Here is a 72,089-nt window from a genome sequence, read left to right as displayed (position 1 = left end):
AAGACCTCGGGATTGCATCAGGTACTTCCTGCCTCTTTGGGGTTCCTTTTCCTAATGGGCTTTCTCTTGGGGGACACTTTAGAATTCTCCCCAGCAAGGGAGCCCTCCCTCTGCAAACTTTCCAGATGGCCAGAATGAATCCATGCTCTGTTTCTCAGTGGTTTCCAACCACTTGACTCTACGCTCCATTAGGTCACGTCACTCAGCTCTTTCTTACCTCATCCTGGAGAACAAATCCCAGCACAAGGTCAATTGCAGCCAGCTTGAGCCCTCTGACCTGAGGGAAGGAGGCCCAGGGGTGTGTTCTCTGGGCCAGGAATTAGCAGAGGTTGGGGGATTTGCCTGTGCTGCTGGCAGTCTCTCTTGGCTTCTTCATGTTGGAATCCTGCTGTCTTGTGTAGGTTGGGGCCCTTGGATATGTCTGTCTCCCTCTCTGCTTGCCAGTCTGCCTACCCACCTGGCTAAATGTTTTCTGGGCAATTTGTTCTTTGTACAAATGGAACGAATTTTGCTGGTATTACCAAGCTAAGAAAAATTTGTCAGCCCTGTCAGCATTTAACCATCACTCCACATCATTCCAGTGGAAGTGTCAATATGGTGGATCACACTGGCTTACTGGATATTTTGCCTAGTGTCTCAAGGAAACCACATTATAGATAAGCGGGATAGAATCCACTGGCCATGGGAGACATCTTTTGAAGCCCAAGGACTTCCCAAACAAAGTGCCTCAACCTTGGGGAAGAAATGCTTCCTTTGTATTTAAAGCCTAAATGTCACCAGGCCATCCCCAGAAGAAGTTCCACATGACTACTGTTACAAAATGGTGGTATTTGATTCTAAGGATTGTTTCCTTTGAGCTCACCTGAACATAATGTTACAATGGGCAAAAACATTATTTCAGGACATGACAGAATATCCTAATATATAATAACTGGTACTTACAGGGGGGCACACAGGAGAATCTAATATGCTGGGGAAGTCACAGGCACACCTAGAGACCATCTCCCAGACTTGTCTACTCGCAATTCTATTGTGTATGCATGCCTCAGTATGTTTCCATTCCACAGCCTGGTGCATATGTTAGGTCTAATGGAAATGTCTGCTCATCCTTAAATGCAGAAACTGGAAATACTTAGCCCCAGATGCTTATAAGGGAGAGAACTTTCATTGCCAGATCCTCATGTGCTGTGGTGTATAAATACTGAACATTCAAACAGCATAAATCTCTCATCTCTAAGGAAAAGCATGCAGAATTGCCAACTTGTAATACTGGCATAAGAAGTTGGCCTTCCTGGAAGACTGGTCATGATGGAATCTTTTGGCCTACTGTATTGGACAATTTGGACACTATGTTCTGTGAAAGGAATAAAGTGTTCATTTACTAAAAGTTGTGACTGAGCCTGTTTCCCATTATGCACCATAGAGCAAATTACTCCACAGGTTTAGTCTTGCAAGCAGAGTGCATGGGGTAGTACAGAATGGAGTGGTTGTTTTTTGTTTGTTTGTTTTGGCCATTCTTTTCATTGCTCTTGCATTCCTTTTATACAAGAGCATTTTGGACAAAACAGAACTGATGTCCTTGTGGGCTAAACTGAAGTTTCACCCCTGCCCTACCAGAATGGGTAGAGGTAATGGCCCACAGGTGGAGGACCTAGACATGTTGTTTCCATCCAATGGAGGAAGGGTGGCAATAAATGGGAATTTGAGAAATGTACCCAGGAATTCTAAGGAGTTAGCTGGATAGTGACACACTGAGGTCAATGAGATTGGGATTTCAACTACCTGGAACACATAGATGAGAACTCCAGTGGAGAACTTTGGGAAAAATATAAGCTAGAATAAGATCCACAGGTTCAGTAGGGGCAATCTTCCTCTTCCAGTTCCCCTCCCCTCAATTGCCAAATATGGGGAGTAGTGGGGGAGGAGCAAGTTGGAAAGATCTTGCCTCCACCTTCAAATGTGAGGGAAGAGTCTGGCCCCTGGAAGTTTTCTCTTAACCAAGACATGACTGAATTGAAAATTGCTGAGAATTATGGCCAAGAAACCCAATAATCCTCCAGGACCGTAGGTCTTATGCCCCAGTGCATATACAATTTGGGGGCAGTGAACAAAGCTTAATAGCATTGTTGGATACAGACATCCAAGTCACTATCATTCCAGTAGATGAAGAGGGGAGACCTTGGGTATTCCACAAGTATATGTGGATGGGAGGTTAGTGTCACCCTGTTCATTGGTCCATTTGTTTTCTGGCCACCTCTGTGGTCATGCTTCCTGCCACAGAATACATTGTAGCTATTGATATCCTGCTCCACTGCACACCCCAGGCATGACAACAAGTATAAGCTTCCCAATCCCAGCAAATTCTGGTTATCATGGCTGGGGGAGAGCTGGACACAACATCTCCCATTGCTCCCACATCTTTGCATTGTCCAACAGTGGCACTACTCCTTCCTGGTGGAGAAAGGGAACTCATAAAAGATCTTGCTTCTGCAGCTGTCCTCTGTTCCACTATCTCCACCTATAGTAGCCTGTTGTGGTCATTGGAAAAACAAGTGGAGCATGGTAACTAATTGAAGACTTTTGGCATTTGAGTGCAGAAATATTGCCTTTGGCACCTGCAGTACCAGACATTGTGACACTCTTGGAAACCATCATGGCTTCCCCTGATGTATGATATGCAATTTTGATCTGGCGAATTCCCATTTTGCCTTCCCACTCTGAGAGTAAGATAAGATGAATTTTCTTTCCAATGGCAAGGCCTACAGTGGATCTTCATTGAACAGCCACAGGGGTATTTAAACTCAAACACTATCTGCCATCAAGGCGTGGGACAGGATTTGAGTAAGCTACACCTGCCCAAAGAACTCCAAGTGCTCCGTTATATTGATGATCTCATGTTGGTGGGCCAGCGTGAGGAACAAACTACCCAGGAATTGACAATTTAGTTTGGCCATAAATTCTAACCAGATGCAAGTTCCAGCTCAACAGGTGAATTTCTTTGGTGGTATATCAGCCCAAGGCAGCACTGGATTCCTGAGGCAGTTCAAGAGAAATTAGTGTTCTCTCTTGAACTAAAGTCACCCACTTCCAGAAAGGAAGCCCAGTGTTTCATTTGGCTATATGTATATAGTTGCTGGCATATTCCATATCTTCACATCCTCCTGGCATCTCTATATTGGGTCATAGGGAAAGCAGAGCTACAGTGCTTTTATGCCATCAAGTTCCCAGACAAAACCCAGAATTTGTCCTTCAAAAGGAAACTTCTGATATGCTATTGGGCCTTGATGGAAATGGAAAAGGTAAGGATTACGGAGAGCTCTCAGATCCTCCTGAGTCTAGAAATCCTCATCAGATATTGCATGCTGGGTAATCAGTACACTATCCAGGATGTGCCCACTGACAGAGAATCATCAAGTGGAAGTAGTAAATTAAAGACTGTTCTTGCCTGGGCCTCCAAAGAATGACATGCTTTCATGAAATGGTGGTAGAAGCATCCCTCAACAATGATCCTGTTGTAATATGAGATGAAGGCCCTCCACTGCCTGCACTGGAATAAAGAGGGCCCCAATTCAAGGAAGCCCACCAGGTGCTGTTTCACTGATGAATAAGCCAAGCTGAAGCCCTTGGCATCCCGTTGGTAGCAGCTGTTGTGTACATAGCCTCAGAAAGAAAATAAACCACTTATAGTATGGGAGAAAGTACCCCATGGGCTGAACTATGAGTGATGCATAATTCTAGAACACTTAGACCCAAGAACCCAAGCCCACGATGTATCTGTTTACTGCCTCATGGTGGTAAATCAAACAATATCATGTCAGGAGCATGGGCAGAACATGATTGGAGAATCAAAAGTTCTCATGTGTGGCAAAGGGGTTTATGGAAACAACTGGCATTGTGGAAAGGCACAATCTATGTTACTCATGTTGATGTCAAGGACATGGAATATATAATGATAGACATCTATGGAATGTCATAGCCAATTCAGTATCATCAAGATGCATTGCACGTCTAAAGAGGCTGGAGATCCTGGTGGGAGAGAGTCTGAGGATAATTCCTCCCTGTAGGATCAGAATAATGAACTTTCCCTCAGTGACATCCATGAAATAACTGAATTTCTCATGACTCTTTCTGTTGCTGGGTGGATCCATCAATGAACTAGACATGAAAATGCTAACATGATATTACAGCCCCAGGAACATGGAGTACCTCTCTCATTAAATTTCTAGTATATAGAAATTGAAGTTTATTTTAACTCTGGACACTGTGACCTTAGTAAAGTTACTAATTACCTCTAAATATTTTTGCTAGTGGTTTCTGTATACCCAATCATGTCATCTGCAATAAAAAAGTTTTCTTTTCCAAGTTTTCTGATTTTTCTTTCCACTCTTTGATCTATTACACTAAGTCCACCTTTATATTGCTCTATAACTGAAGTGATGAGAGAAGACATCCTTTTCTTGGTCTCTATTTAGGGTAAAGTATTCTTGTCTTTCAATATTTAATAAAATATGAGGTGCAGGGGTGAAAACAGAAATACCTCTAGTAGTCCCAATTTCAATAGGAAAGCATTCAGCAGTCTTTTAAAATTATGTATCTAGCTGTGAAGTACCTAGAGAGAAACTCCAGATTATACTTTTTCAAAATTAAGATCAGGGAATTGATTTCCACATCTGGACCCTCATAATGGCATTGCCTATGGGCCTTGTAGTTGTGGGAATCTATTTCTTATTTTATTATGAACAAGATGAGCTTCTGCAGTGGGCTCAGACTGATGCTCCCTATTGGGCCATTAGCAATGGGCAAGGGGAATATTCTGGACTTCTGCTTGGCTCAGTGAATTGCTATCTGCAGGGCCCTCTTACACACTGATACAGAACCTAGTCACTGAAATGAAGTATGTGTTCCTCTAAGATCAGAGACAAAGCAACTATGTCTGTTGTTATTTTTCAGATATTTAATCACTGACTCAAATATCCATCACTGACCCATTCAAGGTAGCCACAGCACCTTATCCATTTACTTTAGAAGACCCCCAAATCAAAAATTTCACATATTCTTCTATTTCCAAACTTATAGCATTTCCACCACTGACCTTCATAACTCGGTGCTGAGATACTTGATCACTTGCCCAAATTCCTCCAATAGCCCTCATAGAAACAAGACATAAGCTCCCCAATCACTGAATAAATGATTTTCCTTTGAAAACATTCTCCATTATGAATTTTCTGGATGACCCCCAAGGAGTTCCATCCTTCTAGTAAAGATTTTTCTCTCTTATTTCATGTTTTCTAGTTGGTTGTCTCAGGTGAAAAAATCTAATGAAAACTTTCCCACATAGAAGGCAACCATATGGTATCACTCCAAAGTGAGTTTCATTGTATTGTTTGTGAACAGAGATTTCAATAAAGGCTACAGCACTTAAATGGCATTGATACGATTTACTTCTAATATGATTCTGCTTATGTCACTGAGTATTTTCCAAGTGGTTTGCTGAAATATGGTTTGTTTCTCATGTTAATGCATGTTGAGTCACTGGATCTGTAAGTGGAATCATCATGCAAGTGACATTTAAAGGAATTATTATGGGTGCAAGATTTCTACTTTGGGGAATTAAATGAACGACTATAAAATATTCATCCACATACACGAAAGTTTTCATGTCCCTACATATGAATCCTAGACTATTCTCTAGTGATAGTATCCAACAAAAATCTTGCCCATGTTAGTTTCATATACACTATTCTGCATACATGGAGATTTGCCTTATTTTAGCATCTCAATTGCAGAGCCATCTAATCAAGTTTGAGATTCAAGGTGTTTTAAAGTTTATGTATGTGAATGATGTTTATGCAATTGTCTTTTTATAAGAAATAATTAGAGTTTTGCATTTGGTTTAATTTTTCCCTAATTTCAAACTATTAGAGATTTTTGATGGATTTGCATTAATCCCTAAATATTTTATTTTTTATTCAATTTTCTTTCTTAAAAGATACATAGATCACAAAAAATGTTACATTAAAAAATATAAGAGGTTTCCACATACCCCACCCCCCACACTCCCACTCCTCCCACATTAACAACCTCTTTCATCATTGTGGCACAGTCATTGCATTTAATGACCATATTTTGAAGCACTGCTGCACCACATAGATTATAGTTACATTGTAGATTACACTCTCCCCCAGTCCATTCAGTGGGTTATGGCAGGATATATAATGTCCAGCATCTGTCCCTGCAATATCATTTAGAACAACTCCAAGTCCCAAAACTGCCCCACATTTCATCTCCTCTTCCCTCTTCCTCCCCCTAGCAATACCATGGCCACTTTCTCCAGATCAATACTAAAGTTTATTCCATTACTAGTCACAATACTTCTAAAGTAGAATACCAGTAAGTTCACTCTAATCCCTAAATAAATTACAGTTAGTTGATTGTACTGAATTCCTAATTCATTCCATCCCTAGATAACTGTTTGGAAAACTTCAGTTCTCTCCATTGATGCTTACTGATGACATGATGTTAGAAATGTCTTTCCTGCTGAAAGGTTTCATTAACATCATTTCGTGTATCTTAAAGCCATTTTACCTTTTGGTAAAAATTGTAGGGGTCTTGACAATGCATTTCCTAGGATTTTTTTTTTTTTTTTTTTTGCCTGGGCTCTTAATAGCCGGTGAATGTCTGGGTAATGTGCACTTGCTATCCTCAGTGCACATTTAGGTGTTTATAATTTTGAAATTTCTCACTGAACAAGTTGCTGCAATCTATATTAAGAGGCAAAAAAGGTTTTACCCAGGGAATTCATGACCTGAGTTTGCCTCTTTTGGCAGATTGTGTTAAGATAGGGAAAACATAATTAGAAATCTATCAATCATATTAGGAGAACTTACTGAATCTACTGCCAGGGCCAGAACTGTATCACAGCAGTCTTTAGATTCATTGTCTAAACTTCTTTTAGAAAATAGGATTGCCAAACTTGATTATATATTAGCTGAACAAGGACTCATTTTTGACATTGATAGCTGGAAAATGTGCTTACTAAAAATTTCTTTCCTTAAGGAGCTCAGAAAATTCTAATACACTAATTCATCATTCATCTGGTTTTCTATTAATCTAATTTTAGAAGTTTACTCTTTGCACTTAGTTCCCCAAAGGATATTAACCGGAAATTCTCAATTTTGTTTACAGGAATAAGATAATGTCTCAAAGCAAATCCAGAGAGAATGGTGTCAGAAGAACCCATTAAATCTGTAACTATCCTCAGAGGCCAAAATTATTTGATATTCTTGAATGGTTGGCTGAGAAAGGAGTCATAGAAACCTCAGACTAGTCACCTGCACATCAATATCTAAACTGTGGTTTTTTAGCTGGTGAAGGGCATATTTACTATGCTTGAGACAATGCAGTAGTGAGAGTCTATACATATACTCATAAAGCCCCTGGAAGCATCACTTTACTTTTTAATTTTTTAACTAGTGTTTTTCTCACCTACCCCATTTTCTTTTTATTTTGCCTATTAAAACTCTAGCTTCCATTCTCACTGAATTGGTTTGGAGAAGAGTCCCACGGGTCCTTGCTTGTGCATTTACAATAAATCACCTCCTCTCTGAGAGATGTCTTTCTCCTCTGTCCACCATATCTGGAATTGGAAATATCTTCTTCTATTGGAAATAGCTGTGCTTGTGGTAACAACATTGCCAAAACTACCTATTTTTGTGTGTGTAAATACCTCTGGGGATGTTGAGACAGAATTGTAAGAAAAATGGAACAAGTACAGGCCTGCAGGACTCTTACAAAAGGAAGCCAGAAGAGAACCCTGTCAGGGGGCGGTGTGGTGGGTCAGCATCTGCCCCTAACCCCACTGCCAACCCTGGTACCTTAGCTCAGTGCTGCAAGGGCCTTTTGGAGGACATACAACACACACACAACACATACAACAAAGACCTGGGAGGTGTGAGTGGAGGCTCTGCCTATTGTACCAAGTGCTTCTGCCTGAGCACCAGCTTATGGAAACTCACTTCTACCCACATTCAGTTCAATCTGCTTGTCCAAAAAGCTGATCCCAGTTCCCAGGTCCAAGGGCATTCCTTCACAAGTGATGATGCATCCAGACAGCCTGCCTCCAAGCCCAGGACCTGTCAGTCTCCATCTGGACCCCTGGCTGTGGTTTCCAGTTACAGCGGAACTGACTGGATACCTGATTTGTCTCCAACTGCTGGGTTGAGGGACTGTCCCAATGCACAATAGCTTGTTTCCTGAAGTTGCATGGATGGGTCAGGCAGGACCTTGGTGCTTGCAACTCTCACATCCCCAATACGCTGAGGGGACATTGCCTTTCTATGTTAGGCAGTTCCCAGTTTAGATCCGAGGGCCAAAGAGTGAGCCAGGTATGGGACACGTGCTGTGCTCACCCAAAGCCAGCCAATAGCAGGAATGTTGTGGACCCACCCATAGTATCCCAGGTGGGAAGGAGGCACCCAGTGAGAGGTTAGGCAAGGGGACAGCCCAGACTGGCCTGGCTAGAGAAGAAATGTTCCTGAGAGCTGGCTGAAAACAAGACATTTGGCTTCCAGTTGATCCTGGCCTGGTATGCTCAGTCAAGTCCCTTGGCTACACCAGGCAGGAAAGGCCACCAGTACTGGGTGGCTGCCAGCTGTGGGAGTCAGCAGGAGTGCTGGAAGTTCTGATTGAATTGTTGAGGAATACAGGGTGGGCATGGGGCATGCATGGCCTGGGAAAGAGTGTGTGTATGGATGTTGGGTGGGGTTGGGGGCCCTTCCAGGGACTGAGCCAAGATGGCTGGCAGCACAGGGCAAGGGTACACCTCCTGAGGATGTATGACTTGGTGGGATTTCAGAAGCAAAGCAGAGGACCTCCTCTTTGTAACCTGTCTGGTGAGGTGCCCAACACTCTGGGTTGTCTTTGGACTCTGGATGGGCAGCCAGACACTACCAGTGTGGTCTCACCCCCTGGCTTGCCCCTTTGCCAAACATGTCACCTGAGGGTGTGGGTGCAAGCTGAGTAGGAGGTATAATGCTGCTCCAGGATGCCCCTGTGTCTGTTGACAACAAGCAGGGAACAGGTACTGGGTGATCACAGTCCCTGATGCTGGGTGAGTCTTCATAGCACTGTCCAGTGCAGACTCTTGAAGGTCCAGGCCATGGCAACCACAGTTTTCTGCACTACCCCCTGAACATGACTGATGTCTGTAATCTCTGATGCAAAGGTGGGTTGGGCCTTGTTAGTACTCAGATGGGAGGCCATCTGGGAATGTCAGGTGTTTTTGTTAGCTGCATATCACTCTATCCCTCTTCTTTAGGTCATCACCACCCAGAGAATTGACTCCTCTAGGCAGCACTTCATGTTCCTTCCCCCACCTGCATGTTCATCTCCATCTTAATCCTGCAGCACAGACAGGTGGTTGCATCCTAGCCCTTCCATAGATCTCCCAGTCCTGCACAAGCCCAGGTCTGGCAAAGAGAGTGGAGACCCAGACTTCTGAGCCCAAGACCCCTCACCTGCTAAATTCCTTTTCAGCCAACAGGCCCCTTACCTCTTGCCACCTGCAAGTAAATGTTGCACACCAGGTGCCCTCCTTGGCCTTCTCTGCCTTCCCTGGAACAATAGGGATAAGCCAAGGGCACACAACTTCCCTTTGCCCCTGAACCCCATCCCACATGCTCCCCATGTTCATAGAATGCTCTGGCTCTGGGTGTCTAGGTTCTTGGCTATGTTACCTAAAAGAACTTAAGGACATCACATAGGGTAGGCAAGAGAGTGAAGAGTTTATTGAGAAGGGAAGCAGACTTGGCCCAACGGATAGGGTGTCCACCTACCACATGGGAGGTCTGCAGTTCAAACCCTGGGCCTCCTTGACCCGTGTGGAGCTGGCCCATGAGCCATGCTGATGCACACAAGGAGGGCTGTGCACGCAGGGGTGTCCCCTATGTAGGGGAGCCCCATGCACAAGGAGTGAGCCCTGTAAGGAGAGCCACCCAGAGCAAAAGCAATTTCAGCCTGCCCAGGAATGGCGCCACACACACAGAGAGCTGACACAGCAAGATGACGCAACAAAAAGAAACAGGTTCCCGGTGCTGCTGATAAGGAGAGAAGTGGTCACAGAAGAGCACACAGCAAATGGACACAGAGAGCAGACAACAGCGGGGGGGGGGGGGGGAAGGAAGAGAAACAAATTAAAAAATAAATCTTTAAAAAAAGTTAATTGGGAAATAAAACTAGAAATGAGATAAGTACACAACCTGAGACATGGGTGTGGGCATGCTACATGGTGAGATGTGAAGTTGGGCCTTTTTAAAGACTTTCCTCCTTCCTTTTCCTAATGTTGGGGGGTTGTCCCAGCTGTTTCCTGTTCTGATTGGATGCCACACCCATTAGCTCTCAAGGGACCAATGGAGAAGCCTGTTATTTGGAGTTCCCTGGGGATTCCCCTTGACCCTAAACCTTGTGGCAAGGGTCTAGGTGGAATACTTCCAGCTTTTTTTCAGTAGAAGAGGGTTTCTTGGCAGGGTCTATGGACATGTTCTCTGCCAGGTCCCAGCTGCCTTCCCTCTTTCTCTATACTAACATGCCTCAAGCTCCCCCTCAGAGAACTTACACCCTTGTTGTTAAGGAGGAGCAGAAGGGCAATGGTCTTTCTTCTGTAGCTGTCTCCTGCTTGTTAGGGGGAGTAGTCCCTGCCTGACTGGGTATAAAATCCTCTGGCTATTCTATTAAGGTTGAGGGAAGACAGGTCTGGCACCAAGGTGGGAACTGGATAAAATCCCCACATAACTAATATTTTTTTCCTGGAGGGTGTTGATCCTGAAAGAAATAAACTTAGTTAGATTTTAAGTTACACTGTCCTACTAAAAGGATAAAGAAGATGGTGGTAAGTGGGTCCAAAAAGGGATCAGCCATCACATACTGGACCGGAAGTGTGAGAAATGCCAGGTGCCTTCAGAGGCTGCATCCTCCAGAGGTGGATGGGAAACAGCATTTGCATCTGAGTTCTTTTATGCAGTTTTTTTTTTTTAACTCTAGAGAGAGATTGTGGTAGACCTGCTGGGTTTGGTATAAATTCCCAACCCCAGTTCCTATGGTGGTAGTTATGCCTTGGAGAAACCACCTCTGCTAGAAGAGGTGTGAAGAGAGGCACTGCCTTAGACATAAGCTCATAAAGACAACATAGGCACCTGCTGGGGTTGGTGTATATCCAGGAGACTTGAATCTCTGGACTGTCCATGTGCCAGCTGGACCCTGAGCCTCAGCAGAGTTGCAACTCCTACTCTCCAGTTTGTTGGACTTACCCATGTCAGCTAATAGGGAGGTGAAGATTGTCAACCACCGCACTAGGGAACCAGGAGTGCCTAGAGCTGCAAGCAGGAGAATTGCATCCATCAACCATATGGATCTAAGCCCCCTCTTGATATAGAGGTGGAGTGGACATCACCCACCCAGGGTCCGCACGATGGAGGAATAAAATATGGATTAGGGTGAACTCTTCTGAGCCTTGGGACCCAGCTGGCATATGGCCAGTTCAGAGATTGACATTTCCTTGGTATACACCAACCCCAGCACCAACCACAGGCTCAGTAAAAGAGACAGAAGAGGCACGTGTAGAATGGTCATATCTGAGTCCAACACCATCACACTCAGGAATACAAATTCCAAAGTGGGGCCCACTGGCAAGGCATTGAACTCCGGAGCCAACGGTCATGACTGTAAAACCTGTGTGTCTCTGTAGTCCTCAGGAGCACCAGTACCTTGGGTTGTATCTACTTTGGCTGTCTCTGGGATCCTGCTGAGGTGTGCATAAGCACGACCTCTTTGGTGACCTCCTCACTCTTTTTTGAAGACACTTTGCCATATAAATTACTACCTCATTTTCCTATTAATTGAACTTGGCAATATATTAGGCTTCATTTTTGAAGAAATGTTGGACCACAAAGGGGTTCAACTATGGCAGGGGAGGAACACCGGTGTGGGGTGTTATTGATGGGTTGGGAGGGAGTTCTCCAGGGCAAGTATATTGGGTACCTAAAAATGTTCAGATATATGTTGGGTATTTTCATAATAGCTACAGTTACAAATGCCAACTGAGGGAGTGCTGAGTTCCTAGCCAGAGGAGCTCTGTCACATTCCCCAATGGAACAGCAACAATCCTTAAGTGCAAGGGCAAAGACCAGTGAAGAAGGATGCTTCAAAGATGAGTCCTTTAATTTACTTTATTAGTATATTATAAACTTATGAAGATTACATGTAAGCTAAAAAAAACTTGAAGCCATTATAGTTTTTGCAAGAATTGTTCTTTTTCTTTCCTTCACAGGAACAATGTTCCAAGAACCCCTCTATTACACATGGTGTACCTGTGTTACCATTCCCTGACATCTATGGGATCCAAACAGAGAGGGCAATTTGAGCCCACACATGGTACATACAGAAACATGATGATTATATGCTAAGCTAACCTTCTGTTCAGCAAAGCACCCCCTTCCTCCTTCTTGGCACATACACTTTTAGGAAGCTAGATATGAAGTACCAGGATGGAATTAAAAATATTCACACTCTTTGGAACTTTGGGACATACTGTGCTAATACTCATTCCTGTCCTCTGTAAGACACTGCCCACCTGCCTTGCCAGCCTGGTTAGTCCAGACCACCAGGAGAGGTGCCTCATGAGCTTACTTCCCCTGCAAGAAGCCCCCAACATACACTTTGGATCTTGTGGTACATACATCTACTGACATCATTGTTTTCTCACTTTCTCTGCTGCCTCACTCTTACACTTTTTGACAAGGATTGTCCCTAGTGAGACCTCATGGTAATGGGGAACTGCTAATCTGCCAGAGCCCAGGCTAAATTTCCAGATGCTGTTTCTGTTTCTGTCACTTCAGAAATGGACACGATCTCTGCAAGAACTTCCTGGACATTAGTCCATTTTGAATTAATATTTATCAGGACAGAGAGCCAACTTGGAAGGCCAAGGCCTCTGGAGGTGAACAGGCTCAGTGATCCACCCAGAAAAGCAAAGATGGTACGTCCTAGACAATTAACTACATTTAAAGGGTATCTGTCTGCAAAGGCTTGCAGGAGTATTCCTATAAGCACAGCTCATTTCCAAAAGAAGGATCTGCCTGATCTGGTGCTACAAGGGAGAAACATGCATTGCAATCAGAAGTTGATTTATTGCAAGTACACAAGAAAGTATTGGGGGAATCTTCCCAAAAGCAGTTAAAATGAAAATGGTAGCTAACATTTTTATAGGCAAAAAAAGAGAAAAGTTGTAGGTGAGAAGAAAAACAAGGGGAAAAAGTGATGCTGTGATGCCAGTGGTGTTGTGAGGAGGGTACATGCAATTTGTCAGTACTGCATTGTCTCGTGCATGTTCAATTATCCTTGATTTCAGTGGCCAATAAACACAGTTTAGATATTGTTATGCCAATTGCTTAAGGATATCAAGCCTTTTGTCCCTGAGAAAAGTTATAGATTTCCTGGGTGCTCCTGACACCATTCTGTCTGGTTTTACTTTGAGACATTATCTTATTTCTGTAAACAAAAATGAGAAAATCTTGCTAATATCCTTCAGAAACTAAGTACAAAGGTTAAACTTCTAAAATTAGATTAATAGAATACTTACTTAAGTAGTGTATTAGAATTTTGAGAGTTTCATAAGTGAAGACATTTTTCGTGAGCACATTTTCCCAGCTATCAAATCCCCCTTTGTTTACACTTTTCTTATTCTTAAGATGTATTTTGTAAATATTCCTCATATAAGGAAAATGGATGATGGTCTTATCTTCTGTTGTTATTTTCTGCTGTTTAGAGGTGAAGAAAATTTCATATCATTTTGGAGGATGCTCTGCACATAAACTCACAAAGAGAATATAGGCAACAAAAAGAAATGCATATGACAAGCAAAATAAAGCCACCATTTAAGAAAGCCATTCTTTTATCTCATAAACAAGGTCATTACTACTTAAAAAATAAATCAAGTTTGCCAAAACTTTTAACATGTTCAATACTATGATCCAGGATAGAAGAGATACTATATTCATCAGGTACAGTACTTAACACTAAGCAACACATAAGTTTCTCTTTGAGGCAGTTAATCTATCTATGCTCGAGGTTTACAATCCCATACATGATGTCTGTCCATGGAAGCAGGCCATCAAGCAAATTGTGCCTGTTTAGGTTTTACTCACATTACTATGGTAACTACTCCTCCACTTAGTATGTTCCTCACACAGCCAGCATACTGCACCACTATTGGTCCTAGAGAGCAAGCCATCTCTGGCTGACAGAGCTGCAGGTGTCTGAAGCAACAATGTAGTTCCAGCTACTTTAGGAGTAGGAGTAGGTGATGTAGCAGGTACTTTTATTGTTTTCAGAGTCATAGTGACCAATATAGACAATTTATCAAATAGAGAGGCACCATGCACAGCACTGGGGGCCTTGTTTAAATGCACTAGAAAGTTTGGCAACACTGAAATACATCTCTTTTAATGTATAACACATCAGATGAACTTAACTTTTTTAGTACAATCTTTTTTCAGTAATGTGAAATTAAAAGATACTTTTCAGGGTTTTAATTTGAGAAAGCAAAATTTTAAAAGTTATGTTTGGCCATTATGTTATTTTGAAATTAGAAGATTTGTTTCTCTAAAACAACAAATGACATAAGGTTAAAGTACAAGAAGCTATTTTGATAAAATAGATTTTCTGCTTTATATATGGATAACTGAGGAGAAAAACTCCTTATAACCTTTTACTAAACAGACTAATTATTTAAGACACTTTGCCACTTTAACAGAGAAAGAACCAAATTTTTTTTGCAGCAGTATACTATTTGATACTGTCTTTTTTGTCTGTATTTTTTTAATGTTACATTCAAAAAATATGAGGTCCCCATATGCCCCACACTCACCCCACTCCTTTCCACATAACAACTTCCTCCATCATCATGAGACATTCATTGCACTTGGTGAATACATCTCTGAGCACCGCTGCACCTCATTATCAATGGTTCACACCATAGCCCACACTCTCCCACAGTCCACCCAGTGGGCCATGGGAGGACATACAATGTCTGGTAACTGTCCCTGCAGCACCACCCAGGACAACTCCAAGTCCCCAAAATGCCCCCACATCACATCTCTTCTTCTCACTCCCTACCCCCAGCAGCCTCCATGGCCACTTTCTCCCCACCAAGGCCACATTTTCTTTGATTACTAATCACAATAGTTCATGAATAGAATATCAGTAAGTCCATCTAATCCATATTCTATTCCTCCATCCTGTGGACCTTAGATTGGTTGTATCCACTCCACATCTATATGAAGAGGGGCCTTAGATTCCACATGGATGGTGGATGCAATCCTTCTGCTTTCAGTTGTAGGCACTCTCTGCTCCCTGGTGTGGAGGTTGACCTTCTTCAACTCCATGTTAGCTGAGTAGGATAAGTCCAATAAAACAGAGTGTAGGAGCTGAAGTCTGTTGAGGCTCAGGGTCTGGCTATCACATGGTCAGTCCAGAGATTCAGGTCCCCTGGGTATATATTAAACCCCAGCACCAACTACAGTTCGGGGAAAAAGGAACATGAGAGGCTTTTGAACAAAGATCACATCTGAGTCCCGCTCCATCACACAGAAACACAAACTCCAAAGAAGGGCCAACTGACATGACACTGAACTCCATCTGCCATGACCATAGAAGCTGTGGGTCTCTGTAGCCCTCAGAAGAACAAATACCTGGGGTTGTATCTACTTTATCTGTCTCTGGGACTCTGCTGAGGTGTGCATAAGGGCGACCCCTTTGATAACCTCTCAGCTCTTTTTTGGAGATGAAATGATTTTTTTGACATTAGTTGCATTTCTCTTTTTAGTATTAACTGCTAATTCTGGTTTCTTGGCTTTTATCAGCTCAACTCTCAAAGAAATGTGGAAATTTTAATTTGGCATATTATATTTATCTGGATAATTCCCTTTTAGGAAGATATATCCACAGATAAGCTTGGTAACATGGTAATGTAGCCTTTCTGTAGAAAATACTTATGGGCCCCATGTACACCAGTCTTAATACTAAAGACATCAAGTTTTTGTAATAAATAATAGTTACCTCATCCAGGCTCCACTCACTAGATTCACTATAACAACATTTTGACCAAAGTCAATACTCTAACAAATAAACTACACCAAGCTATGCAGACAGAAACAAAAGAGCACCTACCATTTATTTCTCCCAATAAATGGTGAGAAGCCTCCCTTTACTGCCTCTGAAATGACACTGGAGAATTGCCCCACTCCACAAACTGCCATCCTTAAGACATGATGCCCAAGTAGGAGACGTGTTTCAGACTGCACCAGAGATTGGCCTCACAGCCCACTACTGGGTCCTTTGGAGACCCTGATAATTATCCATCAATGTGTTGTTACAACACAGGTTGTTTCTGATGTTGCTACTATCTCCAAGGACTGAGGAAGCTGCTCCACCAGGCCTGTGTCATTCTCTCAAATTTCCCTAAGCTGTAATTTGCTCCAAATTCTCATGGAGACCTTCATTTTAAAACAAATTTATAAACAAAACACAAACAAATAAGAGCAAGAAAAACTACTTTGGTGATTCCCATATATAGTCTTTCTCACCTTAGATATCAGGCAAAAATTTTAAGGACCTTGTCCCACAAGACAGACACAATGCTATTTGCAAAATGTCCTGTCCATCATGCATGCTCAGATTCAGCTTTCCTACTTAACAAAATCTTCTCTCACAAGACAATCTATTAATCAAATATAATAATGCTCCAAATGGGCCCATACAACAAAACCCACTCAAGTTGAATTAAGCATAGACTCCGATTAATCTAATCTGGAAAACACTGCACATGGATTTATTTACATTTTTATTAATTCTGTCTGACTCACTTTCCAAGAATTGAACTAATATTTTATTATACATTTATGTAATTTAAAGTTTTTAAAAAAATAAGGATTCCCATATGCCCCACACATTCCCACATTAACAACATCCTTCATTAGTGTGGTCATTTGTTACAGTTGATGAACACATATTTAAGCATTGCTGCTAACTGTGGACTATAGTTTACATTATACTTTACACCCTCTTCCACACAATTTTGTAGGGTATGACAAAATATGCAATGGCCTGTATCTGTCAATGCAGTATCATGCAGGACAACTACAGTGTCCCAGAAATGCCCCCATATTACACACACATGCACTCATGTGTCCTCAATATACAAGATTCTGTAGAACTTTAGCTGTAACAAGCTAGGTGATGTCCCATGTAGATGTCTAGAATGAGTTGAAATTTCAGTTTTGGATCTCAAATTCCAGTAATCTACCCCAGATGGTCACTGATATCTTACAATAAGATAGGTGCAAAGCCTAGAACCAAATCCCCTGAAATTTGAGAAATTAATATTTATCCTTTTTTATTTGTATTTTTAGACAAAATCAATAAAGCACTTGGTAAGTTCTGTATTTCTTTCCTATGCTACATTGAATTGGAAATATAGCCTGTGTTCTTTCAGAACACGTATATCCTTTGTGATTGGTTTTAGACCAAAGACCCTTCCTGGGAGAATAGGGTAAGTGAAATCAGATTTTCACAATTGATAGCAAATACACCTACAACAGTCATTGCCCAGTAATCCAGGTAATCTTGAAGGTTTTTATGCTACTTATAGGTATGAATAAAGTTTGAAGATTTGCAGGTAAATACAAAATGAATAATATATGATTAAGAATGATTTTTATTTGACATTTAACCTCTATGTAATTTTATTGTAAAAAAATCAGGACATTGGGCACTCCAAGTGATTTATAAGACTATTTCAAATGCAAAAAAATAATTTGATTCTGGTAAATGGATTTAATGAGAAATAAGATCCAAGTCACTAAATTGGAGGGATTTTGTTTCAGAAATATCTACTTTTAAAAATATACTAGCTATGTAAAACACAGATATAATGGCATCAACTTATTGGGAAATGCAGGTGGTAGATCATTTAGAAACATCTTCACTGTATGTTAAATCCAGCAAAAACACAGCCACAACAATTCTCCAGGACTTTGTATATCCTTCCATAGCCCAATGAATGGACTGCTGGAGAGTGCAAACTGCAGGGTAAACTATTATCTGTGTAGGGCAGCAGTGCCCCAAAATGTGTTCACCAAGTGCGAAGAGTGTGCCGCAATGACGAGGGAGGTTGTTGGCGTGGGAGGAGTGGTTTGGGGGGGGGGGTATACAGGAACCTCTTATATTTTTTAGTGTAACTTTTTTGTGTGATGTATATATCTTCAAAAAAATACAATTTACAAAAATGAGGTGGTGGGGGGTGGAGAGTGGGTTATATGGGAACATCTTATGTTTTTTTTTTTTATGTTTTTTAATGTAACATTCCTTGTGATCTATTAAGTTTAATTAAAAAAGAAAGAGAAAAAAAAAAAAGATTCTCCAAAGCCAAAAACATAAAAAAGGCATAGAATATGGTTTCTGTTTCTTACCCCATCTTCTTGCTCCTCAGTTTTATTTTTCTTCTCTCTCAGATCCTCCAAACATCATGCTAATTTGCTGTTATTTCTCCTATCAAAATTAGGAAGAAGAAAAGTCTCTCTTAATCTGTTATCTCTATGCTACTGCTAAGGCATTTCTATATTCTTACAGAAAAACCTTACCAAATATTTGTGGATACTCATTCTCGCCAATCTGAGCTCTCTATTTCTCTCATTTTCATTCAGAAAGGAGCCCAAAACCTGAAAACTCATGGTTCTAAACACTGCTGCACCCTCCCCACCCTTGTTCTTCTGACCACCTCTCCTTCCTCTCCACCAACCTTACTCTGCTCCCACAGAACTGGGCACTTGCTGCTTTCTGAACCCTCTGGATGTGCTTCTACCTCCATGCTTGCATAGGGCATTGTTTCTCTTTGTTGTGCTCTTCCCTTTTTCCATGCTAAAATTCTAGGCAGAATATTCCTAAATAAAATATTGAGACAGTATTCTGTAATTTAGAATATTGTTGCAGTCATTTCAGAAGGCTGTACGAGTGGCATATTTCCTGAATAACAGCTGCATCCCTTGAGATACATTTGAAGATTCTGATATCATCCCCACCAGAATAATTATCTCATCAATCACTTTCAGATAAGAAAGGATTTGCAGATATTTTCCCTGAAGTAAAAACTTCAAATTTATAGTCTAGTTGCATCATGGACAATGGTGTATAGATAACACTTATTTTTTATTTTTCTCTGTAGAAAAGGATCTTCATATGCTGTTATTTTTTATCATCCTTGTGCTAATCCTTCACCGAGATGTTGAAAGGTTTTATCTTAAAAGCTAAAATTAATTCCTTCTTTTTTCTTCTACTTCCTTCTCCTTCAGAAGACATAAAAATGGATAAAGCCACTGCTCATCCTTACCTTTCTGTGTCAGCTGATGAAAAATATGTCATTACTGTTCCGGAAAAGCAAGACATGCCTGACATTCCTGAGTGATTTGATACTCTCTTGGCTGTGCTAGGTCAGAGCTGCTTCTGTGGTGGTAGTCATTATTGGGAGGTCCAAGTAGCAGGGAACAGCAGGTGGACAGTAGGACTGTGTTGGGACTCCATTAACCGGAAAGGGCACTATATCTCTGCTTGTCCAGAGAATGGTTTCTGGACCATTTGTCTGAAGAAGGGTGTACACCAGGCTCTTTCTACCCCCCACTATACACTTAATGTCCCAGAACCTCTCTTGACTGTGGGAATTTTTTTGAAGTATGAAGAAGGGTTGATCTTTTTCTACAATGTGACTGACTGTATCATTCTCTACATCTTCAAAAGCAACTTCACCAAGCCTATGAGGCCATATTTCTACCCTGGACATTTCAGTGAGGAAAATACTAATGGCCTCACCATCACCAAGGTGCCAGAAACAAATCCCACCAACTCTCCCTGGAGCACAGTTCAGAAGCATTCCCATGAAGGCCATTCCCGACGTCCAAGATAACAGCTATTCCCCATCCAGGACCCTGAAAGCTATGAGGTGTGAGGATTAGCTACCCAGGAAATTGTCTCCTCTTGGTCTTGTGGGAAACTACATATATCCCTCTCATGGGATTATCATACAGCTCATCCCCACAATCCCATCTCCCCTTAATACACTTCCTTGTGTGCTTTTTGGCCTTAAGATATTTGGGCGATTTATTAATTGTCCTGAACGGCATTGTAAAGACAAATACATGCCATTCTCTATCTTGTCATAGCCTACAGTATTGGGTAGGAGGGACTGTAAACTACAATGGAAACTGTGATCCAGGCTCACTGGCAAAGCTCCAAGACGTGTTCATCAATTGCAATGAATGTGCCACACTAATGAGGGATGTTGTTGATGTGGGAACGTGTGGGAGATGTGGGCGCGGGGCATGTGGGAATCACGTGTATTTTTTATGTAACATTCATGCAATCTAAGTATCTTTAAAATAATAAAAAGTATATTTTGGCAAAAAAATGCAAGGTTCTCTCATCCTTCCTAGATTTGAGTTAAAGTTCCTGAAACTAGTGAATTTCTTTACTCAGCAAATCACCCTGACATGCTTTGTAAAACTTGGTACGCCATATTTTTACTGTACGTTTCTGCTTCACCAATAAATCATGGGCTCTACCAGACTAGAGACCAAATGTTGGTTATGGTTATAACCACCACTATACCAAAATATCAGTGGCTTGAACACAAGGTCATACTAAATAATATAAAACTGAGTAGGACTGAATTCTATCAAGACTCATTTAGGTCAGGGTCCGGGTCAAGTCAGGTCAGGGTCGCCGCCTCTGGGTCCAGCGGTCTCGATGCCCGGCCTGCTCGTCTGTCCGCTCTGCCGGCGCTGCTCGTCACTCACGTCGCAGACACCACCTGCTCCCCGCACCGCGGCGCAGGATGGCGGAGGAGGAGGAATTTGAAAGCCGGCAGTTCCTTTCCTTGGATTTGATTTGCCCGGGGCCCAGGCCAGCTTCCCCCATCGCCGCGCGCGGCCTGTCGGGTACGCCCCCATCGCCGCGCGCGCGGCCTGTCGGGTACGGTAGTCCAGGCCTCCTGCGCAGGCGCGGAGGCACATGGCAAGAGCGCGCGCGAACTACGAGACCCATGACCCTCCGCGTCCCGGAGCGCCATCGCCGTCTCCCTCTTCGCCCTCCCTTGTCGGCTTCTGGCTGTTTCTCGGCGGTGCTTAGCTGGGAGCACCCAGGAAGACTACAATTCCCGTAATGCCTTGCGGCACGGCCGTCCCAGCCCATCCGGGAAGTTCACTTTCACGAAACTTTATTGACAAAGGTTGGTACTGCCAAAGGCACGCTGCGAGAGCTCTTCAACAAGAAATAGGTATCCAAGATTGGCGTTTTATCTCATAAAATTTAGAGGACATTCGAAGTTTTCTACATAAATAGCCGTAAATTACTTGGTAATTAAAGGGAGTAAATAGTAATTCTATGGTCGAGAAACATTGAGGTCACCGTCCTAAACGATTAGACAACGTTATCAATAATAGAACGAACTTGACATCCCGCACCTCCTGATGTGACGCACTGAGAGGGACAAAGCATCACCATCCTGTCAACGATGTATAAAAGTAATTTAAATGTGAGGGAACATGCTATAGAATAACAGTCCGTACTCTTCCAAAAATATCTATCATGAAAAGCAGAAAAACGGAGGCTGTTACAGATTAAAGGAGTAAAAAGACAACTAAAACCATGAGTGATCCTGGGTTGAATCCTGGGAAGATTGCCATTTGGGACAATATTGAGACAATTAGTAAAATTTGATTGTATGTTAGATAATAGTATTGTATCAATGTTAAATATCTGATTTTGACTTCTGTACTGGGTTATGTTAGAGACTGTCCTTGTTCATGGGAAATAGATGCTGAAATAGTTCGTGGCAAAGGGCATGATGTCTGCAACTTACTCTAAAATGGTTCAGGAAAAAAAATGAGTATATATAGAAAGAATGGTAAAGCAAATGAGGCAAAATATTAGTAATAAGTAAATTTGGGTGACGGATATATGAGAATTCTTTGAACATTTTTGCAACTTTTTTAAGGAATTAAAAAACCCACAGATTTTCATAGTTTGTAACAAATGTTTCACCACAATGCAAAGTATTGGTGGTGGGGTGATGTATGGGAGCACTGTATGATGTTATGCATGTTTTGTAAATTCACAACTTTTACTATGCACTTATTGTTTATGTATGTTTATATATCAATGATATACTTCAATAGAATTTTACTGAAAAAAAAAACCCTCATTTAGCCTTGCTTTCAAAGACATTTCCATGCAGTTCCTATCATTGTAAATAGAACCCCTCAGACGATTTAAGTCACAGTATTATAAATTGCACATTTGAAATAAACCCAGGCAACCTACCTCCATACCCCATGCCATTAGCCATTATCTTCTGGTGTCCTTTATAACCAATACAACCCCCTACGTTCCAACCATAGACTTTCTAAACTACAGATAAAATAAATGAGGTTGCTGAGTTTCTGAAATAAACTGAACTTCTACATCTTGCTGTTAAGATTATGAAGTGACACCATCTTTTTAAAAAAATATTTAGTTTCTTATGAGAAACATACAACTATACTATTATCAATATTTCTACTTGTACATATTCTAAAGAAATTAAAGCATATGAATACAAAAACTTATACTAGAAGGTTCCTGGTATATTTATTAATAATAGCTAAAAACTGGAGAAAAGTCAAATATCTCTCAAAAGGAGTCCATAAAACTACATTTTAATACATTCATACATTGGAATATTGTTTGACTCTAATCAAGGAATGGATCACTGATATATACAACAGTATGTATGATTCTCAGAGATGATATGTTGATCAAAAGGAACTGGACAGAGGGTGTATATTATATATTCCCATACATATGAAAGTCTTAAGCAGTTTGAAAAAATCATATAAAAACAATTGTTTTGGGGAGATTGAATTGACTGGGAATGGGAAGATATGTACTTTCTGGAGTGATGGTGATATTTTGCATCTTTATGTAAGTGAAGTTTCACAGATGTGCCCATGGGCCAAAACTCATTTGAATGTACACTTTGGATTTGTGTTTTTCACTCTAGGATGCCCTCCAAAGATCCTTGTTCTAGATCCCTCACTGCATAAAGGTTAGCTTGTGTGAGAAATCAAGTGCGATGGAAATATTTGTATGTAAACTTCCAAGGTTAGGTTTTAAAGGCACTGTAACTTACACCTTGAGCTCTTGGATTGCTTGCTTTGAGGGAAACCAGACACCATGCCATAAGACACTCAAGTAGTTCTGAGGAGAGGCTCATGTGTAGAGAAACTGAGGCCTCCTATTAACAGCCATGATAAGTCACCTTGAAGTGCATCGTCCAGTCCAGTCAAGCATGTAGATGACTGCAGACTCAGCAAACATGTGACAGAAACTTCATGAGATGTGGAACCACAACTGCCCAACCAACCCCCTGATTTCCTGCACTAGAGAAACGATGAAGTTTTGATAAGCCTATTGTTTTAAATTGCTATATTTTGGGACAGTTTGTTACCCAGCATTAATTAAATAATATGCCTTGTATGATTATTTTTCATGATAAAGAAAAAATAAAAATAAACTCCATATAGGAGGTCTGCATTTTAGTGTTACAGGTCAGAAATTCTGGAAAAAAAAAATTGTATATTATAGGCTTGATAAAATGACTAAATATATAAAGTGTAATGAGAAGCAGGTTTCTCTCAGTTGGAAAAGGCAATTATGAATATGTGGGAAAGGGTATGAAATTGTATTAGCCAAAATGGTGCTAATGCAAAGTATCAAAAATTGGTTGGCTTTTATAAAGGGTATTTATTTGGGGTAGAAACTTACAGTTACAAGACCCTAAAAAGTTCAACTCAGGGTTACTTCCTCACCAAATTCTCTTGCCACATGTTGAAGCAAGATGGTGGGCAACATCTGTGAAGGTTCAGCCTTCCTTTTTCTTCTTAAGGCCTTGTCGGCCCAGCTTCTTCCAATCTCAGCCAGAGGCTGGCATAGGGCTCATATCTTTCCAGGTTTAGCTATTCTGTTTTCTTCAGAGGGTAAGCTAATTTAATTATTTTCTCAACCCCTCAATCTCCTACAGCTTTATTTTGGCAAAAAGGTATATTGGAATGGGTTTTCCTACCTAATAATAAACAAAAGAGATTGCAAACATATCTCCAAAAAATTATTTCCTTACTAGCAAAAGACCGTGTGAGGTTGTTACAATTAAAGGGGTCTGATCCAGATAGAATTATTTGCAATCTTTCTCATGAAGAAATTCAACATTTATATATAACTAATCCTCAATGGCAAATTGCTATTAATAATTTTCAAGGCATTATTGAGAATCATTATCCTACTTTCCAAACTGTTAACATTTTTACAAAGAACCATTTGGATTTTACCAAAAATTGTGAAAACTGTTCCTATTAAAAATGCATGTACAATATTTACTGATGGTAGTGGTAATGGAAAAGCAGCATACGTTACCTCTTAAAAAAAACAGGTTTGGCAGACTCCTTATTTGTCTGCTGAACGCACAGAGCTGTTAGCCATCATTAAGGTTTTACAAACATTTCAAGAACCCTTGAATATTGTCTCTGACTCCAAATATGTGTGTTTAACTGTAGGCTGTATTGAAACAGCTCATATTTTTATTACTGATGAATTGTCTCAACTTTTTGCTGACCTTCAAGCCCTCACTCAGCAAAGAAATCAGCCTATATATATTACTCATATCTAGTCTCATTCTTCCCTTCCTGGTCCTCTAGCTACCCAAAATGCAAGAGCGATTTATTAGTAAGATGTTTGCAAGATGCCAGTAAATATCATGCATTAACTTGTATTATTACTAAGGGTCTTAAACATAAATTTCCTCAATTAACAAAACATCAAGCTCAAGAAATTATTCGTACCTGTCCCACCTGTGGACCCTTAACTACAGTGCATTTTCAAGCTGGGGCTAATCCCAGAGGCCTGGCTCCTAATCAACTGTGGCAGATGGATGTTACTCACATACCATCATTTGGTAAGTTATGATATATCCATGTTTGTAGTGATACTTACTCTCATTTTTTTGTGGGCTACTGCACAAAGTAGTGAATGTTTTCATCATATTCGCTCCCATTTATGGTCTGCTCTTGCTATAGTGGGATGCCCCTTGAAAATTAAAACTGACACTGGTCCTTTTTACATAAGTCTTTTGCTTCTTTTTGTTCTACGTATGCTATAGAGCATGTTACTAGTATTCCTTATAATCCTACAGGTCAAGCCATAGTTGAACGCAGCCATCATACCCTAAAAATTATGCTTTTAAAACAAAAAGGGTGAGATGATGGTATTATGACACCAAAAGATCAATTGGCAAAAGCTTTATTTACTTTAAATTTTCTTAATGTTTATAATTCATTGACATCTGCAGAATGTCACTTTAGAAAATGTCAGACATCTACAGTGGATGTAAGGAATAAAGACCAACCAATATGCTGGAAAGATATTTTAAGCAATGAATGGATAAAAGGCAGGATCAAAGTATGGGGGCAAGGCTATGCTCTTGTCATTTCAGAAAATGGAGAACAAATTTGGCTACCTGCAAAGAGGGTTAAATCTCAGAATGAAGAGATGGGGTCTCTTACAACTTCTGATGATGGTGTTCGTAAGTAATGAAGCTGCAGGTAATTACATTTATTGGGTCTATATACCTAACCCCCCATTACTTAGAGTGTTAAACTGGAAAGATCCATTCTTTCATATATATCTGAAAAGACTCATATATTTCCTGGACCAATTGATGATCGGTTACCAATTAAACTCCATGAGGAAGGACAAAAAAATCTATAATGTCATATTACCATTTGATTATCAACCCTTAAGCATTGGTAACCATCCCTTCTGTATGTATGTTAAAAATCGGACCATGATTATATTAAAAAATAATAATACTCAGTCTATTGTGACTTAATTTCCCTCTTACAATTTTATCATGACCAAAAATTCTACTTATGATTGTCCGCAAAAAGACAGTAGGGATAAGAAAGGATTGCAAGAGTGCCATACAGGAAGAGAATCTGTCATTTTCAATGATTCCTATGGAATAGTGTGGGAGAGTGCCCCACTGGGAAGTCCCTCTCCATATAATGGCAGATTTATTTGGTATGGTATTAATAGTAAAAGACAGCAAATTAATAATATGCAATGTCCTTTTTATGAATCCCTTGATTTGGATGAAAAAATAATTTTTACTAAAAATAGTAGTGTTTGGAAACATAAAGGGAAATGGATCCCTTCTCCATGGTGTAACATTACATCTACATATAAACAGAAGAATTTGTGAAAAGTTTTTTTAGGAATAGCTCCTACTATAGAATGGATTGGGAATAATAGAATGGTCAATATCTGCATTTAGATCAAATTCATCATTCTCAATTGTGTGTAAGAAATCCTTATGTGTTTGTAGTTGGAAAATTAACCATAACCAAGAATGCTCTATTTTATAAAAGTGGGGTCTTGCATACTTGTTTGTCTGAGAACATTTTACAGAATGGAGATTTCATTACAATGGCTCGAAGGCGGTGGGGAGTATGGATAGCAGTGTGACTGAACCGAATTTGGCAATAGTCACCTGAGAGTCAACTGCTGTTCCATATGGCTCAAGAAATCCTGAAATGCTTGACATGATTTATGGGACTGATAATAGCTGGCATATTAGGACTGATTGGTGTCATTGCAGCTGCTACTACAGCTACAGTGACCTTGCATGAGATGGTGCAGACTCAACAATACGTGCATGATTGGCATAAGAATGCTAGTGACTTATGGCATAGTCAAGAATATATTGATGGAGAATTAAACAGTAAAGTTGATGATTTAGAATCAGCAGTTTTACATCTTAGAGATCAAGTATATAACTTAAATCTACTTAGGGGATTGAAATGTGATTGGAATAAAAGTAACTTTTGTATTACTCCACTTGCTTATAATAATTCTGTGTTTGACTCGGAAAAGATAAAAAAACATTTGATAGGTCATAAAGGTAATATGTCAGAAATAGAAGAATTACAGAAAAAGATATTAGAAATGTCTCATAATCAGATTGATGTAGTTGATGATAAGGATATCTTTAATGATTTGATTTCTCATTTCAATAAGTTGGGTTGAATGTTCTAGCAATGCCACTTAAATACAGTTAATTGATGGCATTGTTCATATTTTCTATATCATTCTCAATATTCTTTCTACCCTCAATTACTGAGAAAGGAGTCTTGAAATCTCTTATTCTAATTGGGGATTTGTTTATTTCTACTTTTAATTCTAAAAGTTTTTACTATGTCTGTTTTCAGCTCTCATCTAAGATTATGTCTTTTTGTTCATTCATCATTTTATCATGTTAGATTATTTGTGGTAACAATAGAGCTACTCCAGCATTTTAAAATTAGGGTTTACATAGTATCATTTTCTTACTTTTACTTTTTAACTTACCTATAGCATTATATTTGATAAGAGTTTTTTTCATCATGTGTCACTTAAAAAACCATCAGTTCTGATAATTTCTGCCTTTGAATTGGTGATATTTGACCACATCAATGCAATACAATTATAGTTTTTGTGGGCATAAAGATTACTCTTTTATTATATATGGGTTTTTTCTTTTTAGGTATTGGAGCTGGGGATTGAACCCATTACCTCATATGTGGAAAGCCAGTGCTCAACCACTGAGCAATATCAGTTCCCCTATTATGTTTTAGATTTAACTTTTAAATCATTTTCATTAAGAATATTTTAAAATAGTTTTACGTATAAAAAGGAAAAAACTGTGAAAACTAAAGCATTCTGATATGTATAAATTACTGAATTTAGATCATACCAGTATCTGAATTCAGATCATGAAAGAATGCACAACACAATAGCAATAATAATTTACTACCCAAATAAGAAAAGTAACTGAATATGGTTCCTATTTATTTAATGTGATTCACATAAATCCTCTGTATGATACATGGCACTTGTATTAGCCAGGGTTCTCTGTTTCTAGGGAAACAGAACTGATGGGATAAATGTGTGTGTGTGTGTGTGTGCATGTATTATAAAAAATTTTAAAACAGGAATTGGCTCACAGGACTGTGGGAATGGGCAAATCCAAATTCTGGAGGGAATGCCACAGCTGAGAAGTCCGATGAAGGTGTCAATGAACTTCCCAGGAAAAACTGCCTGGCTGAATTGTTGAAATCATCACTTCTCCTTTTAAGGGTTTCAATTGATTATATGAGACATCTCTCATTGTGAGAGCAGTCTCCTCGGTTGAAGGTGAATGTGGATGTAATTAGCCATAGATGAAGTCAACTTACTGATCATTTAAGTTCAAAAAACATCCCCACAGTAGCTATCAAGTCAGTGCTTATTTGACCAAACAACTGGACACCATCACATAGTAATGGTGACACACAGATTCATCCATCACAGCACTGGGGTGAAAATCTGGGCTCCATAGGCTTCAGAACCCCAGCGGTCCATGGTCTCACAGGGAAACAAGCCATTGGACTCCATTTTTGGAAAGTTATATCCCAGTTTATTTAACCATTTGGGAACTCCAGGAAATACATACATCTTATGATCTTTTACATGTAAACACTTGAGAGAAAATGCCGTTTGCTTCTGAATTGGCATCTAGAAAGCACACAAGTGATATGATAAAATCCTGTTCATCCAGATGCAGTTTCTCCAGAGGGCCACTTTGTGAGTATGAAAATGGATAGTATTATCCTAATCTCTGCCTCCAGATCTGCACTGCATGAAGAAATACCCTTGAGAGAGAGAGAGGGAATTGAGAGACTGCTGATTTCTACATGGTGAGGCAATTCTAGTCCATGCTGAGTGGTAGCTTCCTAACATCCTGGCCTCTCACATGCTGTTAGCCCAGATGAGAGCAGAAGACTAGGAAAGTACATGTGACATTTTAAAAATATACTATGTAGATTGCTTTATTCCATCTGCTCCTTTCCCCTCAAAATAAGGATGATGAGATTCTCAAAGATGACTCCATGAACAAAGAGTTAGAACTATTTTCAAAACAGCTCAGTTCAGTACATTTTGCCAAGTCAGTATCTGACAAGATCATATATGCTGATTTCTCTTTATTTTTACATAGATTAGATAGATCACACTTTCCCTGTACAAGCCATAAAAAATTTTGGATAAGGTTCTGAACTTCCCAATCTGCTATTTTCACCTGGTCATTGAAATACTAATTCCTACCACTGTAGCTCCTAGAGCAAGTCCCTTATCCTTTCTAGGGAAGTAAAGAGAGGGATTAGACATGATATTTGGAAAATTTTCCAATAGCACTCTCAAATACAAGCACACATATACACATACGATTCATTTAAAATTACATAATTGTATAGATTTTTGCAAATACATGTGCATACATATTTATACTACTCCACACACACTTACAAAGGCTTAAATATGGATTTACCTAATGATACACCAATCAATATATATTTTCTTTATTTTGCCATCTAGTTTCCCTGCAATATCTTACGCAGCTCTGGAAAGTATAGGGCATTTCCCTATTGAAATATTTTCTGCTGGGGGCCAAGAATAGTCCACAAATACCTAAGGATATTTTTTAAGAAAGAAAGAAAATAATAGTTTGGCCAAAAAGGATAACACATTTTGTTGATCATTTTAGTAAAGAAATTTATCTCTTGGATATTCAGAATATGCTCCAAAACCATTACTTCTGCCTTCCTGAGTCCAAAGGCACTCACAGGCAGATTTATTAATGTTAACATTATTATTACTCATTCTATGTATTTTGAAAGGAAATCAACTTCTCATGTTAGAATTACTCCACAGTAGATTGATAATTCTAAGCAAACCATTAATAAAAGTACAGCATTTAGGTACTAGCAGAAGAGATCAGGTGGAGAGCTCTGAATAAGAATTTTGTGTTTTGTTTTTCTATTTTCATTGTGAAGAATCAGCATGCCTAAGAAATTTATCAACATGACCATCATAATGGAATTCTTTCTCATGAGAGTCTCTGATGACTGGATGCTACAGAGACTGTATGCCACACTTCTCTTCCTCATTTACCTGGCAGCAGTGATGGGGAACCTTCTCATTATCATTGGCACCACCATTGGCCAGCATCTCCAACTTCCCATGTCTTTCTTCCTGAAGAAAATGTCCTTGCTTGATATCTACTATATCTCTGTCACTGTCCTTAATCCATCAGAACTCTCTGACCAACAGTCATTCCATCTCCTTCCTAGGATGCCCCATGCAAGTTTTTCTTATTTTGTTTTCCTGTGGCACACAGTTTTCCTTCCTTATAGTGATGTCCTATGACCGCTATGCTGCCACCTGCCATCCTCTGCACTATGAGGGCATTATGCACAGAGGTGCCTGTGTGCAGATGGCGACAGCATCATGACTCAGGGGATGTGTTCATGGCTCCATTCATGTAGCAGGTACATTCTCTGACAGTTTCTGTGGACCCAATGTAGCCCATCAGTTCTTCTGTAGTATTCCATCAGAGCTTACACTTTCCTGCTATGGAGAGCATATTTTAGAAGATGAATTAGTTACTGTTAACTCTTGTTTTGTTTCGTGTGTTTCATTTTAATATTTGTTTCTTATGTCCACATTTTTACCACTGTTTTAAGAATCCCATCTGTAAAAGGGAAGACAAAAAACTGTTTCAACTCCTCTGCCCCACCTCACCATGGTGATGCTGTTCTGGTTTGTTTGTTTTTTTTGTTTAATATTTACTTTATTTTTTATTATCTTTTTTAAAGATACAGAGATCACACAAAATGTTACATTAAAACATATAAGTGGTTCCCATATACCCCACCCCACCCCCACAACACCCACTCCTCCCACATCAACAACTTCTTCCGTTAGTGTGGTACATTCACTGCATGTGATGAGTACATTTTGGAGCATTGCTACATAGAATGGATTATATTATATATTGTAGATTACGCTCTCTCCCAGTCCACTTAGTGCAATATGGTAGAATATACAATGTCCTGCATCTGTCTCAGCAATATCATTCAGGACAACTCCAAGTCCCAAAAATGACCAAATATCACACCCTAATTCCCTTCCCCTGCCTTCAGCTACTCCCGGGACTATTGATTCCACAACAGTGCTATAATTTCCTTCATTGCTAGAGCTGCAATAATTCTGTAGTAGAACACCAGTAAGTCCACTCTAATCCATATTTTATTTCTCCATCCTGTGGACCCTGGGATGGTGATGTCCACTACACCTCTATATCAAGATAGGGCTTAGATCACACATGGTTGATGAATGCAATTCTCCTGCTTGGAATTTTAGGTACTCTCAGTTCCCTGGTGTGGTGGTTGACCTTCTCCACTTCCCTGTTAGATGACCTGGGTAAGACCAATGAACCAGAGAGTAGGAGTCACAACTCTGCTGAAGCTCAGGGCCCAGCTGGCACATGGCCAGTCCAGAGGTTCAAGTCTCCTGAGCATACACCAATCCCAGCACCAACCACAGTTTCAGTAAAAGTGACAGAACAGGCATGTGTAGAAAGGTCACATCTGAGCCCAAATTCATCACACTTAGGAACACAAACTACAATATAGGGCCCACTGACAAGGCCCTGAAATCCAGAGCCATCTGTCATGACTGTAGAAATTGTGTGTCTCCATAGCCCTCAGGAGCACCAATACCTGGGGTTGTATCTACTTTTGCTGTCTCTGGGATCTTGCTGAGGCATGCACAAGTGCAACCCCTCTGATGACCTCCCAATACTTTTTGAAGACTCTTAGCCATATAGATTTATTTGTCTTTACTATTTCCCCCTTCATTCAAGGTCTTTTTCTAGTTGCATCACCAGATAGTGATTGGATTGGCACCAGGGAAGCTCATCCCCAGGAGTCATGTCCTACATTGGGGGGAAAGTAATGCACTTACATGCTGAGTTTGGATTAGAGAGTGGCCACATTTGAGCAACATGGATGCTCTCGGGACATAACTCTTAGTCACCCTGCATCTGTAGGCCTAGTTCAAATTTCAGGCACACAGGCTCATAAGCATAGTCATCAATATCAAGGGCTGATCACTGGACCATCCTACTTCACTGGTCTTCACCCTTGCACTTGGGGGATTGTTGCTGTTCCATTAGGGAATGTGGCAGAGCCCCCTTGGCTAGGAGCTCAGGACTCCCTCAGTTGTCATTGGTAACTGTAACTACTATGAAAATACCAGTGAATATCCAAACATTACCCTATATACATGCCCTGGAAAACTCCCTCCCAACCATGTGGTTGGATTTTTTTCTTTTTATCTATCACTTCTACTTTCTGTTTGATTTCATATGTATTGTCTTCCACATTGCTAATTATTTCCTTTGCCTCTTCAAATCTGCTGTTATTTTCTGAGAGTATATTTTTTATTTCTTGGATTGTGCCATTCATCACCATCATATCTGTTATCTTTTTGCATGTGTTTACAATTTCTTCAGTATGCTCTCCATGTGTTTTCTTAATATCCTTAATCTCTTCCTTCACTTAATTAAGTTGGTCCATGATATTTGTTTGAAGAGCTTTGAGTATTTGTTCAATGTTATGCTCCTCTTCCTGATTTTTAGTTTGTTCTTTGGACTGGGCCATATCTTCCTGATTATTGGTATGGTTTTTTTTTTTTTTTTTTTGGCTGCTGTCTGGTCGTCATTTTATCTCAATGAGTTTGTTCACTTGACTAGCTTCTCTGTCTTGCCTTGATTTTTATTTAGTTCCTGTTTTTGTGTATTTGTTAGGTTTTCTCTTTGATGTTTTGTTCTTCTTATTCTATTTCCTTTTATTGTCTAAGTTCCCTTAATGGAAAAAGGGAAAGCAAAAGAGATATGAAAAGAAAAAGTATAATAATAATATTGATAATAAATGTTAGCAGAAGGATCATATAAGACCTAGGAGAATGAATATTAAACTCATGTAAGCAGTGTATAGTTATAGCAATAGGAAAGTGGAGTAGGGAAGCAGACTTGGCCAGTGGATAAGGCATCCATCTACCACATGGGAGGTCCGTGGTTCAAACCCAGGGCCTTACTGACCCATGTGGAGCAGGCCCATGTGCAGTGCTGATGCGTGCAACGAGTGCCGTGCCACGCAGGCGTGTCCCCCATGTAGGGGAGCCCCACATTCAAGGAGTACACCCCATAAGGAGAGCCACCTAGAGCAAAAGAAAGTGCAGCCTGCCCAGGAATGGTGCCGCACACATGGAGAACTGACACACAAGATGACATAACAAAAAGAAACACAGATTCCTGTGCTGCTGACAACAACAGAAGCAGACAAAGAAGATTCACAGCAAACAGACACAGAGAGCAGACAACGGGGAGGTAGGGGGGAGAAGGGGAGAGCAATAAATAAATAAATACATAAATCTTAAAAAAAAAAGTGGAGTACCTACAATGTAAATGGGAAACTGAATATGGAGAAGAATATAGTATGTATTAAAAGGCTAGCATGATCAGGGAGAGAGGGAAACAGAAAAAAAGGACAATAACATGTAGAGTTAATAAAAGAAAGAAAACTGAATAGAAGTGTTAGAAATAAAATGCCAGAAAATTGGGGGTCTAAACAAAGAGGTGGAATGTAAGAGCAACAACAGAAGATAGAAAGATGTAGGGAGGAAAAGAGTTAGTGCTGGTAGCCAAAATCAATGCACACAGAAAAGAGAAAATGGAGGACACGGTTCTGGTAATGCCAGGGTTCAGGGAACACTGGGTTCAGAGAATATGGGTTCAGGGAACACGAGTTCAGAGAATGTGGGTTCAGGGAACATGGGTTCAGGGAATGTGGGGTTTGGAGAACACGGGTTCAGGGATCATGGGTTCGGGGAATGCAGGGCTTGGGGAATACTGCTGTGTGACCACCAGCGTTCAGGGAATGCTGCAGCTACCTGCCCTAATGGATGGGCTTAGCCGTCCCACAGCTGCAGCCACAAGCACCAGTAATCCGAGGTATAACTTGAGCAATCACTCTTTTGTCACACTCTCTCCAGATTGCTGTCCAGAAGTTTCCTGCTTTGTGGGTTCCCCAAACAGCTCACTCAAGCAGGATTTTGTCCCCACTCAGCCACTTTTTTCTAGGAGAGATGATGTGGGTGCACTTACTCAGATGCCATCTTGCTGTTCCAGTTTTCTGAGAGTACTACATGTTTGGCAAGAAATCTCAAGTCTTCTTCCCTGAAATTGTTGATATCTGGGCTTTACACAGAGTAACTCCCCACCCTGAGTCCTCTCATCTACAGTCTGAGGAACAAGGTCCTGCAGACAGCATTAGGAAAAGCAATAGCAATGAAGCTTGCAAAATGATTTATTGATTTTGATATTTAGTTTTAATTAATATGAATAAATTTTCAAACAAGGAGACATCTCTATTCTCCTTTTTCTAATCAACAGAATTTAACAAGTTCTATGTTAAGAGTGTCCCAGGTCTAAATTCTATGAACTTATTTAATGTGTAGAAAATGAGTAGCTTGGAAATACTTGACTCAATGTTTCTCTTTCCAGTATCATTTTCCTATTATCATGTTCTAAATGGGAAAAAAAATTCTGGATCTTTTACAAAATCATTGTCAGTGTTTCAATACATGGCAATCTCCCGACATTTTTAGTTTTGTCACAAAAATAGCTTTTTGAATTTTTATTTCTGGAAGTACATTTGATTTTTAGTGCCTCTGTAATTAAAATGGGGATGCATAGATATTCATAACTTGTCTATAAGCATTCTGTTGGTCCACACTAATTAAATATTTATGTGTGGATTTCAGAGCAGCACCATTATAGGATTTGTCAAGTTGTGGTGCTCTCTGATCACTTAAGAATTTAGGACATATAAAGTTGAAGATGACAACATTTTTTTTTAAAATCTGAATTTCCTTAACAACTTTATTTCAAATTCAAAAAAATAAAAGAACAGAAGAAGGCAGCTCAACAAATTATGGAAACCTTACTTCTAAAAAGTTTATTTTTAGGCACTTTTATCTCATCTAATTCCAATTACTAATGCAGTTGTTGCTCTGTTGAGGAATAAAAACACAATCTTGCAAAATATCTAACAAGTCACTCCTGCCCCTGCTTCTGTGGATCGGCCTGTGAGGGCATGACCGTGCAGGAGAATATCAAAGAAATAACTCCTGCCCCTGTTTCTGTAAATCATCCTGTGAAAACATGGCTTAGTAGAAAGATTTCAAACAAGTGACTTCACCCCCGCTTCTGTAAATCAGCCTGCAACCTTGCAGTTGCATTCTGCCTCCATAACCACCTTGTTTGCTAAATTTCACCTAACAATGCATTAGCCAATGAATAAAAGTTATGCTGATGCCACCTGAAATCTTATATAAACTTATGAAAACTGAAAACCGGAATTTAGAATTTGGAGATTGACTCTCCTCTGGGCCCGCACATAATGAAACTGTTTATCCACCTTTCTGGAGTGCCGGTTGTGAGTTTCTATGGTTCAGAACTCCTGGCTTTGCTGTAACAGCTCTAGTATTCAGAAAGATACACAGATAAACACAGATTAGTTAAATGACATAGTCAAAGTTTCCTTATTATTGAAAAAAATGGAGAGGAAAAAGCATAATTGTATTTATATCTTGCAAACCGAATCCCATATTCTTTTTTTAACTTTAGAGTTAATATAGCACCAACTTTGCTTTGCTACAAAAGCATTACAATGTTGTTGTTAACTACAGTCCATAAAATGCATTAGTTATATTTTCCCATGTATCACCACATACTTAATACCTTGTAGTAGAATATTCCTATATTTATATTATTAACCACAATCCTCATCTACTTCCAAAATTCCAATATCATACATTCTCAATATTATCCTCCAGCTGTCCTTCAACTAACATTAATCTTCTTCAGACTAGTCATTTCAGCCACAATTACATCCATAAATCAACACTGCTCACTACATTCATTATAATGTTAAGTCCAACCATTACCACATATTACATTTTTTAAAATTTTTTATTATGTTGTCTTTTTTTAAGATATATAAATCACAAAAAAAGTTACATTAAAAAATATAAGAGGTTCCCACATACCCCACACCCCACACCCCCACTCCTCCCACATCAGCAACCTCTTTCACCATCATGGCACATTCAATGCATTTGGTGAATACATTTTGGAGCACTGCTGCACTGCATGGATTATAGTTTACATTGTATTTTATGCTCTCCCCCAGTACAATCTGTAGTTTTTGGCAGGGTATATAATGTCCAGCATCTGTCCCTGCAATATCATTTAGGACAACTCCAAGTCCCAAAAATGCTCCCACATCTCATCTCTACTTCACTCTCCCTGCCCTCAGCAACTTCCTTGGCCACTTTCTCCACATCAGTGCTACAGTTTCTTCCATTACTAGTCACAATTGTTCTATAGTAGAATACCAGTAAGTCCACTCTAACCCATATTTTATTCCTCCATCCTGTGGACCCTGGGTTGGTGATGTTCATTCTACTTCTATATTGAGAGGGGGCTCAGAAGCCACATAGTTGATGGATGCAATTCTTGTGCTTGGAGATATAGGCACCCTTGGTTCCCTTGGTTCCTGGTGTGGTGGTCGACCTTCTTCACCTCCCTGTTAACTGACCTGGGAAAGTCCAGCACTTCAGAGAGTAGGAGTTGCAACATCATTCTTATTGACATCCAGATTCAGAACAGGAATCTGATCCTGATCATCAGGAGTGGTTTGTTTTTTTAATAGGTAATCACAGTCGAGCACAGTCCTGAAATAATTCTGAACATGACCCTATCCACATATTTATGCCTCTAGCTCTCCTTTTCTGAATGCACTGCACTACCACAAATTTCTATGCCTTCCTTTTCCTTTCTTCTTTCCTATTTTTCCCTTTTATTCTGTACATCATTTCTTTCTCCCTCCTTTATATCCTGGACTTTATGGTTTGCCTTTCCTCTTTCTCTTGTTTATTAGTCTTTTCATCTCCTGTCTTTTTTCTCTTCTACACGTTAATAGATTCTCCACATCTCCACTTAATTATAAGCTCATTTCACTGTTACTTGTTATTCCATTTATATTCCAACGGAAATTATCCTATGACCTACAGAAAACTCACATTACTTCTGTCTTCTTTTTGGTGATCTTGGTGTGTTCCATTGATTTATTATTACATACAATTTTGTTTATATTTATGATTACGTTAAAATCATACTCAAAAGGTCAAAAAATGTGATTCATTAAATTGACTGTTATACTAAAATTGACCGTTATACTAAAATTGACCATTATACTAAACTGTAGAATTCCTAGAATATAGCATCAACTTGCAATATTATCAGCAGAGTATCTGTCTCCCTGCTTTTTAACCAGCTTTAAAATAAGTATTTTTGAAATTATTTTTTCTGTTCATATGGGAAAATTTGTGATGTTACTAAATTTAATTTTCCACATTTATATTCCATGTGTAAGATTTAATTTGTAAATTTTCAATCCAATCTCTCTGCCCATGTTCTCTTTCAAAATTAGTTTATTTTTCCTCCTTAAAATTCTGTATGAGATAAATATCTATTAACATATATATAACATTCAATTTTCTTATTTGTAGTTTTTTCAATTTTTGTATATGATGCACACTAATACCTAAAAAACTACACCTTTTTCAAATATCCAAAAATGTCTCTCTAAACTTTCTTCATATAATCAAATATCTTCCTCCAGTTAGGTTTTACTCTAACTCTCTTCTTCAGATATTATAAAATCTATGGTTTATTTACACTAATCACAATTTAGTAAAAATTTAAAATAATAACAAAAAGAATATTTTTTGCTTACTTTGCTGGTTAGCAGTTCTTTTAGGATATGTATTCTAGACTACTTACCAGCTTTTCTCTATTTTTTTGGTATTTTATTTTAATTATTAAATTTTTTAAAATTACACGATGACAACAATAAAAGCAGTAACAGAACATAAACATAAAACAGAACAAATAAGTGAATATAATTTCCCTTTCATTTTGATTCAATTTTTCAAACTATTTTATTAAAGTTAATAGATCACAAAGAATGTTACATTAAAAGACATAAAAAACATAAGAAGTTCCCATATACCCAACTCCCCACCCCACCTCATCATTTTTGTAAATTGTATTTTTTGAAGATATATGCATCACAAAAAATGTTACATTATAAAATATAAGAGGCTCCCATATACCCCTCACCCCCCCACCCCACTCCTCCCACGCCAACAACCTCCTCTATCATTGTGGCACACCCATCACACTCGGGGAACACATTTTGGAGCACTGCTGCACCACATAGATAATAGTTTACCCTGTAGTTCACACTCCCCCCCAGTACATTCAGTGGGTTACGGCAGGATATATAAAGTCCAGCATCTGACACTGCAATATCACTTAGGAGAACTCAAAGTCCCAAAAATGCCCCCACATCACACCTCTACTTCCCTCTTTCTGCCCTCAGCAACTACCATGGCGACTTTCTCCACCTCAATGCTACAATTTCTTCTATTACTAGTCACAGTAGTTTTATAGTATAATATCAGTAAGTCCACTCTAATCCATATTTTATTTCTCCATTCTGCGCAACCTGGTTTGATTACTATCATTCACTAACGGGTGATGCAACTATAAAGAGACCTTGCGTAAAAGGGTCAACTCAGACCAGCAGAATATCTCAGCCTTTATATTGGATCCAGTGTTAAAAATGGCTTTTTGACCTTGAATGAAGGAGGAAATGGCAAAGACCAATGAGTTTATATGGCTAAGAGTCTTCCAAAAAGAGTCAGGAAGTCATCAGTGGGGTCACAAGAGGGCCCTACTTTGGAATTTGTGCTCCTGAGTGTGATGGTACTGTACTCAGATGTGATCTTCCTACACATGCCTCTTCTGTCACTTTTACTGAACGTGTGGTTGGTGCTAGGAATGTTACATACTCAGGGGACTTGAATCTTTGACTGCACATTTGCCAGCTGGGCCCTGAGCCTCAACAGAGTTGTGACTCCTACTGTCTGGTTCATTGGACTTACCCAGGTCATCTAACAGGGAGGTGAAGATGATCAGCCACCACACCAGGAAAACAAGAGTGCCAACAACTGCAAGCAGAAGAATTGCATACATCATCCATGTGGAATCTAAGCCCCCTCTTGATCCAGAGGTGGAGTGGACATCATCCTATTTTTAAGCACTGAGGGTTATAGGCACTGTTACATGAGGTACTTAAGTATCTATGAATTTTTCTCCTCGTTTCAATTTTCTGGACTCCATAAATTCTGCTAGTCATTTTTTTGGCTGGGTAAGGTGTACTTTTTTGATGGTACATGACAAGGTAGGGCCCTCTCAGTTCCTCCCCTTCTTCAGGGGCCTGGTATGGAAGCTGTGGAGGATGGGTGATTCTCAGTTTTGATGGATTGAGTTGGGTGAGGACTCCCCAACAGTGACTGCTGCTCTCCTCCTCTCATGCTGTTGCTGGGGCTGGTGGCCGTGGGGGCTCTTACTTCTTGGAGGCCAGGTGGACCATAAAGTCCACTATCATGTTGCTAGAGCCTAATTCATTGTTGTATCAGGAAATGAGTACAAAGTGTTTGCTGAGGGCAATGCAAGCCCCAGCATCAAAATTGTTAGAGTACGTGCTGCTGTTAAAGTCTCAGCAGACAACCTGGTCTTCAGTGTAGCCAGGGTGCCATTCAGGGAGCATCTGATGCCTGTTTCATCACCTTCTTGATGTCATCATATTTGGTCACTTTCTCCAAACTAAAGGTCAGATCCACATGGCAGCAGGGTTGATATTGAAGATAGGAACACTTTAAGCAGTTATTGTATCATTTGAGATTATATTAATTACTATGATGAGCCACTGTTTATCCTTGAAAAAGGTTTGCAAAATTTTGATGTTATTTAGAGTATTTACAAATGGTCAATTTCCTCAGCAGTGAACTGTGGGAGGCAATTTTACCTCAGAGGCTGATAGCCCCATAAATACCAGTCAAGTATCACAGGAGAAACAAAATCTTTAGCAGCAGCTGTTGAAATGCATACTCCTGGGAAGTGGACTTGGCCCAGTGGTTGGGGCATCTGTCTACCATGTGGGAGGTCTGAGGTTCAAACCCTGGGCCTCCTTGACCCATGTGGAGCTAGCCCACATGCAGTGTTGAAGCATGCAAGGAGTGTCCTGCCACGCAGGGGTGTCCCCATGTAGGGGAGCCCCATGCACAAGGAGTGCACCCCAGAGGGAGAGCCGCCTAAGGCGAAAGAAAGTGCAGTCTGCCCCAAAATGGTGTGACACACGGAGAGATGACACAACAAAAGGAAACACAGATTCCCGTGCAGCTGACAACAGAAGTGGACAAAGAAGAACACGCAGTAAAACAGACAACTGGGATGGGGGGGGAGAGAAATAAATAAACAAATAAAATTTTTTAAAAATAGAAAAAGAAAGGTGTACTCCTGTCAAAGAAAGAAGATAGGTTTCCAGCATTCAAGTTTTGTGCAATAGACTATTTATATGAGAACTTAGTTAGAAAAAAGTTTTGCAGAGACTCTGTATGCTTAAATTCCCTTCATTTTTATACCAAGATAAAAATTCTTTTGCAAGAGTTACTGATGATAAATTTCAGACTCCATGGACAAGAGTCCCAGTTGTTTCAGTTTAGGGAATGACAGATACCTTGATCTTGGATCAACTGAAAGCATGGCTATTTGTGGAGGATTTCCTTGAAAAGAAAATAATTACTAGAATGGTGACCCAGATTAACTATGAATATGAGGAAGGTGTTCCACGTTCAAAACCAAACTCCCAAACTGAAGTAGAGAAAGCCAGCTCATGCACCTGTAGGGACTGTAGTGAAGACTTTACACATAACTGTTTATAGAGTGTCCATCAATTCAAGTGCAGAATCAATATTTGTTTACTGATGATGAAGAAATAATTTTTGTGAATAATTTGATGGCCTATAGAAGTCAACTATCAAGTGAAGGGGGCCCCAAAGTAATATGCGGGGCTCAACTATAGCCATGTTGTTAGAGAGGATCAATGTGCACAGAGAGGTGAGGGTGTGGTCAACCATGCCTGTACCTGCAAGTAAGCTAAAAGGACCTGATGTCCTGATAAGAAGGAACTGTAAGAAAACCCTCCTCAAAGAGCTTCATGCCTGTAGGCCCCTGCTCTTGTAGCGGAGAAGTCAGGTGTACATGGTATTGAAGGCCAGGATGATAGAAATCTGAGAAGGAAGATGATATATTTAAACTGGCCAAACTTGGTGGACTCTTGTCTTGATAAAAAACCAAGCCCCAATTAGAATTTTTGGGTTTCTTTTATAGTGAGGAAATGTGAGTGGGGAGTCAAACAGTGCTTGTATGCAAAAGGAATTTTTGTTAGTTTCTTCTATTGTTTTATCTGAGTATTAGGTTATTTCCTCCAAATAAGCTTAATTTAACACATATCCCCCACATTCCAGGTAAGCTTGAGTTAACACATATCCCCCACATTCCAGGTACGTCTGAGTTAACACACATCCCCCATATTCCAGGTAAGCTTTTAGCATGAACTGCCCACATTCCAGGTAAGCTTAACACTTTTGGTGGCTTGCATCCTCCCTGAATATCCAAAGCCTATAGAGTTTATACTTCTCAATTGGATTTCTAGGCATATTTGGATATAAAATAAGTTTGAATTTATGCACAAGCTGTATTACTCTGAGAACAGTGACCTAGTTAACTGCTTTAAGTAAAGCTTGTGGTGCCATCTTGGGCCCTTGGCTTTACCATCAGCTAGCCCTGGCCCATCCAGTCCCCTCTGAACTTGTGTTTGTCTCTATGTGTCTTACTTCACCTCCTGTCATCTCCCCTCATGTTCTCAGTTCACCAGCGCAGGTCACAGCAAGTGGTACCCAAACAGGGACCTGAGTAAAGAGGAACATGAGGAGAAGAGTCCCTGTGAAGAGTGGTAAACACAGGGAGAAAGCACTGTGTGTAAAAACTGGGGAATCACTGTTCATTGCAGCATCATTTGTATGTGCAAATTTTGAAAGCTTTTTTAGGCGATAGAGGTTCAAAAGTGACTACCTCATAACTGGAAATGTTTTAGATTTTGTGCAACAGGCCCCCCCCTGGTTTCCTGATGAAGGCACCATAAATGAAGAGACATGGCGGAAGGTTGGTCAATGCCTTCAGGACTATTACACTGCTGAAGGGCCACAGGGCATGCCAGTGTGCACCTTTACTTTGTGGGGCTTGATAAGAGATTCCCCGGATCCTCTGAGAGAGTTGGAAGGCCAACCTATGGTTGAGCCTTTAGCATCGACAGTTAATAAAGGGTTAAAGGAGTCCTCTCTGGCTGCTGCTGAGGACCCCAAGGAAGAGGGGGATGAGATGACCATGCCCTTGGGCTCTGGAACAATGCCAGATGTCTCAATTGTCTGTGCAGGATCAGAACTTGTTAGCTGCAGCTCACCCTTCTGCCCCTGTGGTGCCTGCACATGAAGCGGAGGCTCCATTGGTATCCCCACTGCAGCAAGGGCTGCACGTGGCGCATCTTGCTAGGGAAGACATCACAGGGTTCCAATTGTTCCATGTGATAGAGCACCCTGACCCCAATAATCCCGGTCAGTCTTGCACTGTCATGACCCCATTCCCTTCAAATTGCTGGAAGAGTTAAAAATGGCTTGCAGCACTGTTGCATCCAGCTAGAAGGGTATTGGGAATGAATAACAAGAGAGAAGGGATCAGGGAATCTGCAAGTCAATGTCCACAGACAAGTTTATTTCTATGCAGCTGCATATTCATAGAGAAAGCTTGTGTAGGAAAAAAAAAAGCAAAATGCAGAGACAGATTTACTATTATATTATTAGAAACAGACAAGCTGTTTTTATTTTAACTTTTTAAGGCAACTTTGTTCCTTCTACTAATCTGGCCTGTTGACCTAATAATCTTTTTTTTTTTAATTTAATTTTATTTACTTTGTAATAATATTACATTAAAAATATATATATATGAGGTCCCATTGAACCCTACCTCCCCCACCCCACCTCTCCCCCCCCTCAGCAACACTCCCTCCCATCATCATGACACAGCCATTGCATTTGGTAAGTACATCTTTGGGCACCCCCGCACCCCATGGTCAACGGTTCACACCATGGCCCACACTCTCCCCCATTCCATCCAGTGGGCCCTGTGAGGATTTACAATGTCCGGTGATTGCCCCTGAAGCACCATCCAGGGCAGCAACATGTCCCAAAGATGCCTCCACCTCTCATCTCTTCCTGCCTTTCCCCATACCCATCAGCCACCATGTCCACTTTTCTCAATCCAATGCCACCTCTTCTATGTGGACATTGGATTGGATGTGTCCATTGCACCTCTATGTCAAGAGGAGGCTCAGATTCCACCTGGATGCTGGATGCAATCCTCCCACTTTCAGTTGTAATCACTCTAGGCTCCATGGTGTGGTGGTTGTCCTTCTTCAACTCCATCTTAGCTGAGTGTGGTGAGCCCAATAAGTCAGATTGTAGGTGCTGGAGTCTGTTGAGGCTCAGGACCTGGCTATCACATTGTCAGTCCAGAGATTCAAATCCCCTAAATATATCTTAAACCCCGACACTAACTGCACCTCCAGCACATTAGCATGAAAGTCTTATGAAGAGAGATTCCATCTGAGTCCAGATTCGTCACACATAAACACCAGTTCCAAAGAGGGGCCATCTGACCTGGTAGTTAACCCCATTAGCCATGACCATAACTCCCATGTTGACCTAATAATCTTAAGCCGAGACATTCCTGTCCTGTTGACAAAGGGGGTCTTGACAAAGAACATTCTTTTCTTGTTCTGTTTCCTAGGTTAAACCATGTCTTATTTTCTTCAGCTAGCAAGTCATCACTTCCTTCATGTCCCCCTTTCTATTTTAGTGCCAGGGTTATTGTGCCTGTTTTAGGTTGCCCTTATCACAATTTAAGGGTCTTACCCATCATTGACTACCAGCCAAACTCTCCTGGCACAATAGTTAGTGGGTTCTTTTTGCAATGCTCATGCAAGAATAAGGTTGTTGGCTCATCTCAGCTGGTCATGCTCTGTAATCACTTTGTAATATATTGGTTAAGACAGGCCATTGTTATAAGCAGTATTATTAAAACAGCCATCCCTATTCCTAAGGATGTTACATAAGGCTGTGATTTCCACCAATTCACAGGTTTAAGCTTCATAACATGAGAAATTAAATCAGAAAAAAACATCTATCTGTGGCTACATGTATCTGATTCTGAGATAATTCTAATATTTTCCTTTGCAATTCAACAATTTCTAATAAAATATTTGTTTTGTGGCCCAGTAAATGATTATTTTTTCCCATTCTATCTCTGAAGAATTATATACAAGTAATACAGAAGTTGCTTTCATTCCAATCACACTTAAGTCCTCTCAACAAGTTTTGATTATGCATTTGATCTCCAGTATGCAATATAGTAGATTCTAAATCATTAACGCTATTATTAAGCTGCTCATCAATATGCTCTTGACTATGCCATAAATCACTGGTGTTTTTATGCCAATCATGCACATATTCCTGGGTCTGGACTGTTTCTTTCAATGCAATAGCAGCCATGGCAGCAGCTGTTATTATTCCAGTCAGTCCCAGTAGTCCAGCAATCATCAGTCCTGTTATTTGCTTTGTTCATTTTATATATGCTTGTGCGAGATGTAACAGCAATCGAGTTTCAGGTGATGACTGCCATATCCAGGTCATCTGCCCTGGAATCCATACCCCTTTTCTTCTCCAAGTGGCCACAATAGTTTCACTTTCCTGTAAAATATTCTCAGAAATACAGGTACATAGTGTACAATTTTTACAAAAACAGGTTTTGATTTCTAATTTCTAATTTTCCTGTCACAAAAATGTAGGGATCTCATACACATGTCTTGAAATGATATGTTTGATTAAAATAAAGAAATTGTGCAGTGTTGTTCTTGTTCCTGAGCCACTCATAAGTGGGGGCTACTCCAAGAAATACTTTCCATAAATTTCTCGGAACAATTGGTGTACTATTAATCCATTGGGAAGGTAAATACCTTCCTTTGTTTTTCCCAATAACTGATCTATTAGTAAATATAGCTTTTTCATTCATGGACCATGGAAAAGAATGTTGTCCATTAGCACTAAGCTGACTATTGTTCATTCCATACCATGTAAAGCTGCCACTATTATTAGTGGGATACCCCAGAGGGGCACTGTCCCATACCATTCCATAGGAAACATTAAAAGAGACTTCTCTTCCCTTATGGCAATCTTGCCATCTTTCTTCATCACCTTATTCTTGAGGTGGACAACTGTAATTTTGTAACATGGCCAGAGAACTATCATAGGATGGAAATACAGTAATAAGCAATTTGGTATTGCTTTAAAGCATTGGCTTTAGTAATGATAATAGTGTGATTCTGTATTCTTATACAAGGAAGCTCTTTTCCTATACATAAAGGACGATTATCAAAAGGAAGGGTTAAATTTACTAAAATTCTTCCTTCTTCCTCAGGTTTCAAAGGCAATCAATGATCTATAGTTCGTGGAAACATATAAGCTTTATTTAAAAATACTGGAAATGGGGAATCTGCCCATGATAAAGCTCTCAACAATGGCGGATTGGATATACATGCCCAATAAGTATGGTTTTCAGCTTCATTATCCAGGATCATTGGTGTTGTCAGGAAGAGGTGAAGCATCACTCTGTCTCATTCTCTGTCCATGGTTTAATCCACTGTGCCGGTAACAAAATTTGTTGTCTCCTGTAATTACAAGAGCATATCCTCACCCCCATACTTTAACTTTCCCTTCATGCCAAGTGTTAGTCAAGACATCTTTCCAATATACTGGCTGATATTCCATTTGGCCAGCTAAAACTTTTTCTTTATTTAAAGTATAATGCCTTTCAGCTGGTGTGATGGAATCATATGCATTAAGAAAATTTAAAGTAAATAAAGCCTTTGTCAGCTGATCCTTTGGTACTATGATACCATCATCTCCCCCTCTTTGTTTTAACAGCATTTGTTTAAGGGTATGATGTGACCATTCAATTGTGGGTTGGCCTGTAGGATTATAGGGAATTACTGTGATATGAACAATGGAATATTGAGAACAAAATTTTGCAAATTGTTTACCAGAATAAGCTGGACCATTATCGGTTTTAATTTGTACAGGGCATCACATGGCTGCAAAGGCAGGCCACAAATGTGAACGAACATGACAAAATCTTTCCCCACTATGCACTATTGCCCAGAGAAAATGAGAATAAATGTCAATACAAACATGAACATATTGCAATTTACCAAAAGATAGGACATGCGTAACATCCATCTGACAGATCTGATTCGGAGCCAGCCCTCAGGGATTAGTGCCTTTATCAAATGGTGCTGACATGAGAGGGCCACAGGTACAACAATGCCTTACAATATCTTGCACTTGCAGTTTTGTTAAAGATAGAAATTTATGTCGCAAACCCTTAGTGTTGAGATGAGTAAGAGCATGATATTTGACGGCATCCTGTACAGACCCTACCAGAATATCAGCTTGTGTGTTACATGTGGACGAGGGTCTGGGTAAAGCAGAATGTGATCAAATATGAGTAATATACAGAGAATTTACTCATTGATAAATGAGTGCCTGCAGTTGCAGGAACATTTGAGAAAGTTCATCAGTAACAGAGACATTAGTAGTTTCAATTTGAATAACTGTCAAACAAATGTATTCAGAATCAGAAATAATATTAAGAGGCTCTTTAAAGTTTTCAGGACCATAAGAACAGCTGATAATTCTGTATGTTGTGCAGAAGTATGTGGTGTTTGCCAAACTTTTTCTGCAAGAGGAGTGACATAAGCCACTTTACCATTGTTACTACCATCTTGAAAATGGTACGTGCCTTTTCTATTGGAACGGATTTAACTAATTTTGGTAAAATCCAAGTTGTCCTTCATAAAAATGTTAATAGCTTAGAAGTAGGATAATGGTTATCAATAACTCCCTTAAAATCACTAGACTTCAGCTCCTACACTCTGGTTTATTGGACTTACCCCTCTCAGCTAACATGGAGTTGAAGAAGGTCAACCACCACACCAGGAAGCCAAGAGTGTCTACAACTGAAAGCAGGAGGATTGCATCCAGCACCCATGTGGATCCTCTTGATATAGATGTGGAGTGGACACAACCATTCCAGGGTCCACAGGATGGAGGAATAGAGTATGGGTTGGAGTGGACTTACTGATATTCTATTCATGAACTATTGTGATTAGTAATTGAAGAAAATGTGGTATTGGTGTGGAGAAAGTGGCCAATGGTGGCTGCTGGGGGTAGGGAATGGGAGGAAGAGATGAGATGTGGGGGCTTTTTTGGGACTTGGAGTTGTCCTGGGTGGTGCTGCAGGGACAGTTATGAGACATGGTATGTCCTCCCATGACCCACTGGGTGGAATGTGGGAGAGTGTGGGCTATGATGTGGACCATTGATCATGTGGTGCAGCGGTGCTCAGAGATGTATTCACCAAATGCAAGGACTGTCTCATGATGATGGGGGAGATTGTTGTTATAGGGGAGGAGTGGGGTGAGGGGGGTGGAGGGTATATGGGGACCTCATATTTTTTGAATGTAATATTAAAAAATAAATAAGACAAAAAAAGAAAATAAAGAAGAAAAAAATTTCAAAAAAATTAATAATAAGGTGGTATGGAAAAACAAACCAAATGAATTCTATAGACCATATTTAGTGGTAATATTCTGATGAAATTCTTTCTTAATGTGTAACAAATGTTACACAGCAATGGAGCATGCTGGAGGAGGAGTGTTTTACTGGAATTGCACACATTATGCATGATTGATATTTAAGGTCACAACTTCTCTAAAAAATATATATATTAAAATTAAAAAAATTTAAATCACTATTGGCAATTTACCATTGTGTATTTGTAGCATAAAGAAGTTTAATTTCATGATTAGACAGACTGCCTATTATTTGATCGGGATCAGTCCCTTTAAGTTGCATGAGCCATAATTGACCTTTAGCAATGATAGAAATAAGTTTCTGTAAATATGTTTGCAATACTTTTTGTTTATTCTTAGGAATAAATATCCATTCCAAAATGCCATCTTGCCAAAATAAGGCAGTTGGAGATTGTGAGGTAGAAAAGATAACCAAATTTATAGTTTTATCCGGGTCTATTTGAGTTAATTGTCCCTGAGAAACCCGCTCTTCAAAGAAAGCTAATTCCTCCTCCGCCTCTAAGGACAATTTCCTTGGGCTCCAGAGGTCAGAGTCCCCTTCCAAAGTCTGGAATAAATGCTGCAACATATAGTTAGGGATTCCCAGAGTAGATCAAATCCAGTTAAAGTCCCCTAAAAGTTTCTGAAAATCATTTAAAGTATTCAGTTTATCTCTTCTTAGTTGTATCTTTTTTGAGCATATACTTCCATTTGCCAGTTGCATACCCAAATAACAATAAAGGGCATTCTGTTGTTGCCAGCAAGTAGGTGCCAGCTAGCTTTTCACGAAGTAAGTGACGATTGAGCTTGGAACTCGTAGTAACCACTCCGGAGACTCAGGCTCGTGGCGCAGGTCTGGTTTATTGGGGGAGTGGTACAGCTTATATAGGCACGGGTAAGGGCTTAGGGTGGCATGGCAATTACAGATAGGCTAAGGGGACTGGGGCAAGTTGAAGCAACTGTTGATTGGAGGAGGCGGGTTTGAAGTTGGCACACGTGGGCTTTTCTGGCGAGAAAGTGATGAGGAAGAAGGGCGGTGCCGTTTGCGATAGCCATTATGCATGCTTAGTGGCCATTTTGGCTAGATGTTACTTGCTAGCAGGCTCACCAACACATTCCACTGAACTTTCTCAGGGGCAATATATAACCCATACTCAGGAAGCACCTTTTCAGCACACTGAAATAATTGTTGTAACTTGTTTTCTGAAGAATGTGCAAATAATATATCATCCACATAATGGATAATCATGGCTTTTGGAAACTTTTCTCTGAGCACCTGTAAGGGATGGCGAATGAATAATTGACACATGGTAGGTCTGGTCATCATGCCTTGATGCAACACACACCACTGATATCTCTGCATAGGGAATTATTTATTTATAGCAGGAACAGAGAAAGCAAATTTCTCTTAATCAGAAGGATGCAGAGAAATGGTAAAGAAACAATTTTTCAAATCTATAATAATCAAAGACCAAGTCTTAGGAATCATAGAGGGCTGTGGAAACCCTGGTTGTAGTGCCCCATGGGGCTCATAACTTTATTAACACCTCTAAGATCCGTGAGCATCTGCCATTTGCTGGATTTCTTTTTTATTACAAATACTGGTGAATTCCAAGAGCTTTGTGATGGTTCAATATGCCCTTGGGATAACTGCTGTTGAACATGATGTGAAGGGCATTAAGTTTTTCTAAGGGAAGGGGGCATTGATCAACCCAAACTGGTATATTCATAAGCCAAGTTATGTGGATAGTAATGCCCTTTGTTACAATGGCCCCTACATTAAATTTGTCCTTATAGACTCAGAAGGGGTTTGGAAAACTAATCTTTGATGTTCATTATTTTTTCTGATATTGTTATACTTCATATCCATGTAACTAGTTTTAGCTTGCTCTGAAAGCATAGGAATATGTAAAAATGCTCCCCATTGACTAAACAAATCCCCAACCCACACATTAAGTCCTGCATCAGCCACATAAGGTTGTAACATAGATTTTTGCCCATCAGGTCCTAATACATCAAAAACAGAGGTACCTTGATAAACATCTGTCTTAGTCCCAATGCCAGTAAAGGTCCTTTTGCAATGTCCATGATTGAGGCTAATATCACTTAGCAATGATGGACACATCAGCTCCTGGTCTATTAGTCCCAAAACACTTTTCCATTAATAGTAATAGTAACTTCAGGCTGATCATCACCTACAAAAGTCTGCCAATAAATTTCATTCCCCATAGACCCAAATCCCCTATTTCTATCAAAAGGAAGAGTGCAAAGGAGAAGATGGCGGTCTCCACAGGAGTTAAAGTTCCTTGTAATTTTCGCTTGTTGGAAGAATTTGAAGAAGGACAAAAAGGAGTAGGCGATGGTACTGTTAGCTGGGGCCTTGAAGATGATGAAGATATGACACTTACAAGGTGGACAGGCATGATTATTGGGCCACCAAGGACAAATTATGAAAACCGAATATATAGCCTGAAAGTAGAATGTGGACCTAAATACCCAGAAGCTCCTCCATCAGTTAGATTTGTAACAAAAATTAATATGAATGGAATAAATAATTCCAGTGGAATGGTGGATGCACAGAGCATACCAGTATTAGCAAAGTGGCAAAATTCATATAGCATTAAAGTTGTACTTCAAGAGCTAGGTTGTCTAATGATGTCCAAAGAAAATATGAAGCTTCCACAGCCACCAGAAGGACAAACATACAATAATTAATTTTAGTGGATTTCAAATTTGCCTTAAATCAACCTTCTACTCATGTTAATGTCTTCATTAAGTATCACAACGTAAAATACCCACACATTAAGTAAAAGAATTCCAGCTGGTAAATATGAACTGGACATTTATAAGAATATATTTAATATATGTACACCCATTATGTTTTCAGGTAACAGGAAGAAAAATGCTGCACAATTCTTTTTTCTTATCACGGCACTGTCATTTAAGCATAAACCTCGAGTACTCAAAGTAGAATTCAGGTTTGCAAGATGAAATGACAAGAAGTGTCAGATTACTGTGGAAGAATATGTGTGTCTGAAAACTAATTTCAAGAAGGAATAAAACATAAATGGCATGCTTTATCCACTTGCTTAGGGAAAGGGCTGCAGTTTAAATTGTTTAAAGTAGCAGGTACAATGAATATTGTTGCAAATTGTGTTAATTTTTGAAGCAGTGTGGGTGCTGACTACTAGTAGTATCAAAAATATGTTCAGGATTGTTTTGATATCTGTATTTATAATAAAAAAAAGTTGGGGGTGTCAATGAATTTCTGTTAAAAGCCGTTTGTGTGTTACATGTAACAGACATGGTAAATATTTGTTTACAGTCTTTGTTTAACCATGCATTTAAGTTTAAGTGAAACCAACAAAAAGGAAATAGGTGTATGGATATGTGATTTTGAGATAAAAGTTAGTCTTAAAATGTAAATAAAATGTGGAAAGTGTCCTCAAAAAAAAAAAGGTGCAAGTTTTGTGATAGGGCAGGAGTAGTAATTGAGCTATACGTTGCCCCCAAGTAACTTGTACTTGACTAACAGCTTGCACCATAACCTTGATTCCTTCCTTATAATCACTATCTTTAATGCCAATTTGTACTAGCAATCCTTTCATAGTTAAACTACTCCTACCTACAATTAAGCCAACCCTTTCAGGAGGTAACAGGCCTTCTGCACCTATAAGTATAGTTTGCATACCCATAGCAGGAGTAATAAGTTCAGTTTCTGTTGGAGGTAAATCAATGGCAGCACTCCCTCAAGTAGTTGCTCTTAGTTCAGAAACTGGGATGCATGCTGCTGCTCATTGCTGACTGGGTATTTTTCTTGTAGGCTCGTATTGTTTGTCTGAGAGCCTTGAGCTAGACCTGCCAAGTAGTTTTCTGATGATGAAGGGGAGAGCCATTTTTACGAAATTTAGATTTACATGCATTAACCCAATGAAAACCTTTCTGACACCCAGGACATACCTTGGAGGGGGGTTTTCTCCTGCCATTCTTTTGTGATTGAGCAAAATACGCTCTGCAATCCTTTTGAAATTGACCAGATTTCCCACATTTAAAACAATTTCCTTTTTTAGCTTGTGGTCTCTAATTACCTCTCATTGCCACAGCCAATACCACCACCTGCTGTGTAGTGGATTCTATGCCCTGACAAGCTTTGATATAATCTTGCACTGATCCTCCTACCACCTTGAGTTGTCTAATAGCCTTTTTGCATTCATTATTTGCATTATCAAAGGCCAATGTTAAGAGGATCAAATATTGTGCTTCAGGAATTTCAATAGTTTTTGCACAATAACATATAAATGAGCTATGAATTCACATATGGCTCATTGACACCCTGAATCACTTTTGAAAAGAAATGAGTAAGCTGCCCTGGTGGAGAGATTTTTCTCCATGTAGCCAAGCATGCCAAGCACAGATGGACTGTAACAGTGTCATCATGTTGTACTTGCTTGGCTACCCCTGCCCATTGACCTATGCCTAATAGTTGCTTGGTGGTAGTAAGAACAGGAGGTTGGAGACTAGCATTCCAGTGAGCTGTCTGATTAGCCTCATCAGTCCACCATGTTTTAAACTGTAAAAATTCAGCTGGGTTTAATACCATCTGACCTAACATTTTCCAATCCCATGGTATTAACCTATCAATCTGAGCCATGCCTTGAACTAATCCAAAAGTAAAAGGAGAATTAACCCCATATTATGTGCATGCTTGTTTCAAGTCTTGTACTAATTTAAAAGGAATTGGTTCATGATGAAACTCTATTCCAAAGTGAGGGTTATTTAAATCTGATGGAATGGGCTTGAGTGTAACAGAAAAAGTGGATAAGAACTGTATTGCTTCAGGATCCCCTTGGAGTGAGCCCTGCAATAGACAACACATCAATGGCATTTGTGGAGTTGGATTAGGCACCACAACCTCGTTAATGTAAGGCAACACATCAGGATTATCAGAAATAAAGCCCAAAGTCACCATTCGCCATAGAACAATTTATGGAGGAGAAACTGAAGAAATCAGTTGAGGATCTAAAGGAGCAGTAGGTTGCACAGGAAAAACATGGGCTTCCAGATCACCTAATCCCAATATGCTAGTGGGACGTGAGACATAAAGTTCAGGAATTTCACTAGGATTAATGGCAACATTTTCATCTAAAAAAAGATTGGTATTTGGGGAAGGAACATGACAGTCAGGGTCATTATCATTGTCCCTATCCCAAACCAAGGTTTTGTTATCACAATATTTCTGCTTAACAGCAGTTTTAGAAAATATACTAGTCTCATCATCATCTCCGTCCTCCGGTTGCAAAGGATCTAATGTGGCAGCAATCTGGTGACATAAAGCCCAAACAGACAAGGGAACAGTCTCACTTTTCTGATAGGCTCAGCAAAGCACCTTCATAACTAATTTCTGTCATTTCAAATTTAAGATATTTTGTCCCTGCAGTTGAAATCAATAACAATGTTTTTGAACTAAGGCAAAAATCTCAAGCAATTCAGAAATTTTAACAGGCACCCCAGTGGTTTTCAGTAAAGTTTTCAAAATCTGATAATATTCTTCCAGTCATTCTGTTTGATTTCCCATTACCCTGATGATTATGGAAATGTTACCTACAATAAGACGAGTCAAAAACTTAGGGGGAAATGACCATGACCCTCATGGGAGTCCTTTCTGCTGGTTCTTCAATACTGCAGGGGAAAAAACTTCAGACACCACGTTGGGTGCCACATGTTGCACCAAACCCGAAGGGTATCAGGAATGAATAAGAAGAGAGAAGGGATCAGGGGATCTGCAAGTCAATACCCACAGACAAGTTTATTTCTATGCAGCTACATATTCATATGGAAAGCTTGTACAGTAAAAACCCAAAAAGAAGAGACAGATTTACTGTTGTTATCTATCATTAGAAACAGAGGCAGGCTGGTTTTATTTTAACTTTTCAAGGCATATTTGTTTCTTCTACTAATCTGGCCTGTTGACCTAATAGATCTTAACCAGAGGCATTCCTGTCCTGTTGACCAAGGGAGTCTCAACAAAGAACATTTTTTTTCTTGTTTTGTTTCCTAGGTTAAACCATGTCTTATTTTCTTCAGTCAAGAAGTCATCACTTCCTTCATGTCCCCCTTTCTGTTTTAGTGCCAGGGTGACTGTGCCTGTCTTAGGTTGCCTTTATCACAATTTAAGAGTCTTACCCATCATTGACTACCAGCCAAATTCTCCTGGCAAAATAGTTAGAGGGTTCTTTTAGCAATGCTCATGCAAGAATAAGGTTGTTGGCTCATCCCAGCTGGTCATGCTCTGTAATCACTTTGTAACATATTGGTTAAGACGAGCCATTGTTATAAGCAGTATTATTAAAACAGCCATCCCTGTAGCTTTGTTATCTGATAGAGGTTCAAAAGGACTACCTCACAACTGGAAACGTTTTTAGATTTTGTGCAACAGGCCTGCCCTTGGTTTCCTGATGAAGGCACCATAAATGAAGAGACATGGCAGAAGGTTGGTCAATGCCTTCAGAACTGTTACACTGCCAAAGGGCCACAGGGCATGCCAATGTGCTCCTTTACTTTATGGGGCTTAAAAAGGGATTCCCTGGATCCTCTGAGGGAATTGGAAGGCCAAACTATGGTTGAGCCTTTAGCATCGACAGTTAATAAAGGGTTAAAGGAATCCTCTCCAGCTACTGCTGAGGACCCCAAGGAAGAGGGGGATGAGATGATCATGCCCTTGGGTTCTGGATTAGGGGGACTACAATGCCAGATGTCTCAATTGTGCAGGATCAGAATTTGTTAGCTGCAGCTCTCCCTTCTGCCCCTGTTGTGCCCACACATGAATCAGAGTCTCCTTTGGTATCCCCCCACAGCCAGGGCTGCACAAGGCATGTCTTGCTAGGGAAGACATCACAGGGTTCTAATTGTTCCATGTGTTAGAGCATGCAGACCCCAATAATCCCTGTCAGGTCTTACACTGTTATGACCCCACTCCTTTCAAATTGCTGGAAGAGTTAAAAATGGCTTGCAGCACTGTTGCATCCTGCCAGAAGGGATTTGGAAATGAATAACAAGAGAGAAGGGATCAGGGAATCTGCAAGTCAATGCTATAGACAAGTTATTTCTATGTAGCTACATATTCATACAGAAAGCTTGCATAGAAAAAAAAAGCAGAGACAGATTTACTGTTATCTATTTTTAGAAACAGGGACAGACCATTTTTATTTTAACTTTTTTTAAGGCAACTTTGTTATTCCTACTAATCTGGCCTGTTGACCTAATAGATCTTAACCAGAGACATTCCTGTCCTGTTGACCAAGGGAGTCTTGACAAAGAACATTCTTTTCTTGTTCTGTTTCCTAGGTTACACCATGTCTTATTTTCTTCAGCCAACAAGTCATCACTTTCTTCATGTCCCCCTTTCTGTTTTAGTGCCAGGGTGATTGTGCCTGTCTTAGGTTGCCCTTATCACAATTTAAGGGTCTTACCCATCATAGACTACCAACCAAGCTCTCCTGGCACAAAAGTTAGAGGGTTCTTTTTGCAATGCTCATGCAAGAATAAGGTTGTTGGCTCATCCCAGCTGGTCATGCTCTGTAATCACTTTGTAACATATTGGTTAAGACGAGCCATTGTTATAAGCAGTATTATTAAAACAGCCATCCCTGTAGCTTTGTTATCTGATAGAGTTCCAAAGGACTACCTCACAACTGGAAACGTTTTTAGATTTTGTACAACAGGCCTGCCCTTGGTTTCCTGATGAAGGCACCATAAATGAAGAGACATGGCAGAAGGTTGATAAATGCCTTCCGAACTGTTACACTGCCAAAGGGCCAAGGATGTGCCAATGTGCTCCTTTACTTTATGGGGCTTAAAATGGGATTCCCTCGATCCTCTGAGGGAGTTGGAAGGTCAACCTATGGTTGAGCCTTTAGCATCCACAGTTAATAAAGGGTTAAAGGAGTCTTCTCTGGCTGCTGCTGAGGACCCCAAGGGAGAGGGTGATGAGATGACCATGCCCTTGGGCTCTGGATTAGGTGGTCTACAATGCCAGATGTCTCAATTGTCTGTACAGGATCATAACTTGTTAGCTGCAGCTCTTCCTTCTTCCCCTGTGGTGCCTGCATGTGCAGCAGAGGCTCCTTTGGTATCCCTACTGCAGCAAGGGCTGATCACAGCACATTTTCCTGGGAAAGACATCACATGGGTTTCAATTGTTCCCTGTAATAGAGCACCAAGACGCCAATAGTCCTGGTCAGGTCTTCTGCTGTCATGACCCCATTCCTTTCAGATTGCTGGGAGAGTTAAAAATGGCTTGCAGTACTTACCATCTACTTTACCTTTCATCATGTCCCTTTTGGAATCCGTGGATATTGACACCCTTTGCCCAAAGGAATGGACAGTTCTTGTTAAGGCCTGTCTTTCTGGAGGGTATTATTTATTGTGGAAAAGTCATTGGTTTAAGGAATCTAGTGCACAGGCTGATTGCAATCGAGCACATGGTGTGCCTATCATCATGGAAATGTTTACTGGCACAGGTCAATAGGACCCTCTCCAACAGCAGTTCCTGTTTGGGCTTCAGGCCTACCAACAAATCAGCCTCTGTGCCTTACACACCTGGAGACAATTGCCCTCACAGGGAGAGAAATCCTTAGAATTATCCAAAATCGTGCAGAGACTGTATGAGCCTTATGCTGACTTTGTGGCCCGCCTTTTCAAGGTGGTAGTGTGAGTGATCACTGATCCTGAAGCTGGGGGCATCGTGGTGAAACAGCTTGCATTTGAAAATGCTGATGCAGCTTGCAAAAGTGCTATCAGACCTTATAAAAAAGCTGTCACCATCACAAACTACATCTGGCTTTGGGCAGATATTGGCCCTTCTGCAGTTTTAGTGGCTGCTCTTAAAACCACCATCCAAAATATCAGTCTGTTTGTTCTCAGTGCCAACAACCAGGCCATTTTCATCACAACTGCCCTTATGTGGCTTGGCATCCTTCTCCCCTTTTGCTGTTGCATTCACAAGTGCAAGCACCTAGCACTTGCCCTCACTGCCAGTGAGGCAAGCATTGGGCAAATGAATGCCGGTCTAAGACCACTGTATTGGGACAACCTGTACAGCCACTGGGAGATGGCTTGTGGGGCTGGCCCCAGCCCCACCAAATAGTAGGGGCTCTAACTACCACACCTATTCCAATCTTGAAGTGGCATAGCTTTCACTCAGAAATAGCCCTGCCCAGTTCACTGCCTCCAGTTCCTGACAACAAAGTATCAACAACATGGAACTCAGTCCCACCACCCGATGGGTATTAACCCTGAAATGGGATCCCAGATTGTTCCCACTGGTGCCTGGGATCCTGCCCCCAACAACCTATGGGCTAATTCTTGGTCTCCCTCATTTGGCTCTGAAGGGAATAATTGTTCTTCCATCGTTAATAACCCCTACTTACACTGAAGAAATTTGCTTAGTAGTAACTGTTACCTCTATTGATCCCTTAGAACCTTATGATGCTCGTGCTTACTTCACTTTGCTTACTGCTGCCTCAACTTATCCTTCCTCTGATTGTTCACCAGCCACTTACTGTACTAAGTTAATTCAGGCAGAATGGCCTTTGCTAAAGCTGCATCTAAATGGCAAGGCTTCAGAAGAACCAATACCTGGGGTTGTATCTACTTTATCTGTCTCTTAGACTCTGCTCAGTTGTGCATAAGGGCATTCCTTCTGACAACCTCCAGACCCTTTTTTAGAGACTCATAGCCTTATAATCTCATTTCTCCTTTCCATTTCCCCCTTATATTAGGTCAAACAGCATTTTGAAGTCATGTTATTATATGTAGACAAGGATATTCTGCTGATCCGTATTGAACCTTTAATTCAAGGTCATTTTCTAGTTGCATCTTCAGCTGGTATGTGGTAGTGATCCCTCGGTGCCAGGGAGGCTCATCCCCAGGTGTCATGTCCCACGTTGGGGGGAATGCACTGCATCTACATGCTGAGTTTGGCTGTGAGAGTGGCCACATTTGAGTAACATGAAGGCTGTCAGGAGGAAACTCCCAAGCACAGTGCTACTCTAGGCCTTGTTCTTATTGCAGATGTATAGGCTCAAAAGCATAGCCATTAGTATCAGGAACCCACTCTTGGGCCCTCCTTCCTTCCTGGTTCTTGCTGTTGCCCCTGGCGGACTGCCACTGCTCCCCAGGGTCCATGACCGTGACCCCCCGGCCAGGCGCCCAGTACCCGCCCCAGCTGTTGTTTTTAATTGTTTCCACTATGAGTATATCTAGACATTACTATATACCCTGGGCATATGCCCTGTATAACTCCCTGTCAGCCATATATATCCTGTCAATAACATCCTATATCAGTATTCCTCTGCTGCCATTGTTGAACCACTCTATGATTCAAAACTTCCTGTAAAGTGAATCCCAACATAATGTCAGCTTCACAAGAGTCTTAGATAACCAAAATTCATATATACAATATACAGTATTTCCCCAGATCCACCATAAAACCTTTTCCCTTCCACAGCAATAATCTTTTAACTTATTCATATCATATTTCCTGATACTGATGTACAGATTCTGGGACAATAGCTTTCAAACAAGGTGACATCTGTGCTTACTATGTGGTCCATACTTTAGATTGTACAGTTTTCTAAATTTTTTAGTTATCCTATGTTTTGCCTTCTGGTTTACATTATTAGTCTGTCATCCCCTATATGTTTCTTCTGGTTCTTCTGAGGGATAAAGAGACCCACGGGTTCTATGGTCATGGCAGATGGGGTTCACTGCCATGGCAGATGGCCCTTCTTTGGAGCTGGTGTTTCTACATGATGGAATTGAACTTGGAGGGGATCTCTTCCCACAAGACTTGCATGCTACTTTATTGGAATTGTAGTTGGTGCTGGGGTTTAAGATATATTTAGGGAATTTGACTCTCTGGACTGATAATAAGACACCCAGAGCCTCAACAGACTTCAGCTCCTACACTTTGATTTATTGGACTGACCCCACTCAGCTAACATGGAGTTGAAGAAGGTCAACCACCACACCATGGAGCCTAGAGTGCCTACAACTGAAAGCAGGAGGAGTGCATCCAGTATCCATGTGGAATCTAAGCCCCCACTTGACATAGATGTGCAATGGACACAACCAATCCAATGTCCACAGAGAAAATGTGGAATGGGTGTGGGAAGGGTAGCCATAGTGGCTGCTGGGTTTGGGGAATGGGAGGAAGAGATGAGATGTGGAGGCATTTTCGGGACGTGGAGTTGTCCTGGGTGGTGCTTCACGGACAATTACAGGACATTGTAGACCCCCCCAGGGCCCACTGGATGGAACGGGGGAGAGTGTGGGCTATGATGTGGACCATTGACTACGGGTTGCAGTGATGTTCAGAGATGTACTTACTGGGTGCAATGGATGTCTCACGATGATGGGAGAGAATGTTGCTGTGGGGGGAGTGGGGGGTGGGGGCGGTGGGGTTGATTGGGACCTCGTATTTTTTGAATGTAATTCGTAAAAATAAATAATTTTAATTAAAAAAATAAATAAATAAATGGCAAGGCTTTTGAGGGACTCATAGACATGGGGGCTGATATATCTGCCATCGCCCAGCAGCATTGGCCTGCAACTGGCTGGTGGAAACAGCATCAGGTACCTTACAAGGGGTGGGCACCGTGCATCACCCTTTTCATAGTGCCCAGCTCATTCAATGGGAAGATGCAGAAGGACATAAATGCTGGTTTCAGCCTTTTGTCCTGCCAACATTACCTATTAATTTATGGGGATGAGATATTCTTTCTAATCTTGGCCTTTTGCTTGTTAACCCCTCATCTGCTGTTATGCAAATGATGTTAGAACAGGGCTATGACCACAAAAGGGCCTGGGAAAACAACATCAGGGTTTGTTGGAACCTGTGCATACTCAGCCTCCTCTTCCTCAACAGGGATTTGGGTACCCACATTTTTAGATGGGTTCACTGATACTTCAACCCAGCCAACTGCAGCACCCATAGTTTGGCTATCCAATGAACCTGTCTGGGTGGGTCAGTGGTCCCTTACACAGGAGAAGTTAGTTGCTGCAGAAATGCTAGTGAATGAACAGACTGCTGCTGGCCATCTCTGTGAAATTTTTAGTCCATGGAATACTCCCATTTTTGTTATTAAAAAGAAATCAGGAAATTGGCAGTTGTTACAAGATCTGCATGGAGTAAATAAAACCATGCAGATTATGGGTCCACTACAACCAGGACTCCCATCTCCAACCACTGTCCCTTTACAATATCACCTTTTAGTACCAGACCTAAAGGATGTCGTTTTCACTATTCCCTTGCACCCTGCCAACCACCCCTGTTTGTCTTTTCCTTGCCAAGCCCTACTTTTCAACAACCTTTATGCCAGTTCTGTTGTGCTGTACTGCCTCAAGGCATGGCCAGCAATCTTGCTCTCTGCCAAACTTATGTAGCTAAGGCGCTGACCCCAGTGCAAGAAAAATACCCTTCTGCCTATATTATTCTTTATATGCATGGTATCTTATTGACTTGTGTGACACAAGAACAGTTGCTTTCACTTTTCACAGATACCCAACAGCTGCTTATGCAGTGGGACTGCAAATTGCTCCAGAAAAAGTTCAAAAGACTTTCCTTTCTCTTACTTAGGCCATCTAGTGGAAAAGCAGTAAGCAGTGCCACAAAGGCCAACTATTTGTGTGTCACATTTAGCTACTTTAAATGATTTCCAAAAAATTGTTAGGGAACATTAATTGGTTGCAACCCTCTTTGGGACTAACCATGGCCATGATAGGAGGCTTGTTGATGGATCATATCAGACTCATGTTGTCAACTCATTTAACTACAGTGGCCTCACTGTCAAAGTGCCTCTTTGTTTTTCTCCCCAGGAAACTGCAGGTAGTGTATGTACCAAGCAGGAAAATCAGAAAATCTGTGGAGGTAGTCATGTAGCCAATGTCTCTGGCCCATGGGGTCTCTATAAATACATCCAAACTGTAAGCAAATGGGGATTCACTAATGGTACTCCAGTGGCCATGCACCATTGGCCCCCACTGCCATTCTGCTCTAAAAGCACTAATTTAGAGTTTAAGGATGTTCCTCCTTCGGCGTCATGTGCTTATGTCCCAGCTTGTGCTCAGAACACGTCAGGAGGCTTGGGTACTTTATACACCTGGGCCACTGGGCGGGCCCCTAGCATCCAAATTTTCATTATATGTCTGCAAGAAGTTTTGTTGCTAATGTCACCACTTCTCCAAAGTTTTTTTTGCAGGATAAGCTGTGGCAGTTGGTTGCTGTGACCCATCATGTCAATTTCACAGGCACTGGGATTGCAGACTGTGGTCTCCAGTTTTGATATGGATAGAAGGCCTGCGTCCTCAGCCTGTGTGCAGTTTTAGTGGGCCGTGTAAATACTTCCTTTCAGGGTTCTTACTATGTGGTAGAACCCCCCCCCCCGGGTAACCTTACCAACTGCATTGCCACTGCTAACTGGGATGATGATCTACTCATCATCTGACAACCTAGCTTTGTCATGCTCCCAGTAACCTTAGATGAGCCCTGGTGTGATGACCCTGGGGAATGAACATTGCAGCTCATGCAGCACACACTAGAGTCGTCATCATGGAACCCTCGGCCTAATCATTGCCAACATTGATGCCTTCATTCCCATTAGAGCCTTCTCTGTAACCTCTGGTCTAACCTTAGCAAAGAGCATTCAGACAGCTCATTTTGTAAATGATTTGGCTAGAAACACTTCATTAGCATTAGAAAATCAGGAACATATTGACTGAAATTTGAATGCAAAATTAAATGCATTGGAAGAAACAGTCCTTTCTTTAGGAGATCAGGTGGAGGCACTGCAGTACAGTGCACGGCTACAATGCCACCTGCAGTACACAATTGTGTGACCTGTCCAATTCAATAAAACTTCCTGAAATTGGGTGGCAGTGGAAGTGCACCTACAAGGGTATGGAATCATGGAGAAATTAGTATGGATCTAAAATATTTGCATGATGAGATCTTAGCTCTCTAAATGGCTCATCTGGCAGTTAGAGACCCCAAACAATTGGCTGAGAACCCCCTACATACTTTACATGGTTTCAATCCTTGGAACCTGCTGCAGCATAGCTTTTGGTATTTAGCAGGCCTTGTTGTCTGTGTTCGTGTTGTGGTGCATGTTTTCTCTATTTTGCAGCCAAACCCACTGAGCACTCTGACACATGGAAACTGAAACCACACACCTTAAACTTGCACACAAGGCTCAGCGTGGCCTCTGATTGCTCCCGTGGTGCCCCATGCACAGTAGTCCGTAGCTGGCTGGTAGTCAATGATGGGTAAGAGTTTCAGAGGAAACAAACCTAAGACAGGCACAGTCAATGTCCAGACAAAAAGGAAAAGGGGGATCTATAGGGGTCCCCAAATAATGTGTGGAGCTCAAGCCATATGGCTAGGGGGGCTCAATGTGTATAGAGAGGTGAGTGTGTGGACAACTGTGTCTGTACCTGCAAGTAAGCAGAAAGGAGCTGAAGTCCTGATAAGAAGGAACTCTAAGAAAACCCTCCTCAGAGAACTTCATGCCTGAAGGTCCCTGTTCTGAGAACAGTGACCTAGTTAACTGCTTTAAATAAAGCTTGTGGTGCCAGCTAGGGGCCTTGGCTTTGCCATCAGGTAGCCCTGGCCTACCTCTAAACTTGTCTTTGTCACTATGTGTCTTTCTTCAGCTCCCATTGCCTCCCCTCAGGTTCTCTGTTCACCTGTGCAGGTCACGGCAGTCCACCATCAAAAACTGACTAAGGAACGTCTCCAGGCATGGGACAGTGCCCTGGGTGGCATTCTGTGGCACTGGGTGGGTGGGGTGAGCACAGGTTCTCAGGTGCCCCTAAGACCCCACCCTGACAACCCCACAGACTCAGACTCCTAGGACCACCCAGCATCACACTGGCACATGCTCAGGCACTCAGTTGTCACCTGGAAGTTTCCCACCTGGCCTCCAAGGACCCAAACTCCCCTGCAGTCACCTCCCAGCACCAGCATTTCTTCCATCAAAAGCCAACACCCTGCCCCACCCAGTCCACCAGCCTCGACTCTTGCTCTGACTTGCTGCCACTAGCCCCCGAGGATTCCCTTGGCTCCCAGCCCTCAAGCTTCCAGGGGAGCAGACATGGAAGGGAGGCTCCCCAGGCTCAGAGGCCCAGGAAAGATGGCTGGGAAGAAGGCCCCATCCTGACTTGGAGGCCACCTGTCCTGGCCCCCTGGCATGAGCCACACCCACCCCCTCCTGCTGCTGCTGCTTCTTCTGGGCTCTGTTGGGGCTCGTGTCCAGGGTGGCAAACTCGGGGTTCCCTTCCTGTTAGGATTGAACAGCTTGGGGTCAGTGAGGCCCTTTGCCTCTCCCCGTTGTCCCTGGGGCCTTGGACCCCTGGACCAAGTGGGCAGGTGTAAATCTGCTGCCACCACCTGCCAGAGGTTCCCTGGGGGCCTTGTGCAAGCGTCGAGGCCTCCCTCGGCCTGTTTGTACATCTGGGACGTGACCACAAAGATCTGACCCATTCTCGGGAGTCCAGAGGCCTCTGGGGTACACACCAGTGGCATGGATGCTTTGGCCATCCCGCTCTCCCACTCTGAGTCCTGAGAATGGTTGGCCACATTCCTTTTCTCCCGTCAACCCCACCAGCTGGCTGTGAGGGCGGCACCGCTGGATGCTCGTGCTTCCATTCCCACAGGAGGACACACAGGCCCAAGGAAGGATGAACTTGGGGCACCCAGGACAGGTGGCTCCCTCCATTTGGAGGCCTCGTCTGCACTGACATTGCCCCACAGCCCACCACTGCCAACAGCTGTTTGCTTCTCCCAGTCTCTGCACGTGGATGTGCAGGGGGCCTTGTGTCATCCCAGCCATAGAGCTGGATTATGGGGTATCCCAGAAGGCCTACTTGAGCAGATCCTGCCTGCCCCAGCCCACATGACTGAAAACCCAAAGGCTTCCTGAGGCCTGCACAAAGGCACCCCTTCCTGGGGGTGCACTCGGGATGGTCTGCCTGCAAGTGCACCCCATCCTCCAGCTTCATGGCTGGGACCACATGTTCTTGCAGTACTGGACATTGAAGTCGTGCTGTATCTTCTAGGTGGAAGATTCTAGTTTCAGTCAGAAAGGACCCACCATGGTTTCCCATCTCCCAAATACTTCTAGCTCTCTGTCACAAGCCATTCCTAATAAGGCACAGTTCTGAGACCCCCCACATGGATGGAGACTTCTCATCCTGCCAGTTCATCATCTCCTGGGACCTCCCAGTCCTCCCCCCACCAGCACATCCGAGAACCAACCCCAGCCTATGGCCCTGCAGCTGCCCCCCACCTGCCCATGAACCAGACAAATTCTGCTTCATCTCCCTCCGGAATAGGACAGACAGTATGTTTGCAAAGAAACACCCAGGGAAACACAAGCCCACCTCCTGAGCCTGGGCCCCCCACCTGTTCTTTACCCGGGAGATCAGCTCACTGCCCTGGGAGTTGTTCTCAGTGGAGAAAATCTCAGACAGTGTCTGAAAGAGGCAGAAGCTGACCCTGGGGGAGGGCAAGAAGGAAGCAGAAAGCTGGGAGTAAGTGGGAGCGTCCAGGGGACAACCTGCTTCGTTGTAGCTGGTCCTTGGTCCCAGACCACCTGGGTGAGTGGTGCTGAAACTTGGCAGCTCTGAGCACTGCAGGATATGGTGGGCTTGGGAGCTGAGCTCTCAGGCGGGCACAGTGGGAACCCCCACTCCTAGTTCACGAGCAGCTGCTGTTGACACAGACAGCTGTCCACTGGACAGAGAAGGCTGCTGACCAGCACACCCTGGACCTGTTCTCATCTGGCTCAACTCTGTGCCTGACTGCAGAGGGCACCAGTGTTGATGCACAACAGCTGACCTCATGTTCTGGCGAGACCTGGAGCCCCAGCTCACCCGGCCCCTGCCCAGATCCCACTGCCTCCAGGCTCCCTGCAGGGTGATGCCCAGCCTCCCGCGGAGCCCCTGGTCCCCCCTCCGGCATCTCCTGGAGAGAAGCCTGCCCACCTGGAAACTTCCACCCATGTCTTCTTCTGATGGCCAATTGGATGGCTTTCGAGAGCAGAGAGGATGGCGCGGGCTGAGAAGAAGTTGCAGAGGGTTCGGCACTCCTGGGAAGGGAGAAAGAATGGGCCATGAGGTGTGGTCTGAGAGCCCCCTGCTCCCACTCCAGCCCCCTCGGCTGACCTCCCCCTCTGGATGAGACACTCCCAAGGAACCCCTGAGGGTGAGCCAGGGCCCCAGAGCGGGACCCCCACACTCCACCTGAGGGAAGAGCCGGGGGAGGGAGGGACGTGAGGAGGGAGGAGGGCTATGCTCCAGGCAGGGCAGGTCCCGGAGGCTGAGAGCCTACCAGAGCACAGGGGACTCCAGGAGTCCACAGAGGGCCCCAGCACGCACCCTGGCTACCTCAATCCAGTGCTCTACCACCCTAGCCCTGTCTGCGGCCTTCATGCTGTGGTCTCCGAGGCAGGGCCATGACACAGTTGGCCACGTGGTTGAATTGGCTGATGACGGCACACACGGTGGGCACCACGTGCTCCTTGCCCTTCTGGTGGTGCTGGGAGCAGATGGAGCCCAGCCAGTGATAGGACACCACCTTCTTGAACAGCTCCTGGGGAGCAGGGCAAGTCAGAAAGCCTTACCGGCCCCTAGCTCAGATCCCGCCGGCCTTCAGGACCCTGGCTGGGTCATCGTCACAGCAGTGGGTGTGGCAGGGATGGCTAGTGTCCTCTCCAGAGGCCCAAGTGCAGGCATGGGCTCAAGAAACTCGCCCAGGGAAGAAGGCTGGCAGTGGACCAGGGCTTTAACCCATCCCAGGATTCAGGATCAGGGTGAGGAAGACTGGGGCGGCAGGTCTTGGGAGGAAGTTCCCCCCCAGCTCCACCCTGCTGAGCCCAGCTGCTCACCATATCCATGTGCGACAGCTGCTCAGCCACCAGCTCGGGAGGGAAAACCAGGAGCTCAGGCTTCTGCTCACACAGACCGTCCCCACAGGTCCCAGGCCAGGGGCAGGAAGGCTGTGGGGTGGGGGGCAGCCTGCCCTGCTGCTGATCTGAGCTCTTGCCGTGGCTCAGGGGCTGCTGCCAGACTTGCCTCCCCCTCGAGAGCCGTTGCTCCTGAAGGTGCCTGAACTGGCTGGAGCTCCAGAGTGGGCACTGGAGTGACCTGTGCAGGTGGCACTGGAGGTGGTGGTGGGACTGCCTCCCCCTCGCCAACTGGTGGTGCGGCTGGTGCAGCAGGGGCTGCCCCTGCAGAAGGGGCTGGCTCTACCTCTGGAGGGGGTACTGTTGCTCCCTCCACAGGTGGCAGTGGAGGTGGCCCCAAGGCATATTCCAGTTCGAAAGCTGGCGCTTCTGCTGCTGGAGGAGCATGCTCTCCCTCAAGAGCAGTCAGTGCCAATCCGTGGAGCAACGGCGAGGCAGGTGGAGCTGGACGTGACTCCAGCTCTGCAGCTCATGCTCCTGATGGTGCTGCAGCTGCCTGTGGCTCCTGAGCAGGTGCTCCAGCTGACCAGGTCGGATGGTCTAGCTCCAGGGAGGGCATGGGCCCCATCTCTGTGGGAGGCAGCTGTGGTGGTGCTGGAGCCACCTTCAGCTCAGGACCTGGTGCCAAGGCATCAAATGCATCAGGCTCTATTTGCATGGCAGACGCTGGCGCCACCTCGCTAACTGTTGATGGATCCGACTCAGGCTCTGGACCTGTGTCCACTGCAGGCAGTGGAACTGGTGCTGGTGGCCACACTGGAGGCATTGGCAGCTCTGGAGCTGACCAAGGAGCTGGACAAGAGGCAGTTTCCCCACCATGAATGGCTCAGAGTGTCATTCCAATACAGAGAAGATGCCACTACCTCGAGGGGAAGATCCTGCCCAGAAAAGTGCTCCCTGCCTGCAGGCTCCCAGGTGACATGTCTGGGCTCTGCCTTGCTCACAGCCTGAGGGCAGCCTCTGCTGGCTCCTGCATCTGCGGTGCAATCCCAGCCCCCAGCCCACAAGCTCAAGTGCCCCCACCCCGAGGCCCTCTCACCCTCTGGCTCTGCCTTCATGGGCTCCGGGTGTCTCATCTGTGCAAGCAGAAGCGTGGCATGGCGCTGCAGGCCAGAGCCTGGCAGGTGCTCCTGGGCATGCGCCACCAGCAGCTGGAGGCAGGGAGAGTCTGGAGGCTGCAGGAAGTCCTTCCAGTACTGGTCCGTCCAGGTGCCCAGCAGGGAGCAGAGGGTGCTGAGGGCATGGTCAGATGCTGGCCTTGCCCTCCACACTGCCCCCAGGGACCCTCCTAGTCCACAGAAAGTCCACAAGGACAGCAAGGGCTCTTACTGGCCTGGCCATAGCCCGGTGCTGACACACAGTAGGAGCTTCAGCCCGGGTGAGTGTGGAGGGGGCAAGGCCCATCCTCCCATCCCAGGCCTTTGCAGGCACCACCCAGGAGTGTCTGCCTGAGGAGCTGCCTCTTCTTCCACTTGGTGTCATGTGTGTCTCCCCTTCCCATGGACACTGCCCCCCACCCTGATGGGGATGCAGCCATCCCTGCCACCCCTGCAGGAGGCAGACAGGACTGAGGTCCCTGGCAGATTGGCAGCAGGCCGCTCACCACCTCCCATCTGGGGTCTGTGTGACGTGGTGTTTGGAGGCCTGGGGGCTGGGAGGGGGCAGAGGACAGGTGGGCTTCTCTCGGGAATGAGCCCCCTGGTCTTCTGTGCAGACAGTGTCCCGGGACCCCACTTCAGCTTCCTTACTCCTTGGCAAGGGGAGGGGGAAGCCCTCTGGACTCAGTCTTCCAGGGGATGGAGGACATGTGTCCCCAGACCCTGCCCAGTCCTACCCCACCACCCACCTCCTGACTCCCCACAATGGGGTCTGGGCATGAGAGCCCCTCACCCTCACCCAAAGTACACCTACATTTTCACGTCAAGGCATCCACGAGGCTCGCCCCTCCCACCGAGGTCACCTCCATACCTAGAGGAGACCGTGAGGCTGTCACAGCTTCTTGCTGAGTGTGCCCCCTACTGAAGATGGCTCAGCCTATTGCTGGCAGCCCTCCTTCTAAAGGAACCCAGAAGGCAGGATCTTTGGTCTGCCTTGTCTGCTGCCTGAAGCCAGGTGCTGAAGGGAGCACGTGCACCAAGTAGACATGTGCTGTCTACCAGGGGAAGGTTGAGCCCTCTGCAGCACTTCCTAGACCCAGGGTGGGCCTGGAGCCCTCTGGCAGCCCACAGAGATCCCTGCTCTGACCTCACCAAGGTCAGAGGCCTGAAAGGTTTGCAGGCCTCCCTGAGAAATGAGAAAACTGGGTTCGAAGGGGGCAAGGCTGAGAGCGTCTTCCCTGGGCAGAGGGAAGTCCTACCCGGGAGCAGCCCTGCACCTCCAGCCACCCTGTCTGGGAGCCAGGCTCGTGGCAGTCCTTCCCACGGACCCTCCCAGTCTGTCCTACAATCAGCTCTGGGGGCTGGTCCTTAGGGTGCTCCCTTCCCAAGGAGGAAACTGAGGCCAGTGGGTACAGTGGCATTTCTGAGACACCCAGCACGTGGGGGGCAGAGCAGCCCAGGTGGCAGGTGGGGGCAGGAGCTCACTGATGGAACAGCCAGTCCAGGATCTGCTCAGTGGAGGTGAACATGCAGTAGATCCCCAGGAAGGTGCGGATGTAGCGAGGTTGCCCTCCTGCAAGGTGGGTACCAGGTGCTCCACAGGTCCTCACAGCAGCCTGCCTTGACCGTGCGCATGGTGTGGCTCTCCCCCCTTGTGAGGGCCCCTTCATTCTTCCTCTGGGGTGGGACAGAGGGGGCAGTGTGGTCAGATGCAGTGCCTGGACCCAGCTGGGTGGGGCCTGGGCCCACCTGCTGCCCCAAACCTTGAGCGATGTCTGGCTGAGGGGCCATGCAGGCCCCCAGTGAAGAAAGGTCCTCAGCCTTCACTCTGAACTGCAGGTGAGCAAACACCTGAAAGGTGAGGCCCCTGACCTGAAAGGGTGAGTGCTGGGAGGGTCTTTGGGGAAGAAAGACCCCTGCAAGGCCGAGGGTCTGAGCAGAACCTGGGGAACTGCAGACCCTCCTGGTTAGGAGACGACCTTCTGGACTGCATTGTCCTGGGGCCAGAGGAACAAGGGGATGCCATTGGCCAACCTGACCCCACATCAGGTCTTGGTATTGTTTATCTTTTCAAGTGCTTTCTTATGTTCTATTTCATTTAATTCTGCTCTTATCTTTGTTATTTCTTTCTTTCATCATTCTGTGGGATTACTTTGTTGTTTTTTTACTAATTCTTCCAAATGTGTCGTTAGTTTTTCAATTTTTGCTCTTTTTCCTTTTTTGATGCATGAATTTATGGCTATAAATTTCCTTCTCAGTACTGCTTTTGCTGCATCTCATAAGTTTTGGTATGTTGTGTTATCATTATCATTTGTTTCAAGGTAGTTATTGATTTCTTTTGAGATTTCCTCTTTGACCCACTGTTTTTCTCAGAGTGTACTGTTTAATTTCCATATCTTGGTGTGAGATCTAGGCCTCTGGCCCTTGCAGATTTCCAGCTTCACTCCACTGTGATCAGAGATATTATTTTGTATGATTTCGATCTTTCTGAATTCATTAAGCCTTTCTTTGTGGCCTAGCATATGGTCTATCTTGGAGAATGATCCATGTGCACTTGAGAAAAATGTACATCGTGCTGTATTTGGGTGTAATGATCTGTATATGTCTATTAGATCCAGCTCCTCTAATATACTGTTCAAATATTTTGTTTCTTTAGTAATTCTTTTTTGAGATGTTCTGTCCAGAGTTGATAGTGGTGTATTAAAATTCCCCACTATAATTGTAGATGTATCTATTCTTTCACTTAGTTTTTCCAGCATTTGCCTCACATATTTAGAGGCGGCCTTGTTAGAAGCATATTTATGATTGTTTGTTCTTGTGAGAGCGTCCCTTTCACTAATATGTAGTATCCTTCTTTGTCTCTCACAATTGTTTCATGTTTAAAGTCTATTTTGTCTGTTATTAATATAGCTACTCCTTCCTTTTTTTGGTTATTGTTAGCTTGTAAGAATGTTTTCCAACCATTCACTTTCAGCCTCCATGAATCTCTGGGTCTAAGATGTGTCTCTTGTAGACAGCATATAGATGGGTCATATTTCCTTATCCAATGTCCCAGTCTGAATCTTTTGATAGGTGAGTTTAATCCTTTGACATTCAGTGTTATTATTTTCAAGGAATTATTTATGTTAGCCATATTTTGATTGGACTTGTGTTTGTTATATTTTGGTTTTTTTTCCTTCTCTTTTTGTCTTTTTTGTTGTTCTTACACTCTCCTCCAACTCTGCCTGTACTGTTTTTTCCTTTCTTCCTGCAGAACTCCCTTTAGAATTTCATGAAGGTGAGGTTTCTTGTTGGCATACTCTTTTAATTTCTGTTTACCCATCAATATTTTGAACTCTCCATCATTTTTGAATGCTAGTTTAGCTGGATAGAGTATTCTCGGTTGGAATTTTTTTTTCTTTTGGTACCTTGACTATATCATACCACTGCCTTCTTGCCTCCATGGCTTCAGATGAGAGATCAGCACTTAATCTTATGGAGCTTCCCTTATATGTGATGGTTTTCTTTTCTCTTGCTGCTTTTAGAATTTTCTCTTTGTCTTGAGCATTGGATAATTTGACAAGTATATGTCTTGGGGTGGGTCTCTTGGCGTTTATGATGTTTTGGGTGTGCTGTGCTTCTTGGATATGTACATCTGTCTCTTTCAGTGGATTTGGGAAGTTTTCAGCCATTATTTCCTGCAACACTCCTTCTGACCCCTTTCCCTTCCCTTCTCCTTCTGGGATGCCTATAATATGTATGTTTGTGCATTTTTCATTGTCATTCAGGTCCCTAAGTCCTAGCTGGATTTTTTCTATATTTTTTTGATCAATTCTACTCTCTGTTTGATTTCTGATGTACTGTCTTCCACATCACTACTTCTCTCCTCTGCCTCTTCTAATCTGCTGCTATTTACTGCGAGTGTATTTTTGATTTCTTGAACTGTGGTGTTCATTTCCATGATGTCTGTTATCTTTTTGCATATGTCTGAAATTTCCCCTCCAAGTGTTGTCTTCATATTGTTAATCTCTTCCTTTACTTCATTAAATTTGTCTCTGATATATGTTCCGAGATCTTTAATTACTTGTGTGAAGTTCTGCTCCCCTTCCTGGTTTTTCATTTGTTCATTGGATTCAAGCATGTTTTCCTGATTACTGGTTTGGTTTGTAGTTTTTTGTTGCTGTCTGGTCATCATTTTATCTTGACAGGTTTAGTCAGTTCCTTAGCTTCTTTGTCTAGTCTTGGGGATTAATTAGCTGTTGTTTTTGCGTAAGTGTTATATCTTCTCTTTGTCACTTTGTTCTTCTTCTTCTGATTTCTTATTGCTGGCTGAGTTCACTTTGAAGAAAAGTATTAGGGCGCCAGGGAAAGGTAATTTTGTAAGAAAGGAAAATGTGTAAAGTAGTATTGGTGATAAATGTTAGCAGAGCAACAATATGAGATCTGGGAGGATGGATATTAGATTCATGTACGTTGTGTAGAGTTATAGCAGTAAGTAGAGTACCTATAATGAGGTAGTCGACTGAATATGGAGGAATATGGTATGAATTAAAAAGTTAGAGAGAGGGAAAGTGAAAGGAAAGACAATAGTTTAAAGAGTGGATAAAAGATAGAAAACAAAACAAAGGTATTAAAAATTAAAAGTTAGACAATTTGGGATCAAAGAGAGGGAGGTGGAATATAGGAGAGACAGTAGATGATGAAGGATATTAAGATGTGGGGAAAGGGGATAGTGTAGGTAGCCAAAATCAATTCACACAGAAATGAGGCAACAGAGGATGAGGAAACCCAGCAAATGTGAGGTGTTCCCTGCAGCACCTAGTGTACAATTAAGATAAAATAAAATAAGAGGAAAATGAGGGACAAGAGGAAAAAAAGAGAAGAAAGAAAGAAAGAAAAAGGGGGTTGGCTAAAGGGAACAGAACAAATAAGGAAAAGAAAAGAAGATATAGAACAACAACATCAGCAACAACAAAAAACCCCTAAATAAATGAAAAAAGAAAAGACCTTGTGGGCTACAATGGGAGAAAAGACTAGGAGATAATGCAATATTAGCAACCAGGACAATAAAAAATAAAAAATAAAAATAAAAAAACAAAACTGGAAAAACAAAAAAGAAAAAATGCAAACTTTGAGGGCTAGGACAATCACGGACCTCAGATGGACCT

The 72,089-nt window shown here is 42.2% G+C and overlaps 1 long non-coding RNA gene across 1 annotated transcript; it reads right to left on the bottom strand.

Annotated features, from left to right (window-relative positions):
- Positions 1-18,520: 18,520 nt before the first annotated feature.
- Positions 18,521-65,408, bottom strand: LOC131274540 (uncharacterized). Its single transcript, XR_009181761.1, has 3 exons — positions 65,259-65,408; positions 64,866-64,969; positions 18,521-18,600 (listed from the first exon to the last, which is right to left on the bottom strand). It is a non-coding gene; the product is annotated as an uncharacterized lncRNA (long non-coding RNA).
- Between the last annotated feature and the right edge of the window lie 6,681 nt (positions 65,409-72,089).

This window comes from Dasypus novemcinctus, chromosome 19 (assembly GCF_030445035.2).
Source record: "Dasypus novemcinctus isolate mDasNov1 chromosome 19, mDasNov1.1.hap2, whole genome shotgun sequence".
In the NCBI taxonomy this organism is placed as follows: Eukaryota; Metazoa; Chordata; class Mammalia; order Cingulata; family Dasypodidae; genus Dasypus; species Dasypus novemcinctus.
The sequence above is the reverse complement of the archived record's forward strand: the minus strand, read 5'-3'. Positions and strand labels throughout refer to the sequence as shown.